This window comes from Capsicum annuum, chromosome 7 (genome assembly GCF_002878395.1).
Source record: "Capsicum annuum cultivar UCD-10X-F1 chromosome 7, UCD10Xv1.1, whole genome shotgun sequence".
Classification (NCBI taxonomy): Eukaryota; Viridiplantae; Streptophyta; class Magnoliopsida; order Solanales; family Solanaceae; genus Capsicum; species Capsicum annuum.
Window position 1 is genome coordinate 71,724,790 of NC_061117.1, and position 72,089 is coordinate 71,796,878.

At 35.5% G+C, this 72,089-nt stretch overlaps 1 pseudogene; it reads left to right on the forward strand.

Moving 5' to 3' along the window:
• The first annotated feature begins 12,848 nt into the window (after positions 1–12,848).
• LOC107876514 lies at positions 12,849–30,544 on the forward strand (annotated as a pseudogene).
• The last annotated feature ends 41,545 nt before the right edge of the window (positions 30,545–72,089 follow it).

Consider the following 72,089-nt stretch of genomic DNA (forward strand, 5'->3'; position numbering starts at 1 on the left):
GTGACCAAGACTTGGGTTGTTGCCATGATTAAGAAATTGTGCATGGTTCAAATACAAAGAGAACATCCCCCTCTGTCCAAAAATTTTCAAAAATCAAGGGCATGGACGTGAGCGACATTGTAACAAATCTTTTTTTCTTTTTGTGACTCCAAACTTTTGAATTGTGAAAATTGGTAAATATTCCATTTTTATCTCTAGCGGAAGGGACAATTGAGCCTTAGCGAGTTTGAATGCCATGTGTGGTGAGCTGATTTGTCTAAATCTCTTATGTACTTGTACTGTCTAGAACATGCTCCATTAGTCTCTCAAGGCTAATTTTGATTGTACTTGGTTGGGAGATGATCTTAGGCCATCTTTGAGACACTGAAGTCCACTTTAGCCTAAAAAGCCTGCTCGTACTTAGATATTACCCCTAGTCACCCACGTTGATCCTTTGGACCTTTCTTTGATAGACACATTGCAAGCAGTGAGCCTTTCAATTCTTATCTATTTTTTGAACCCTACCCTCTTTGGACTTAAAAATGCAAATCGAGGCTAAAAGCCTAAGTTGGGGTAATAAATATTGGAAGAGGCAACTTTGGGCCACGAGAATGTAAGTTAGTGCCTAAGAGCTAAATTTTGAGAACAAATGAATAACAAAAACAAGGGACCCAAAAAAGTAAAGAAAAACATGAAATGTACAAGGAAAAGAGGTGAAAAGAAGTTGCTTTCCAAAAGATGGGTGAATCAAGGTAGTAAATGTTGGCACATGTTTGAAGATTGAGAACAAAAAAAGTGGCCCATGGTCAAAAGTTGGATAAAAAAGTATAATGTAGATGTTCAAGAAGGTTATAGTCACTTTGTTCCCAAATAATATCCTACCTAACCCCGAACCTACATTACAATTTCAAAAAGCCCTTTGAGATCTCTAACCAAGTGCATTCATTCTAGTGGTGATTGAAAATAGGGGCAAGCCTACTGCATGGTACTTGTTAACATCGAGAGTTCTTGAGAGAGTGTTTTTCGTACTTAAATTCCTTATTGCATATTTGATAACTTGGTGTGTGGAATTTTCGTTCTTGTGAGGAGGCATGTAAACAAGTTGAGGTGGGTGATTTTGTCATCTCCCGAAAAATGAGGAAAAAGGAGTATAATATAGGTGAGGTCGAAGAGGAGTCATTTCTTGAGTATTAGTGATTTTTGCATGATTTTTCTTTGAAGTCTTTTGCATCCTTGAAAATTATGTGTTATGTTGAGGGGTGTCATGAAAATAGTTTGCCGATGTTTGAAGAGCTATTTTTGGTAGTAATCAACTTAAAGTCATCATGATCATTTGGGTCATCTAATTTGAGAATAAAAGTGCATTGTCTCATGGTAAAATATAGTGTTACTTGAGGAAAAGCGAAGCATTAAGTTGGGGATGTTGATAAGTGGTGAATTTACCACTGATTTGCACTCAACATTTATGCACACTACTATGATAAGAATGTCTAAATGAGACAAATTCTTTATTAAATGCACTATTTTCCATATTTTGCAAGCGTACAGGTTATGAGAAGGAAAAATCCAAACACAAGCTGAAAGGGTTAAGAATGGAGAGAAGAAGTGCAGCTAGTAAACCTGATATAGAACACGGTCTTAGTTACCACGATCGCGGTCAGAGGGGAACTATTGCTGTCAGTCAAGTCAGGTCAAATGACCGCAATTGCATTGATTTTAACTCATCCGCAATTTCCACAATCGCGCTCAAGCCTTCGCGATCACGTGAGAGCAGAAAATGACCCAGGTGAAAAAACGTCATTTAAATAGCCAACCTTAAAATCCCATTTAATGCTCAGTAACCATTCATTATAGGAAGGATCACCATTCCACAACCCTACTTCCCATCATTAGTTTAAGGTTTTTATAATTTGTTGGAGCTTGGAGCTTAAATTTACAGTAATTTGAGGCAACATTTAATTAGTGTAACTCTAAAGTGTAGTAGATTTGGCTTTGTCTATTGAAGATTCATTTGAGTCTAAATTATGGTTTGTCCTATCTTTATTTTTCTTATGAATTACTTTGATGGACATCTTGGTATAATAGTTTTCATTATTCTTATGATGTGCTAGATCTACCTCCTGGGGTTATGCTTGATTAGGGTGCAATTGTGTGTGGGTTGTGATATATTTGAATAGATTCTAGTTTGTTAATGATGGGTTCTACTATGGATTGATTAAATTATTTGGGATTTATGGGTGAAGACCCAAATACCCAAATGGGTTTGACGGATGAAAATCCCAAGCACTTAAAAGCTCAAATCATCCTTGAAAAATGGGTTTGGGTAAACTTTTGGAACCCATATCATCCTTGAAAGAGGGATGTAGGAATCAAGGCAATAGTACGCAATTATTGAGCTTAGTTTTCTAAGTTTCACCATATTAGAAATAAGAGGGAATATGAGGTTGACTATCCCTTAGGTACCATCCTAGTAATAGGGGTGCCTAATTGAAGTATCGAGTGTCTTTAGTTGACATACGCATTACTCACTCGAAAGAGTCAATAAGAGATATCTTTGTGGTTTTGTTGAAGAACTAGCCTCGAGGACTTTAGACCTATCCTACCTTATCATGAACGATTAGAATTTTCATTGAATTATCATGCTTCCATGCATAACTTACGCCTAGGAAAGTATAGTCCTAAGATCTATTTTGATTGCTTATACTCTAATTATTCTTAATCTCGAATTAGTCCCTCTGAAGCCTGAGAATTGCCTTTACATTCACCAAGATTGAAAATCCCCCAAACCATTTTTTACTATAGGTTTGACCCTAGCAAGCAACTTTTATTTCGAATTTACTCAATTGCCACTCACATTGTTCCTCGTGGAATCAACCCCGACTCTTAGTTGGGTAAATATATTGACAACGACTTGACATGTAAGTTAAGTGTTATCAAAGGCCCACCCTGACCCTTAGCTTATGGTGTCATAATCCTTAGTAGATCCTAATAACCTTGAAATGATCCTCTTTGACTAAACTACAGCAATCTCTCTTATAGTGCCTTAGATCTCTACAAGCAAAATAATCGAAAAATACTAAGACGTGAAAAGATGAAATATAATAACTAAAATACCCAAAATAGTGTAAATAACCTTCAAGAATATAAAACCACTAATGTAAACCCTAAGATGGAAGCCCTAAACCATATGAACCTCATTTTGAATGTCCATCCTTATACGCCTGCATGGCTGCATGAATTAGCCCACTATGTCGTGGATGGAAGTCTCCTCTAAAAGGACCCTTACCTCTAGATAAAGTACCACTAAATCAACCTGAAGTATGGGATCTCTTGTCCCTTAGATCGTTACACTCCTTGTAATGCATAAACTCAAATCCCTTCACTGTCTTTACTACCTTCTAAAATATTATCCTAGACTGGGCTATAAAGAACGTCACCTTCCTGATCCTGAGGTCAAACTCCTTACAAATATAGAGATCCTCTCAATATCATCTTGTATAATAACCATGGCATGATAGTATAGTGAATTAAATTTGTGTCATACTCGATCACTAAAATAATATCCTATAATAATACTCAAACTGGAACCTATATTCCTCTTTCAAGCTACATAGAAAGAATCTGCCAAGTAAAACATGTGCAAGCATAGCCAAAGATATGATAGAAGAACATGTTGTCTTGGAATTACTATATGAGTGTTGCCACTACTTAGTGGGGCCTCATATCTGCAATGATGTGTAGTCAACTATGTGGACTCAACTAACCCCATGCTCAGAAGTCTTTCATGGATGGTAACCAAAAACTCGTACGCATCCTCAATATGTCCATCCTAAAATTGGGTAGGTCCATCTTCATAAACCTCTTAAATCTCTATTGCTCTTTATTTGACGTAATAACCCTAGCCCCACATATAGCTCCTGGTCCTAACAAAGACATACTATCGTATCTAGGCACTAGTTGAACTGTTGGACCTTGGTAAATTGAAAAAAGATATTAATCCAAAATATAGGCCCTTGCTTTAGTCTGAAAACCCTAAGGTGTACCTGTAAATCCACCACCCGAGGCGTAATCCTTTAAAATACCCAACATATGAGCAAATGTGTCCTGCAGTCCTGAGTAGTAATAAATCATGTAGAGCCTGATTGGGAACTACCACCTTAGCAACATTCCAAACATCATTTAACATATATTGAAACTCAAGGGACTCCGCCCAAAAAAAAAATCCAAGCGGCCTCCTAATCTCTACCCATACCACTACCTATGCAAAGATCTATAGTATATATAGTACCCCATTTGTATGACCAAGCATGGACAAGTGGTACAAGGGAGGGAACAGACTCCTAACCCTCATACAAAGATGTATGAGTCATTACCACCTATGAAAATAAAACAAAAATCTCAGTAATCAATCTAAGGAATTGTTCGCATGATAAACAAAAACAAAGAAAGCTTTTTAAATTCCTGTACCCTCTAAAAGATAGATAACAGATATCTCTGCAGTAATCCATGATACTTTACTGGACTCACCTTGTACTTGTGAGAGCAATGAATATGGCTCTGATACCAATTATAATTGGAACGTGATGGAAACTATTACACCATGATATCTAAGCCATAAACACAACTAGATAAATATACTGAATAAAAAGAAAGTGGAAGAAATAATATAATAAACCAAAACCCAAGATAACCTCCAAAACATAGAAATAAGTCCAATATAGAAATCAAAATAAATTCCAAGTCTAGTAGTCACGATGAAAAAACCCTAACAAAGAATAAAACAACAAAAGGTTCATAAAGTATCAATGCATAAGTAACGCATATACAAAGATAGAAGAAGAGTCTAGGTAAATTAGGATCAGTAACCAATACCTCGATAATATCTATAAGTAGTCACCAACATACCACTGCTTAGCGTCAAAACACTACAGGATCAGTTGATTCATGTAAGGTGTGAAATTTAAAAAGGGAGAGTACATTACCACTTATAGTCAGTAGCATCATAAATCGACCAAAATTAAAAATGATGACAAAATCAATAAAATAACCATCCTAGATAGCCAGTTAACCTGCACTCAGAAAAGTCATCCTAGTCAAACAATGCAAAGATACAACGGCATCCAGAACATAATTCATCCCTAACAAATAGCTAGGAATAAAGATTCAAGTCAATAACAATGAAATTTTACATTAAGAGTACAATAACTGGTGCCACAGTTAAATATACACTCACTACACTAAATCAATCAACCAGATGAACATAATGAAGTGATGCATGTCACATAGAATAATGGGAAAATATAATAATGATGTATATGATGCATGTCTAACCTATATGTTGACACTCATCATATCAGTATATCTATTCGGTACCCAAAGAGACTTTCTATGTCTATATGCATCATACAGATTTACCTCTAAGGCAACAAAGTAAATAATTAATTAATCTGAATCTGCCTATAGATCCATAGAGAGAATTTCCAAGTATTGTGATGCCTCAATAATCTCAACCGCCTGATCTTCCCAAAGGTCAAGGAAAAATAACAAGTAGAACCATGATCATATGCATATAAGGGGAAAAAGATGGTCCTATATAACATAACCACAGTATCGGTCAAAACCAGGGATATTAGTAATAATTTCTCAAATCGCAACATATACACGAACAAAATGCAATAAAAAACCTATGCTACCTACATGAAAATAAGTGAAACAAGGTGCAAGTAACATAATTACTAGGCAAATATAGTATAACAATAACATATTCTAGAAACCCAATCGAAACAATCAATTAGCTAATTTTATTCCCTTTATAGATATATTAATATTTGTATATATGTTTGTCGTCTCATTTATATGTGATACCAATATCCCCATTACTCATTGTTACATGTAAAAACCATATAACACATCAAAAAGAGTTTAAAAAAGTGTAAACTTGCCTCAAAGAATCAAACCAAAATTTTACCCTTCTAAATTGCCTCTAAACGAGTCCAATCTATTCAAATATGAGTTCTTCATTTGGATATAAAACTAAATACACTCATATTGATATATTTTAAATTTGATTAAATAATTCAACCCCAAGACCCTATGGACAAAACTAGAATTTTATTGAAAAATCATGCTACCCAAGACTCAAGGAGTTCAAATATGAAGCTTCATAAAAATACAGTCGAAATTGATCATAAAAATACAGTCGAAATTGAGTTGAAATTAAAAATTTATTAAATTCTAACTTTACTCAAGAAAACCCCAAATTTAAAGTTGAAAAATCTAGATTTGAGTATAATATCATGAAATAATCATTAGGGACTGTTCAAAATAGTATAACAATCTTATCAGGTGGTTAAGGAATGTGATAATGAGATATGATTGAAAATGGGATAAGACGATCTTTTATTTTAAACCCTACCTTAGTTTAGCCCAAACGTTGTGGTAAAATGGTGAAATAAACACAAATCTAAGGTTTGAGAATGTACCTATTTACAAGAAAAAGAAGACGTACCAAAACTCACCCAAAATAGAGCTCTAGAGATCTAATAATGGAGAAAAGAAAATGAACAAATCGAGAAGGAAATTTGATTTTAAGTTTCTACCATTGATGTCTCTTCTTCGTGAATGTAAAGTGTACAACACATTTGTAAATATCCCAACTCGGTGACCATTGTGAGCATTGGTGTCCTATTGTGAACATGATAAAGAGATTTTCTCTCGACCAAAACCCAGACAAGTAAATCTTCATGATAAAGAAATGTTCTATTGCATACATTGCCTCGTGTTTACGATGCCCAAGAAGAATTTTTCTTTGAGAATATGGATGGCCTACCACGAACGCGATGAATGCATTGGTCTACACCAGTCGACAACAACATAACTAAAGTAAGGTAAGCTTAAAAAACCCTCGACAGAACCTCAAAATACATTCAAAACCCTGTAAATATAATCCAACTATAATAACAGACCAATACACCAAACTTAGTGATGCACCTAAAATTTCAAACTGAGGTCATTTTCATTAAATATTGATTTAAGTCAACCATAGGCCCTAACTTCCAACATCTTATCTAAACGTTCTAAATCATACTGAAATCACTAAAACCCTAACCAACCATGCTACTAATCCAACGTTGACATAACAAAGCTAATACAGTTGATGAAATTTTAATTTGATGCTCAAATATCCAAATGATTACCAAAGTTAATCATCCCAACTTCAAAGCCTTCTAAAATAAAAAACTCACTTAATTCTCAACCAACCACCTCAAAAAATGCACCACCTATTCCCATAAACATATTTATGCCATGTCACCATCCACGTGTAATTTATTTATTTATTTTTAATCTCATAAGCCTATTTTTATACTCCAAAAATCTCTGTGTATGATTACAGGCGATGTTAGTGAAACTATGATGCTACGGGGCTACTTGCGAATAGTAGCATTCAACAAAAAAACAAGGCTAAGATTTGGAAAAAGATTTATGAACTCACAAGGTGAAGTTGATGAGCAAGGTCAAGATCTAAAAATCATTTTAACAAATGGGTTCAAAATTTTTGGAAAACATAAATTGGGAGAATTTGTACCATCGCTATGTTGGGCATTTAAATATTACAATGAAGCAATTGAGGCACAAGACAGATATTTGGATAAATTTTCAAGAACTATAATGGAAGAGCACATAATTGCTAGGAAAAAAACTGGGGAAACCAAACATCACTTTGTTAATTCTTTGCTTACCCTTCAGAAAGAGTATGATCTTAGTGATGACACTATTATTACTCTTTTTGGGGTAAGTACCTGCACTAATAGAGTTCAATTTTTATAGATCAATAGTGTACAAATTTATTTATGCTAACAGAGGCTGCAAACATAGATTGAAGAATAAAGGAATGCCATATAATTTCTTTAAAAAATAAAAAATTACACGTGGATGGTGACGTGGCATAACCACGTGGTTTTTTTAACCTAGGTCGCATATTTGGTGGAATTCTATTAACGGGAGGGTATTTTTGAGCCAAATATTTAACAGAGTGGTATTTTTTTGCCAAAAAACTAACAAGAGGTATTTTTGATCCAGTTTACATAGTTTAGGGGTAGTTTTGACCCTTTTCCATACTTTAAATGGTGGTTTTGAAATCAATTTGATGTTTAGGTATGGTGAATAAAATGAGGGATTGTGAATCCCCAAAATTTTATGAATATTGATAATTGAATTGGTAATAATCATAACCCAATTTTGTGAAAATGGTTTTGAGTATGAGAAAATTTGTATGGAACAATTTTTAGAACAATCTCAAGTTATAAATAGGTTATTAAAACATGATGGTTAATTTAATAAACAAAGAGAGTCAGCTTCCCCACCTTGTATTAATATACAAAGGGAGTTATTTTCTCATGTTAATGAAATTGTGATGGTATGTTGATATTACCTTGCAAGTATAGTTGGTATGATGATACCAATAGTATTTACCTAAATGTGTATTATGGTTCAATTAATGGTAATGTGTGCTAAATGTTTTAATGGGGCTTAAAAGAGTATTATGTAGCTGGGTCATGAAAGTGACGGTCCCAAAGGACTAATTCTAGAAACCAAATTTACCGGTGTAGGGTTTAAATGGCATGGGGTTTGAGTCCCCTTGCTTATGATCGGTGGTTCAATGCCACCTTATTATATGATTGGTAGGTTTGAGTCTCCCATAATACGTTACATGATCAGATGATTAAGTCACCTTAGTATAATATTGGGAGTTTTGAGTCCCCTTTTCATATATATGAAATTATTCTCTGGTTCGTGCGGCTACATGCACTTGGGCTTGACTAGGGGGTGAGAGTTAAGGCCCATATAGTTTATGGGTATTGATATATGACGGTTAAGCTACAAATCTAGGCTAAAGTTTTAAAGTGTATATTAAGCCTTTTTTCCTATCCCAATATTTTATATAATTATATATATATGCACACATTTGTGTACATTGGGATAAATTAGATTTTTAAATTATCATTACTTTATCCTAATCCCTGAGTTACATGCTAGTGCTCAATCCATTAACCATCTTTGCGGGATGTATCCCCATGTAATATAGGGTCCAATGTCAATCTTACTTTTTTTGTACAGTGTTAGGTAGATCAGCTTGGTTTGTTAGTCATTTCTAATGAAGCGGTGAGATTCTATTTTTTGAATGACTCAATTATTCCATTGGTTTTCTCTTATAAAGTAGAATTAAAGAGTTTACATTAACATTATCATTGTCATTGTTAGGGTTGGGGGAATGTCCCGACTCAGATTATTTTCAAATTTATAGAGGCCTTATGGATGTTACGGTTGATTGGGTATTGATGTTTAAATGCTTATGTCTTTGAGCTTTTTACTCTTATTATCTTATTATATGTTTGAATTTCAACCGCTGCTAGGAGTGTTATATCTTATTTGGTTAGGCAAAAAGGGGGTGGTCTTCGATCCTCGACAGACTTGAGATACCCATCATGGCTAGGCCCTGGTTCGAGTCATCACAAGTAGGTATAAAAGCATAGGTTTGGTATCATTGGGTGTCCATAAGGCCATATTAAGTAGAGTCTCTTTTATGGGTATGTAACGTGCCACACTGATAAAGGAAGGGTTATGAGACATTTAGGATTTTTTTTTTGTAGTTCTATTTTGGGTTGTATAGTCTAAGGTCTTGAATCTTCTCTAATCCCTATTTGTTCACATTTTAGATCATGCCTCCAATAAGATCTGATGTGTGTGGAAACTCTTTTGTCCTGTCTAATGACAATGTCGATGAAGCTCATTCTACTTATGGAGTTCATACTTGGTCAAGGGATCCTTCTCCTAATTTCTCTCATGGAGTTCCACCGGTCCCTACCAGTCCTCCTCGATCCCCTTAGGTTGATGATAATTGATCCCCACTACCCTAAGAAGATATTTCTAATGCTTAGTTCCATTGATCTATTTATTTGTTTACCCAATTAGTGCCATCTCAGTCACGTCAGTTGGGTCCTACTAGTACTGCTGTGAGTTCTCTTAAAGATACTCAAGTTAGGTAGTTTATAAGGCTCAATCCTCTGACCTATACTGGCTCTAAGGTTGAGGAGGGTCCTCAAGGATTTATAGATGAGATGGATAAAATTTTTTAAGTTATGCATGCATTTGACTCTAAGGGTGTGGAATTTTCCTCATACCAGCTAAAGGGTATGACATATCAGTGGTATGAGGACTGTGATTAGCATAGGGGTGATGATGCAGAGTTAGCACTATAGGATAAGTTCTAGGTCACTTTTCTAGATCATTTCTTTCCTCAGGAGTTGAGAGAGGCTAAAGCTGAGGAGTTTATGAATCTAAAATAGGGTAAGATGATTGTGAAAGAGTATTCCCTGAAGTATCACCAGTTATCCCATTATGCTCCTAAGCTAGTATCTTTAATGAGAGCTAGAATGAGGAAATTTGCTTCTAGGTTATCCTGCGATCTGATTTTAGAGAGCAAGGCCACCTTGTTAAATAGGGATATGAATATATCTCGACTTATGGTGTATATGCAATAGGTCGAGGAGGAAAGAAGAAAATGGTAAAAACTGAAGAGAGGTAGAGTAAGAAGTTTTAGTATTCGGATCAGGGTAGAGGTCAGCAACAGAGTGATAGATATGCTGAAAAATGGACTAAGAAGAAGTAGGGCAATTATGGTTCTTATTCTATAGCTAGTGCTCCATATCCTAAGTTTTTTTGTGACTGTCACTTTTATAGCAATAGTGGATTTAAGGCACAGGGTGCCCAGTCTCAGACTAGTGAAGTTCAGTCGACCCTATCTTATCCCTCTTGTCAATTTTATAGGCTGGTGCATCGTGGATTTTATGAGAAGGGTAGGAATTGATTCTTTAAGTATGGCTAGTTGGGCCACCTGTAGTGGGATTTTCCATCATTTAAGTTTGTTACTAGGGTAAATAAGGTTTCAATTTCCATGTCTTAGCTCCTGCACCAAAAGGTGTTACTTCTGGCTCCGACACTGGTTTGAATCTCCTTTATGCTTTTGCCACTCTCTAGGAATATGAGGTATCTCTAGATATTGTCACTAGTATATTATAACTCTTTCTTCGAGATGTGTATTATTTTTTTGATCCGGGTCTACCCTTCTTTATGTGACCCCTTATGTGCCTATTTATTTTGGTTTTGGTCCCAAATATATTTCAGATCTATTTCTTATGTTTAATCTACTGGGTGACTATTGTGTTTAGAAGAGTCTATAGGGATTGTGTGGTATCTATCTATTGTAGGATGATATTGGTGGATCTGATAGACTTGGACATGTTAAACTTTGATATAATTTTAGAGATGGATTTTTTGTATTCGTGCTACGCGCCTCTTGAAAGTAGGAACCAAAAGGTCAGTTTCCAAGTCCTAAATTAATGAGTGATTGAGTGAGAAGGTAATTCCTTAGTGCCTAAAGGAAGGTTCATTTCTTATCTTAGAGCTCGGAAGTTGATTTCTAAGTGGTTCTATACCATTTACTCCATGTTAGAGATTCTAGTTCTAAGGGTCCTTCATTGCAATCTGTCCCGATTGTTTGTGAATTTCCTGAAGTGTTCCTCGATGATTTTTCTGGTGTTCTTCCTGGTAGGGAGATTGATTTTAGGATTAATTTTCTTCTGGACACTTATCCTATCGCCATCCCTTCCTATAGAATGGCTCCAGCTAAATTGAAAAAACATAAGGAACAATTGAAAGACCTTTCTGATAAGGGTTCTATTCATCTTAGTATTTCCTCATGGGGTGCCCCTGTGCTCTTCATGTGTAAGAAGGATAGTTACCTTCGAATGTGTATAGATTACTTCCAATTAAATAAGGTGATAATGAAGAATAAGTATTCTCTTCCTAGGATTGATGACTTGTTTGACCAGCTTCAGGGTCCTAAGTATTTCTCTGAGATCGATCTTTCATTGGGTTATCATCAGCTTAAAATTAGGAAGCTGGATATCCCTAAGACTAATTTTCATACCCAATATGGCTATTATAAGTTCTTGGTCATGTCTTTTGGTTTGACTAATACCCTGGCAATATTTATGGATCTTATAAATCGAGTCTTCCATCAGTTTCTAAATCTATTCATCATTGTGTTTATTGATGACATCCTGGTTTATTCTAAGAGCGAGGTGAATTATGTCGGTCACCTTTGTATAGTGTTGCAGACCCTTAAGGATCAATTCTTGTATGCTAAATTCTTGAAGTGTGCGCTCTAGTTGAATATTATGACCTATCTGGGTCATGTTTTGGTGGATACACAAAAAGTTGAGGCGATTAAGAAGTGGCCTAGACCCCTAACTCCGATTGACATTCAGAGCTTCTTAGGTTTAGCTGATTATTATAGGAGGTTTGTGGAAAATTTATCTTTTGTTGCTGCTCCAGTGACTAAGTTGATTTAGAAAAAGGTAAAATTTTTGTGGTCTAATACTTTTAATGGTTGTTTCGAGAAGTTGAAGAATAAGTTGACTTTGGCTTCGATTTTGACTCTACCCAAGGGTACTGATGGCTTTGTGGTTTATTAGGATGTATCCCGTGTAGGACTGGGTTGTGTATTGATGCATCATGGTAGGGTTGTGGCCTATGCTTCTAGGCGGTTGAAAGTTCATGAGAAGAATTACCTGACACAAGACTTAGAATTATTGGTTTTGGTCTTCACTTTGAAGATTTGGCACCATTAGTATGGGGTTTATGTTGAAAGCTATTCAGATCATAAGAGCTTGGAATATTTGTTTACCTAGAAGGAGTTGAACCTTAGGCAAAGGATATGGCTTGAGTTACTTAAGGACTATGATATGAGTCTTTACTATAATCCAGGTAAAGCTAATGTGGTTGCTGATGCTCTTAGTAGGTTATATATGGAAAGCTTATTTTATATTGATGAGGAGAAGCGAGAGTTGGTGAAGGATATTCATTGGTTGGCTAACCATGGGGTTTGTTTCTTGTACTCTAAGGATGGTGGTGTGATACTACAAAAAGTGATGGAGTCATCCCTTAGTGCTGCGGTGGAAGAGAAGCAAGTTTTGGACCCTAACTTGATGTGGATTAAAGGTGACGTAGGCCAGCAGAAAGTGATGGTTTTTGAGATTGATGGTGATAGTATCTTGAGATACAAAGGCAGGTTGTGTGTCCTTAATGTTGATAGGCTGCGAGAGAGGATCTTGGCTAAGGCTCATGAATCAAGGAACATTGTTCATCCTGGTTTGCTGAAGATGTACCATGATTTGAAAGAGATCTATTGGTGAAATAACATGAAGTAGGATATGGAAAATTTTGTGTCCAAGTGAATGGTTTATCAACAAGTGAAGGTATAGCACGTGAGACCTGGTGGGTTGTCTCAAGATATTGAGTTACGCAAATGGAAGTGGGAAGTGATCAATATGGATTTTATTACTAGTCTTTTCTGATCCCGCAATTAGTTTGATTCGAGTTGGTTAATCATGTATAGGATGACTAAATCTACTTATTTCTTACCTGTGAGGACTAATTACTCTATTGAGGATTATTCAAGGTTGTTCATTCAAGAAATTACCAAGTTGCATTGTGTGCCTATTTTTATTATATCCGATCGTGGTACTCAGTTCTTCTCGCACTTTTGACATTCTTTCTAGAGAGTTTTGGGGACTAAGGTCAACCTTAGCACGACTTTCCACCCTTAGATGGATGGGCAAGTGGAGAAAACTATTCTGACTTTTGAGGATATGTTAAGGTCTTGTGTGCTTGACTTTGGTGGTAGGTCGGTTGATCATTTTCCCCTCATAGATTTTGTGTATAATAATACCTATCACATAATAATTTGGATGGCTTCGTTTAAGTCTTTGTATAGTAGGAGATGTCGTTCTTCCATTAGGTGGTTAGAGGTTTGTGAGGCTGGGTTGTTCAGACCTGATTTGGTTCATAAGGCTATGAAGAAGGTGAAGGTGATTCAGGATAGGCTTAAGACTGCCTAAAGTCACCTAATGTCCTATACAGACGTGAAACAAAGGGAGTTAGAATTTGAAGTTGGCAATTGAGTGTTCTTGAAGGTATCTTCGATAAAGAGAGTGATGCGGTTTGGAAAGAAGGGGAGTCTTAGTCCCCATTATGAGTTAGAGAGTGTGTAATATGGCTTATGAGTTAGAGTTGCCTCCCTGTTTAGGTTCAGTTCTCTCAGTTTTTTATGTTCTGATGTTGAGGAAATCCATGGGTGATTGTTTCCTGTTGGTTTTATTAGAAAGTATTGGTGTTTTGGCTCCTTGTAGTATGAGGAAGTCCCGGTTGAGATCTTGGATCAGCAAGTCCATCGGTTGCAGACCAAGGATGTGGGTTCGGTGAAGGTTCTATGGAGGAACAAAAAATTTAAAGAAGCTACTTGGGAAGTTGAATAGGACATGAAGTCCAAATACCCATTCTTATTTCCCATTTTGGATACTCGTGCATAAGGTGTGTATTAATCTTACCATCTTTGTTTTCTAACTTTGTTGAAGAAATTTCTGAACATCTTTGTTTTCTGCCTTTGTTAAAGGTAAGTGTGGGTGTGTTTCTGTGTCAAAATCATGCTAATATATTCCTTGACCCATCATTTGAGGATGAATGATCCTAAGGGGGAAAATGTGACGCCCCAGGTGTTGGCCACTGCAAATTCTATGTTTTTGAGCTCACTTTCTTGACTACGACTCAAACCCTAAGAGTCGTAACATGTCATTGTGGTTCATAGGACCTCAATCGTAAGGTATCCAGTAAGGGTAACCAAAGTTACTATCTTGACTACGAGTGGCTTTTAATGAGTTGTAAAGACTCTAAACGAGTTGTATGGCCCTATTCATATCCAAACCAATGTGTGCCCCAAGTGGTTCGGTCTTGAATACGACTTGGACCCTACGAGCCGTAGCGTCCCGTGAAAAGTCATGTGTTGTGAGTCATAGGGTCACTAGAGAAGGGTCCTTCAGCTACTATCTTTACTGCGACTCATGGTGATGAGTCATAACATGTACATACGAGTCATATAGTGACTTATAGTCACTGGTGACAATTTTTCGTCTTTTAATTAAGAGAACTTTGGAGATTTCTCCTTTTCCCCAAATCATGACCCACAACTTAAAACCCCTTTGGGATGTTATTAGCACTCCAAAAAAAAATTGAGAGAACTACTGACTTTCTCTCAGATTCTCTCAAGAAAGATACTTAGGGTTTCCAAGAAGTTAATCAATTAGAGATCCCAAGGGCAAATTCTCTCCATAACTCTTAATATTCAGGCATGTTACTCTTCCCCAACTATTTCTTTGTGAAAGCATGTGTTACAATTAGTTCTTAATGTGGTTTTGGATGTTGGTTTTGGAACATATGTTGAGGGTTTTAAATGATTGTTACTTATGTTATGTTTCATGTTTACATATGCATTGTTTATGTATTTAATTGAAGTTTTAAAATCAATTTGATGCTTAGGTATGATGAATAAAATAGGGGATTGTGATTTCCCCAAATTTTGTGAATATTGACAATTAAATTGGTAATAACCCCAACCCAATTTTGTGGAAGTGGTTTTGAGTACGAGAAAAATTGCATGGAACTATTTTCAAAACAATCGCTCATTATTAAGAGGTTATTGAAATATGATGTTTTGATTTAATGGACAGAGGAAGTCGGTTTCTTGCACCTTGTATTAATGAACAAAGGGAATTGTTTTTCCAAGTTAATGGAATTGTGATGGCTTGTTGATGTTACCTTGCAAGTGTAGTTGGTATGACGATACCAATAGTGTATGCCTAAATGTGTATTATGGGTCAACGAATGGAAATGTGTAATAAGTGTTTTAATGGGGCTTAAAAGAAGATTATGTAGTTGGGCCATGAAAGTGGCGGTCCCGAGGACTAATACTGGAAATCGTGTTTGCCAGTGCGGGGGTCTAAACTTCCTAGAGTTCACTTGATTACGACCGGGTGGTTCGATTCCACCTTATTATATGATTAGGAAGTTCTAGTCCCCCATAATATATTACATGATCGGGTGCTTAAGTCACCTTAGTATATGCTTGGGAGATTCGAGTCCCCCGTGTATATATATGAGATTATTCTTCGATTCGTGCGGCTACATGCACTAGGGCCTGACCAGGGGGTTAGAGATGGGTCCTATTTAGCCATGGGTACTGATATATGATGGTTAAGCTACACAATTATAGCTAAAGTTTTAAAGTGCATGTTAAGCCTTGTTTCTTATCCCGGTATTTTATATAAGTATATACCTATGCACACATGTATGTGAACATATACATTGAGTTGAATTGGATTTTTTAATTATTATTACTTTATCCTTATCTCTGAGTTACATGCTAGTGCTCAACCCACTAACCGTCTTCAGAGGCTATATCTCCAATTGATACGGGGTCTGAAGGAAATCCTACTTTTCCTGCGCAGTGTTAGGTGGATCGGCTTGGTCGTCGATCGTTTGCGGTGAAGTGGTGAGCTTTTATTTTTCAGAAGAATTGATCATTCCATCAGTTTTCTTTCATAAAATATAATTAATTAGTTCATATTAACATCATCATTGTTATAGTCTTTGTTATTATCAGGATCGGGGGCATGTCCTGACTCAGATTATTTTCAAATTTGTAGAGGTTTTACGAATGTTATTGTTGATTGGGTATTAACGTTGACATGCTTAGATGTCTTTGAGCTTGTTACTCTTAGCATCTTGTTATATGTTTGTATTTCAGCTGCTGCTAGGAGTGTTATACCTGGTTTGGTTAGACAAAAAGGGGATGGTCTCTACTCTCTAGTCCTCGGTGGACTTGAGATACCCGTCACGGCCAGGCCTTGGTTTGGGTCATGACAACAAGTGTAATTTACATCAAATAAGGTCAAAACAATACTAAAGAGAGAACAAATATGAGGTGGATGATAGTATAAATACATGAATTTTAGCCCGGTATCATACACTCTGATTCATTCTCCTACATTAATATTAGGTTTAAAACTAGAATGCAATAGCACATATAGTCATCAAATTCTTGTTATGTTTGTACATTGTTCAACCATTTTTCACAACAAATGTCAATCTAATTCTTTTACTCAAAAGTCCTTGAATCATAATTTTTGCATATCACTATACTTATTTGATGAATAATTAATCAACCTAACCTAACCTTCGGTCATAGAAGTATTAGACAAAATCCCTTTGCTTTATATTATTATAGCAATAAATATCACCATTGTCAAATAAAAGAAGTGATTACGTAAAATAAAAATAAAAATAAGGAAAAAGGGTCAAGTTTACTCCTTTACTTCCAAAAGTTGACTAACTGTACCCTTCATCATACTCTTGGGTCATATTTTCCCCCGCCATTAGGAAATTTTCATATGTACCCCTCATTTAACGAAATGCCCCAAATTCACTTAAATAACTCAATTTTAAAAATAAAACCTATTGTCCTATTCTAACCCAACCCGACCCAAATATTATAGGGGAAATGTAAGTATTGTTGTGGAGATAGAATATTGGTAGTTGCAATCACGATCTAACACATTGGAGTTCCTTATTAGCTTCATAAACATGTCCTCAAAATCTTGGAGCTCCACCTCTTGTTTCTTTAAGCAACCTTTAAATAGAGTACTAATGTTGCATGACATACATGATTGATAATAAAGTGAAATCATACAAGAAAATGAATTTTCATTCGGACAAGAACATTTGAAAAATCTTCCTCCCAAATTAGATGGAATGCTCAAAGTGAGACTTTTGAAAACCAATTCACAACACTTCCTTCGTTAAGAATAATTGTTTTGTGTCATTTAATAGTATAATCTACTAGTAGATTAGTGAAAATATATGTCTTTGTATCTAAACTTCAGGAGAAATTTTGGCAAGAGTAGTGAGGGAGAAAGAAGTGAAACCTAGCCCTGGATGATTTGAAAACCTAGATGAGAAGCCTCTCAGATCTAAATATGTATATGAAAAAAAGAGCTCTTTTTCTCTCAGACTTAGTACAAACTACTTTAGCGTAGGGGTTAGGTTAGCAAGTTAGAATAGGGCAATGGGTTTTATTTTTAAAAATGGGTTATTTTAGTGAATTTGGGGCCCTCAATTAAATAAGGGGTACATTCAAAAACTTTCTTAATAGTATGACGAAGGATAACGTTAGAAAATTTTTAAAGTAGAAGGGTATATTTGGCTATTTTCATTAAAATAATAAACAATTAGCCAATAAAGATAGCAACATAAGACAATTTCAACAAACATACAAAGCTTCAATTTGCAAGAATAAAATAAATATAGTTTACGTCTAACAAAAATAATTCTGGTAAAAAAAAAATATTAGGCGATTTTTTCATCCGTCCTAACCTTGATGAATAGAGTTAGACTTCATTTGTTTGCACTTAATGGAGGTCTAAATCTGAATGGTTCAAACTTCAGACCATTAAGTGCATTTGTTTTTTATTAGAATTTTATCTCTTAATTGGTCTGAATAGGTCTTAATTATTCAGGAACCATGTCTTAATATCATTAAGAGGTATTCTTGTGTTGAATAATATTCACCACTACTCTATCCACAATCACCAGTCACCACCAGTGCCACCTTTGTCACCACTACCATTGTCAACCACCACCCACCATCACCAACCACCACCATCAACTGCCACCACCAATCATTTTTAGTATCACAATCACCATTGACAATCAATATTGCTCCCAACCACTATTGTCAGCCACTATAAATCTACCACCCCCATTATTCTAACTATATCCACCGCTATCGCTATCGCTACTCCAACACTAATGCCAATTCTAACTCTAACACCATCATCAACCACTACCAACCAATTCCTGCTACCAAACAACTCATCTATCACAACTAGTACCACTGCTAACTATCACTAATATATCATTAACCTCCACACATTCTTTGACACCACCATCATTACCACCTCTATGGCCACCTCTACGACCACTTCAACTACTACCATTAGTACAATTTATCTCTATAAAACTATCCACACTATTATAGCTAATAAAGTCTCCAACTACCACAAACATATCTTCAAACATCATACATTCATTTTTCAGTCATTACAATCAATACCTCCAAAAACTACTATCAACCAATTTCACATCACAATCACCACCACTGCTATCAGTCGCTACCATCATAACAGTCACTACAATACTAACCATCTCTACCATCACAATTATCACCACTAACATTACTAGTCACTAACATCAATCGTTAGCACTACCACCACTAGTACAAACCATCTCACTATGACTAGCAAACATAAATATTTTTTCAATCAAATAATAATTTTATTGTATTAATTTAAATGTTTTCTTAATATATAATTAATTTTTATATAAATTATATGTTTTTATTATATATACAAATGAATAATTTTTTCACATTCAGATGTTGAAAAACAGCTAGTCTTAAATATTCAGATTTCAGATCTAGAGACAACATCTTAATCATTCAGATCTGCATTTAGATTTAGATGTCTAAGTCATAATAAAAAGAATTACAACCTTACTTATTTCTGGTAGGTGACATGTATCTCGTAGAATTAATGGAGATGCACAAACTAGTTCGGACAGCAGATCCCCCCCCCCCCAAAACTACATAAATGATCCTTATAATAAGTGACTTTATTTTTTGTCTCTCATAAGACTGGTCTTATAAAACTAGTGTCATTTTGTATATAGCACAATTACCTATTTGCCCCTCAATATCTCAAATATTTCTAATCAACCCTATATTGATTTATCTTTCTACTTATTTTTCTCTTTTATATTTTACTTTAATTTTTATCTTTTTTTTTCCTCTCTCTCTTTTAGCGTTTTTGTTCAATCCTTATTTTTTTTCTCTTTTCTCCACTCAACTTCTATTTTTTTTAAAATATCTTTTTTTATATTACTTTGATTTTATTTTTTTCTTCTCACTTTTTTGTTTTTTTCAACCCTTACTTTTTTTCTCCTCTCAACTCTTATTTTTAGAAAAAAAATTCCTTTTTATTTTTTTCTTTCTTTTCTTTTTTTAATTTTGTTCAATCTTTATTTTGGTTTTGTCTTTTTTTTAAGTTTTTTCTCAACCTTTATTTTTTTCGTTTCTTCCCTCAGCTTCTATATATTTTTCTTTTTCTTTTTTATTTTCTTTGATTTTATTTTTTCTTTTTTAATATTTTCTTTTTTTTTCACAATTTATATTGTTTTTTTCTTTGATTTGATTTCTTCCAATCAAGTTACGCACCATGAGCAAGAGTTGACACTATTGCATTGTAGAGACAGGACTTATGACTTTCAAATAAGATGTTACCTTTCATGGGAAAGAGTTTGACACTATCACATTGTGTTTTGATTTATGAGATATTCTATAACTATTACCTTAGAGGCAAGACTTAACTCAAGGACTCTCAAACAACAAATTATGCTTCACAGGTAATAGTTAATGCTACCACATTATGTTTTCATTTATGAGATATTCTGCAACTCTGTACTTAGAGGCAAAGCGTGGCTCAAGGACTTTCAAAGAACAAATTATGCCCCACGAGCAAAAGTTGACAATACCACATCATGTCTTCATTTATGAGATGTTCTACAACTCTGGCCTTAGAGGCAAGACTTAGCTCAAGAACTTTCAAACAACAAATTATTCCCCACGGGAAAGAATTGTCACTAGCACGTCATGTCTTCATTTATGCGATGCTCTACAACTCTTGCCTTAGGGGCATAAATTATCCCATGAATTTTCAAACAAGTTATGTACATTGGGCAAGATTCAACACTAACATATTGTATTTTTTTACATATGAAATGATCTATAAATCTTATCTTAGAGGTACAACTAAACTCAAGGACCAGCAAACAACAAATTTTTTTCATGGGTAAGAGTTGACATTACCATATTGTGTATTAACTTATGCGATGCTTTATAATTCTTCCTTTACAGTCATGACTTAGACCAAGGGCTTTCAAGCAACAAGTTCTGCCCTATGGGTAAGAGTTGAAATTAACCACATTGTGTTTTGATTTATGAGATATTATATACCTCTTGCCTTACAGGCAAAAATTAACTAAAGGACTTTCAAACAACAAGTTACGCCTCATGAGTAAGAGTTGACACTAGCACGTTATGTTTTGATTTATAAGATGTTCTATAACTCCTGCCTTAGAGAAAAGACTTAACCCAAGAACTTTTACACAATAAGTTATGCTTCATAGGCAAGATTTGACACTATCACATTGTGTCTTAATTTTGAGATGTTTTATAAATGAAGACTTTCAAACAACAAGTTATGTCATATCACTATGAGTTGACACTATCATGTCATGTCGATTTATGAGATGTTCTCTAACTCTTGTCTTAATGACATGAATTATTCCAAGTACTTTCATGTGTGGTCCATCCTTGGGTGCATCAATATTTCATCGTGTTGCACCCTTGCATTTATTAGTGGGAAAAGTTAATGAAAAATGAAGGGAACATTTCACAGAGTTATATATAATTTGAATCTATTCCTCCCTCTATCAACTTTCTATTGAAACACCCAATTTACTCTATAATCTCTTTTTTGGTGAGTTCGAAGAAAGAATACCCTAAAAAGGGGAAAATATTTGGAAGTAGTCAATTGGACTCATTTTCTGGTGGAGTTTTTATATCTTCTCAAGGCGCTGATCCTTCATGCACTTCTGCTAAGGTCAAAACCCTATCATATTTTTCTTTTCTCTATTTTTCTGGAACATCATAATTTTAAGTTTTAATTTTTATTTGTTGATTTTGCAGAGTCGGGATAGCCCACCTCTACTTCTACTAATAGTTAAACAGATAAGCCAAGCAGTTCAATCAAGTGATGAGAAATCTAACTTTGTTATTGATGGTGTCGATGTCAACAATGTAAAAATCTTTTATAATTATTATTATTTTTCTCTATCAAGTCAAATGAATTTGTCAGTATTTTTGTTTGGTTATGAGTACCTTTGACAAAATTTGGTATTTAATGAACTGTAGATCTAATGGTTAAGTGTTTCAATAATGATGTGTAAATATGTAAATTTATTACTTCTACTAGAAAAAAGATATTTTTGGGTTTATGTCTGAATTTGCAGGAAAACATAACCCAATTCTTGGTTTAGGTGGCATATAAAAAATCTGAGAGAGTCACAGATGTGGCATTTACAATTGATGATGGAACTGGTCGCACTGAATGTATTAGATGGTAAAGTTTTTTGACATTACTTTTCTCAATATATATTTATATTCAAGTTGATTATTATATTCATTACCTTTATATAAAGATGGATAAAAATACATATTGGGTTTTGCATGGTGTTATGGGGTACACATTGCTCACATTAAGGGAATCTATTGCTGCAAGAGCACATGGACTTCTTGTAGTTCCCAAAGAACTAAAACATTTTCAATTCTGATACAGGGATGTACTGTATAACTAATAATTTTTTTCCTATCAATTAGTTTAAATGGTTTTACCCTATATTACCCAAACTCTACAGAAGTGTTGGTTTGCCTATGTTGGATCCTCCATTAATACACTACTTTTTGTGGATCCAACATGCACATATCGAAATTATTGAAGAGTCCAAGCAACACAGATTTTACCCGAATTACCTCTTTCATCACATACAAATAAAGGGAGCTCAATTACATACAATGAGATTAAGATAAATTTATATAATATTATTTTGTAAATTAAATACAACAAGATTCACCAAATTGACCAAAAGTAGGGAGCTCAATGCACTACTTCAAGTTTGGCATCATCTACCTTGATTGATTTAGGTGTAATTTCCTACTGTTTTAAGTTGGTTTATGGATCTAGGCACCACTTCTAGTAGTTAAAATTTACTGAAGACATGAACCTAGATAGGAAGGTATGGAGGGACCGGATTAGGGTAGATTGCTAGTGCGTGGGGGTGAGTTATAGCCAGTAGATAGGAGTAGGTGTAGTCTTGCTAGTAGTTGTAGGGTTTGGCACATAGGTTGGACTTTCTAGTTAGGAAGGTTTGGGTGAGGTGTGTGGGTTTTGTTTGATAGTGTATAGTACTATTTTGTGGGTGTCTTATTTTTGTTATTTCATCTCGTTTCATGTTTTATTATGACTTTGTTTACTATCTTTTTGTCTTGAGCTGGAAGTCTATCGAAAATAACCTCTCTACTTCTTTGGAGGTAGTGGTGTGAACTGCGTAAATTTCACCCTTCCTAGACCCCACTATATGGGAATACACTGGGTATGTTGTTGTTGTTGTTATTTTCCTCAGCCTAAACTACTATTTTTGAAGAAGCATAGATGTTCCTTTGTATAGTGATCCTGTCCCACTAATTTGCACCTCTCATTCACTATACATTAAAGTTGTGTTGTTTTATTCCTTTTGCAGGGTGAATGATGCCGTGGATTCCAAGGAAGTGAAGTATAGTAAGTCCCATCTTTTCCAACCATTGGGAGCTAATGATGTGTTTTCTCTTTAGCTTTGTAAATCCATATTTTAAAAGCAGGGATGGAATGAATGTTCGAGTTCATGGACACTTGAAAGGTTTTCAGGGTAAAATACAACTTGTGGTCTTTGCTATTAGGTTTGTAAAATGTAAACTTTTATTTTTGTTCTATTTTAATAAATGTTCTATATTATATGATTTTAAATAGTATATGACCAAATTTGTCTTATTTGTCGTTTCCATTATGTAGCAGCTCTTCTTTTAAAGTATAATATCTTTTTCTTGTCAATAGTTAGTCAAAATTTTGAACTCATAATGTCTTCAATGCTTTTTTGCTGGAATATTAACACCTTTGATTTTTCTTCAATGAGTCAGGGAAAAGCTAGTTCATAATCTTGTGCTAGTCATCTTCCACTTGTTAGTTTTGATGGCAATGATGATCTCTTTGTTCAGTTATTTGTGTTCTCTTTAGAGGGAAACAACCTTTCCCTTTTTCATTTAGAGATGTTAGTACTACTTGATTTCAACATAAATAGCCAAAGGCAAAGTCCTTCAAGTACAAGGTATTCACTGAGAATCATAAAGGTTTACACTGTTTTTTAGTCAGTTAAACTTTATGATGTTTATCAAACTTTGGTATGATTAGTCATTTCAAGTGTATTATCTATTTTTTAGACTTTTTTCTTGAACTTTTTATGACCCATAATTTATAATTAGACCACTTTTTTTTGTAAGCTGTGTTGAAGTTTGTGTTCCTGACCTTTTCTTTTTCTATAGATGGTAGAATGTTAGAAGCCAAAAAAATTTGTTACTACATGCTGGGACATGATTTACAATTTAATCAGGACAGCTTAGTGCTTATTTAAGTAAACAATTCTTTTTAGACCTGTGTACTCGTTCTTAACAATGTCCACGGAGTGTCTATCCAGATGATGTGAGTTTTTCGGACACTGATTTCCAAATTCATCAATCTATCTCTTTTAGGATGTCTTAAGTGATATTGGGTGCTGAATGTGTCATCAGGTGGTTTCTGGTTGAACTATGCTACATGTTTTATAAGTCCACAGATTAACCATAATCTTTTTTTTTGTTTGGTTGATTACTTGTAATTTGGGAGTTTTATGTTATCTATCCATTATGAGCCTTAATATTTATTAGATTGAACACTAGAGTCACTTTTTGATAGAGGTCTCCCCCTCTCTCCTCTATGATGGTTCCCCAGTTTTCACATGGCCTCCCTCAGTTTTTAAAATAGGCATAGCACCTCCTGACCTTTCTAACAAGATTTTGTTTTTGCTGCATTTGGAAATGTGAAAAAGAGTTGGTTTCTTTCGTTTAATATTTCTCCAACATATGATTATAAGTGTGAACAAAATTTGTATCGTTTTTCTAGTCCTTAGCAAAAGGTTTCTCACAACACCATAGCCAAAAAGAACTTAATGTCATTTTAAATAGTGATTCTTATATAAGACTATCAGTATACACTGTTCTTTGGTCTTTCATTATGTTTCATACCTATAAATGATTATAATGAGGTTGCTACCCACTTTCTTGAATGTATCTATGTCCATTATTGCTATAGGAAGCCACAGGTATACACTTCTATCTTCTAATAACAATGAGAGTTTGATATACATCATCCTTTTATTGTTCTCTATAACCCCACTTGTAGAATAATTTCTACACTTTTCTCCATATGAGATTTAGAGTGGTCACTCGGTTTCTACTCCCAGCCAAACTGATGTACCAGCAGTATTTAGTGCCTCTTCAAGTGGACACAATTCCAATCAATTAAGTATTAACCATACAGTAAATGATTATTTTAGATTGCTATTCTACTATTCATTAATCTGCGTCATCCATTATATCTTTAAGTTCTCTGGAAATTTAAGCATTGATGGACTCAAGGTCATAGAAAAGAATGTGATAGATTATTTATAACAACCTTCATCACTGTAAGTTGTTTAATATGCTATTATTCATAACACCTAATTCATGTTGTTTATAGCTTCTCATTGATTGATAAACTATTCCAGAATAGAAAATGTTATCGATCGCAAGAGGTATGCTTTCCTAATGATAGTCTAGTTTTCTAGAGTTCAAACTAACTTTATTTAACTTGGAATTTATATTTGGTTTTCTCTCCATCTCAACTTGATTGGTGCCCTATTCATTTTAAATTAAGATTCTTTTAAAATGAAGATTTTCTCAACATTTAAAATCTATGATTTGTGATTTTAGTTGTATGTACTTTGTTGTTTTGCTCATTTGGTTCTTCAAAAGCATACAAGAGAAATATCAAAAAGTAAGTTTAATCAAGTTTGGCTTTTCAAAAAAGAGAAGGAACTTCAAGTTGAAGAGAATTATCAAAAAGTAGGTTTAAACCAGAAGGAACTTATAATTGAAGAGAAGGGAGTAACCTAATTGGGTCACACTTATTTTTTAGGGTGAAACAGTAACTAATTGACTTTTCAGACATTCCAAGTAAATTATATAGCTGTAAGAATATAGGGTTTACCTTAGTTTGAGTAACTTCTCAATGATGATAAGTCCACAAATCCTCTCTATCAGACAGTGTTGAGTACTATGTAGTTTTGATGATTGACAAACTAAAACATGAATGAAACATGTTACTTGAGTTAGTCCATGCATAGGAAAGCAGATTTTTAGTTTCACTGATAGATGCAGACAAGATTGCTTAAAGACAAGAAAGAATAAGCAAGCCTAATTCTGATATACTCAAGCTATTGATCATGTGGGGAATATAACAAGTTGAATTTGATTCAAACACTTAATGATAAGGGAAAGCAATTTGAGTTGAAAAAGGCATCCTATGTGAAGAAGGAGTTTCACTTCTGAGTATATCTTAAAGAGTCCTATGTGTGGGAGGAGAAAGATTTTGATAAATAAACATGTGCTGGTTCAAAAGAGTTGGAGTTTTACTACAACACTAAGGAAACAAGAGTTGGAATTAAAGAAAGAGTCTCACATGAAGTACAACTCTATACAATGAGAGTTCTAATTAAAGGAGGAGTTTCAAATAAGGAATTACTCTTTGAAGAGCTCTGCTTAAATAGAAGATACATCAGTTAGAATAATTTACGCACTTACAAAGCAGAAAAGCATAATCGACAGATTGACTTCACGAAGTGCTACTCAATTACTGAAGAAATACATTGAAGACCTAGTCCTAAGTATAGAATCCAGCTAAGAGTTTTAGCTTTGATTTTTAGAGTTGTCATTGTGTTTGAGCTATTGATGTAATATTAGTTTCAGTGTATTATAAACTGAATAAGGAGATAGTCTTTGAGTTGTGGAAAAATTAGAGAATTTAGGAACACACACCTTGGGAGGTGTGTGTGTAGTTAGGAATTAGAGTTTAAAATTCCTAGTTGTTGAGTCAAAGGAATTAGAGTTTATAATTCCTATTTGTTGGTTATAAGAGTTTTGTAATCAGTCGTTGTTGAGGCTCAGAGATATTTAGAGAAGTTAGGGTTAAATCCTGTAGAGGTTCAGGTCATGGTTTTTTACACCTTTTGAGTCGAGTGTTTTCCATGTAAAAATCATTGTGTTCTTTACTTTCTGTTTTACTGATTCCTTAGAACACATCAGTGGAACACGTCAGGCAACCTGTTCCATCAATAAGCAATAATTAGGCAAAAATAAGATAATCAGTAGGGCACAAATTCTTAACAAGTTGTATTAGAGAGAGGTTGTCTTAAAATGGGCTAGCACCTAAGACAAAGATCAATATGATGAAGTTCGCACCACCTCTGGTCACAGTGAAGGCCAATCCACTATTAGACCTCCACTCTTTGATTGTTACACTTCATTTGGCGGAAAGCTAGGATGGAAACATTCATTCAAGGGGAAAACTATGAGTTTTGGGATAGGATCACCGATGATCCTACTATTCCAATGAAGTTAGAAGATGGGAAACATGTCAAGAAAGTAAGAAGTGAATTTCACTCCTGATGACTTATTGGCATTAAAGAAAAATGCTAAGGCCAAAAACATTTTGGTCTGTGGATTAGGACCTGCTGAATATAACAGGGTATCAACATGCACCACTGCAAAGCAAATTTGGGATGATCTAGTAAATGATTATGAAGGCACATCTCAAGTAAGAAAATTTAGAATTTCTCTTCTTTTCACTAAGTATGAGGCATTTAAGATGAAGGAGAATGAAACCTTGTATGAGATGATGAAAAGGCTTACTGCCTTAACAAATGAGTTGTCCTCCTTAGGAAAGGCTATATCTAAAGAAGATCAAGTTTATAAGGTACTGAGGGTATTACCAAAATCAAAGTGGAGTGTTAAGGTGTCTGCAATTAGGGAAGCAAATAAGGATCTTGTAGGCATAACCCTGGATGAATTAGTAGGGAATTTAAGAACTTATGAAATGGAAATTGATGGAACTAAAGTGCTAGAATCCCCAAAGGATACCTTAGCTCTAAAGGCATCTTACAGTGATGAAGAAATTGAACTTGATAAAGAACAAGTTGCCTTTATAGCTAAGAACTTCAGCAATTTTTTCAGAAAGAAGAAGGGAACAGGTAGCAAGAAATGGTCAAATGACAATCTAAATGGATGCTATAAGTGTGGTAAGAATGATAATCATAGGATTATCCTATCTGGAAAATAGAATTGAGAAAGGAAAGGGATAAAAAGGAATTGCAAATAGAAGAGGGAAGAATATGCACTGGCAGCATCTTGGGGATTTGACTCAGATAATGAAGAAGTTGATGAAGCAACACTCATGGCTCTTGGAGGAAGAAGATAATGCTTCTGAGGTAAGTATCCTTGAACTTAAAGAATACTTGCATTTGTTTTCTAAAACAAAACTTATTTCCTTGATGAGTGCACTAATTGATGAATTTCAAGAATCAACTTCTGATAGGGATGATTTGTTCAACAGTCTTGCAAGAATCAAATTTGATTTTATTGATTTAGAAGCTTGCAAGAACAATGTTGAACAGGAAAACTGCTCTCTCAAGAAATAGGTTGAGTAACTTGATTTTTCAAATAATGATCTTAAGTCTGAAGTTCTAAAATTGACACACTCTAAAAAAGGAAAAAACACCAAGAGTAAAGAACAAGAAAAAGTTGAACTTGAATTAGTTAAGTACAAAGAAGAGTGCAATAATGCAACAAAAATGGTGAATAAACTGAGTCAAGAAGTCTCTAAACTAAAACTTGACCTTGAAAGAGCAAACAGGTGGAAAATTCCTTAAGAATTGTTCATAAGTTGAGTGACAAATATCATAGTGAAAAAGCTGGTTTGGGTTTTCATAAAAGTTTTGATGTTTATCAAGACTTAAGCTATATCTGCGAAAATATTGCACATTCAACCCATGAATGTCCAGTTGCTGCCAAAAGCAGATCCAACAGTCTAAATCTAGCAAATAAACTATCTCAGACCAAGAAAAGGATCACTAAACCTGGTTAGAGAAACTGGTCATGTAACCTGTTGCCTGCATAGGCTAGAAGAAATCTGATTCATCCATATACTTATAAAAAGGGACCCAAGCTTGTCTGGGTGCCAAAAGTTAACCCCTAATTTGTTTTGCAGGTGAGAGTGAAAGGAGGAAAGAAAATATTGTGCATAAATAAACCTTGCTCAATGCCTAAGACTAGAAGAAAATAAAGTTTATTTCACTCACCATATTTAAAGAGGGAATGGATCATTTGAAAGATGACCAAATTTGTAGTACTCGTATAAGGAGGAAGAAAGGGAAATTTTTAAAATAAATGAAAAAAAAGGATGACATTGAAATTGATGAGCATACACAAGAATATGTTGTACTACCTGGGCCAACTGTTGTACAAACTTAGGGCATATTGACAGGGGGAACAACAAATAAAGAAATGAATGCATCAATAAAATCGACACAAGTTGCTGGTAATTTTGTTGGTAGTTTATAAGAATTGGTGTTGTCAAATGGATCTGGAGATATCCCATGGAAATCAATGGCTTGAGACTATGGTATCCAAAGGAAAGCAATTTCACTCTTGAGGGCTATAAAAATGCTGACTATGTAAGCACCAAAGGCACTAAGTAGAGAGCATTTTTAAAGGAATAGGTTAGACTTGGGGATGATTAAAATTGCATGAAGTCCCCTCAATGATTGACTAGAATAATGAGTTTTTTCTTAATCTTATTAGCTAAAAAGTTATTCTATTCAGTCTTGCACATTTAGTTGTGTGTCCCAATTCGAGATTTTTAACTTTTCTAACCTAATTTTATATTAAATTGTGCAGAAAAATAGGTACAAGCAAGCAATTGTGACCACAAAGTTCTTCTTAGCAGGTATGTTCTTCACTGACATAAGTATAGGCTGTGTAAGTTGAAACAGTTGAGCACACCTATTTAATTTCTCACACTTCATTTTCTCCTTGTCTTATAAAGCTGATGAATTATTGACCAAACTTTCTTTGATTCTCTCCAAATGGTTGTGCACAAATTTGTTAATCCTACACTAGAAATTCCTTCTTCTCTCTCAACAAAAATACCAGTTGTGTACCATGGATTAGCCAAGCCTTATTATCAATCACATGTAGCATAAGTTTTCTAAGAAATAAAAAGGGATATAATCTCCCTTTTAGTTCCGAATTGGTTTTTTTTTTTTTTGGATTTCTCAGTCCTAGTTCTGGTTGTCTTAGAAAACAACAATAAATGTTTTTGCACAGATGAATCATGTTGCTCTACAAGTTTCAATAAGGAGGGCTAACACAAAAAAATTGAAAAAAATGATTTGGCTGAAAAAAAAATACCTAACCTTGAAGCTGCACAAGACAGTCATGAAGTAGAATAAGTGGTCCACCGTTGATATCACCTGTTCCTCCTTTCTCTACATTATTTATATCCTTAGCCATGTCCCACTTTTATACCATATTTTTTTATTAATGTTCTATGGTTTTTCTTTGTTCAGTACTAGCTTAGGTTAATGTGGAACAGGCTCTATTAGTTAAATGGAATGGTTATGTTTGCTAAATTCACTCATTTTTGTTCTTATTAGTACATTACTATGTTGGCTAGAGTCTTTGTCTAATTGTTTTGGTAATAGCCCCAGTGTCCATGGATAGCAAACAAATCACTTTGGCTAGTATATTATTGCATTGAAATGGTTTTTGGATGATTCCAAAAGGGGGAAGATAATAGGGTTGTGCAATGTTTATAACCCATTGACTAACTTGTTTTATTCTAGTGTTTTATACTTTAGTGCCTACAGGTAAAGATGGTTGAATGCATAAGACAAGAGGTTTGTCATCATAAAAATGGGGGAATTTGTTGGGTACTATATAGTTTTGATGATTGACAAACTGACAAATGAATGAAACATGTTACTTGAGTTGGTCCACACATAGGAAAGCATATTTCCAGTTTCACTAATAGATGCAGACAAGATTGCTTAAAGACAAGAACGAATAAGCAAGCCTAATTATAATATACTCAAGCTACTGATCAAGTGGGGAATATAACAAGTTGAATTTGATTCAAACACTTAACGATAAGGGAAAACAATTTGAGTTGAAAAAGGCATCCTATATGAAGAAGGAGTTTCACTTCTGAGTATATCTTGAAGATTCCTATGTGTGGGAGGAGAAAGATTCTGATAAATAAACATGTGCTGATTTAAAAAAGTTGGAGTTTTACTACAACACTAAGGAAACAAGAGTTGGAATTAAAGAAAGAGTCTCACATGAAGTACAACTCTATACAATGAGAGTTCTAATTAAAGGAGGAGTTTAAAATAAGGAATTACTCTTTGAAGAGCTCTGCTTAAATAGAAGATACATCAGTTAGAATAATTTACGCACTTACAAAGCAGAAAAGCATAATCGACAGATTGACTTCACGAAGTGCTACTCAATTACTGAAGAAATACATTGAAGACCTAGTCCTAAGTATAGAATCCAGCTAAGAGTTTTAGCTTTGATTTTTAGAGTTGTCATTGTGTTTGAGCTATTGATGTAATATTAGTTTCAGTGTGTTATAAACTGAATTAGGAGATAGTCTTCGAGTTGGGGAAAATTCAGAGACTTAGGGCACACATACCTTTGGAGGTGTGTGTAGTTAGGAATTAGAGTTTATAATTACTAGTTGTTGAGTCAAAGGAATTACAGTTTATAATTCCTACTTGTTGAGTTATAGAGATTAGAGTTTATAATTCCTATTTGTTGGTTACGAGAGTTTTGTAATCATTCATTGTTGAGGCTCAGAGTTATTCAGTGAAGTTGGGGTTAAATCCTATAAAGGTGCAGGTCGTGGTTTTTTAGACCTTTTGAGTTGGGTGTTTTTCATGTAAAAATAATTGTGTTCTTTAGTTTTTGTTTTACTGCTTCCTTGGAACACGTCAGTGGAGCACGACAGGCAACCCGTTCCATCGATAAGCAATAGTTAGGCAAAAAAAATATAATCAGTAGGGTACGAATTCTTAATAGACAGTGAAAACAACATGATTCATCTATGTTTATTTTTTAATGAAGACGGAATGCTCTGACAGTATTCTGATAAACTTCCTGTGATAATTATATTTTTGTTGAAGCAATTAAGTCTGGAAGAACGGAAAATGAAAAATGAGGTCAGCAGCTTTCATACTACCCCTATGGTGTGACCTATGTGTTTGAACTTCTGGAAGTTACCGACTTAACATGCTGAATGCATTTGATTTGATATTACTAGCCGCTTCTTTATACCAAATAATTTCTAAAAAAGAGAAGTACATTTGGTTACACCTAATGTTTCCCCCAAACTATCATTTGGAAAATGTTTTATGACGAAAACCATTATTGGAATAATTTTACTGCTTAATTGGTCATGCATATAAGTAGCATTTAGTATTTAAGGTTGAAAGAAATTGTGTTTCGATATGGATATAAAAATAAAAGCAATGTTATCTATTTGTAGGAGTAGATAGTACTGATTAATGGAGGTTATCACAATAGTTAAGCCCTTGAGAGAGAAACACATTGAAATATGGCTAATGTTACATCAAACTAGCAAAAGGAGCAGGATTTCCATGCTTTACTTGGAAATCTAGATTGATAACATTTCCTAGAGTTATAACATAACTGTCTTGTACCAGTTTTTCCTTTGGTAGAATGCATAGTTGGCTTCCGAGCAATGGTGCAGTCAGCTGCTTCTTCATACCATGCTATAAAATTATAAAGGAACCTTTTGAAGATGCTGCATTAATTTATGTTTGAGTTGATCATGTTCCCCAACTCTAGATTGCAAAAACTAACAATCTTTCCATGTTCAGTGCGCAGGAGAAAGGATACACCGAAATAAAATTGCTCAACAACTAAAGGTTTTTCTTTAGAAAATCATGTATATCTCTTTATCTATCACACAAAAAGATAGAGGACAACAAATTTGTTCCTTATTTTCATTGCATGCATCATTGTAACAGTTATGTACTTCATAAGCTTAATCATTTTTTAATCTTGATAGGGATACAGTAGCATTTCTTAAATGGGAAGGGCTGGTTTACTCTACCATCGATGAATGTCACTATAAGTCAACAAGTGCTTAAAGGTTTGCTTACATACTCATGGAATCAGAGGAAAAATCATAGTTAGCTTGGCCTCGTCAAATATATCAAGTTTTAGAACTGATTTCTGTCATGACAGTCTAGCTTTAAATTGGAATATTTATGGATAAACCTCCTGTCAGAAGTATTTATTTTTAATGTGTCAAGAGTTGTGGATCTGTCACTTATCCATGCATAGAGATAACTAGGTCTTTTGTCTTGCAAATTTCTCTACAACGGAGTGGTGCTTTTGGCAGACCGAAGTAGTGGAGTAACCCAATTGGTCGAACAAACATAGTGTCTATTTTATCAAAAGCATTGGTCAACTATCCTACATCCACAGAAACCTTCTTTCCTAAAGACAAAAGGCTACCAAATATACAGTGGCAGGAAAACAGAAAATGGGGAGCAGATTACAAGAACGGGAAAGTTCATATAACAAATTAATTTAGCTACTAAAATTTGCCTCACATTCTTAAAGTTGACTTCAACTTTTGTTTTAATAATTTATTAGTACTTATTAAATGGACCAATCTTAGCTACATTTGGATACGTGGAAAAGAGCCTAATATACAAATGGTTTTTAACATACCCTTCACTTGTTGGCTTCCATCCACCTGTATTTTTTAGTTTCCCAATGTATCCCGACAGCCGGCAGCCGTGAGACTAATCCTCCTCTCCTACTGTTAGCACACTAAGCAGTAAAGAACTGGTCACAGAGTTTTTTCTATTCACCAGAGGTAGGGATCAAACCCCCAACCTCTTGCTTAAGGGTTGAGGTGCTGAACCACCACACCAAGCCTTGAGGTTTCCATCCACCTATTTGACTCTATTTTACCATTTCCCTTAACATTGTTTTTTTAAATTAGCATTTTCATTTAGTGTGCTAATTTCTTATTGGTTGAGATTTAGTTAATTAAAAATTTAATAATCTTTAAATCAAATTTGGATCCCACTTTAACTTGACTCAACGACCCATCCTAAGCCAGCTGTCCTTCTATGGTTGAAGCACTGGTACTAGAGCCACCGGATGCAACCTGAGGTCCTCTTTCGACTACTCTACTTCCAGTAGTTTTTGCTGCTTTTTCTACCTAGGAAAGAGGAGTTCATTTTCTGGACAAGCAGCATCATTAACTTCCTTCACCTTTACAAATTTTGATGTCAATTACAAATATTTTTATGAGGATTTCCCCATTTCCATTTAAGCTTTCATTAACTATATTCTTTTATTTTTTGTTACTTCGTATGTTCTGTTCTTATTTTTTTGAAAAAAAATCAACTTTTTGTATTTTGTGCTTTTGGGTATTGTTAGAAATGGTGAGATGATTTTCATTTTGGATTATTTTCAGAATATGTTCACATAATCAATCTTTACCTCACTTTTATTGTATTTGTCATTGGAAATCTTGAATCTGACGAGATTTTAATTTAATCCCCCTTAGATTTCACTACTGAAATACAAACTTCAACCTTTCAAGGCTCGAATAAACTACTGATGCTATAACAAATAAGACATTGCTTATTCGACAAAGATGGGTAGAAAAAGCAACAGAAACTACTAGAAGTGGCGTTGTCGGAAGAAGACGTCCGATTGTGTCCATCGGCTCTAGTACTGGTGACTTCTACCATAAAAGAGCAATTGGGTTGGATCAGATCGTTGGGTCAAGTTATTTGAAGTGGGATTCGAGTTGGGTTAAGACATTATTAAGTTTTTAATTAATTAAATTCTAACCAATAAGAAACTGACACATATTTAATGAAAATACTAATTATTTTTAAAAAGTTTCTATTCAGGGGAAGGGTAAAATAGAGCCAAATATATGATGGATTGGTATTTTAGAACCAATAAGTGGAAGGAGGGAATTTTAGAATCATTTTCAATACTTGAATGGCATATTATACCTTATTTCACAACCCAAAAACTTAGGTCATGATTTCACCTATCGCGGCTAAGCCTTGATAAGTAAGCCGATTACCCAAACTGAAATGTAAAAGAAAATCATAACACAAATTCAAAGGTGATACTTCTAGAGAAAAGTCCAACCAGTCACACATAGTAAAACGGAAGTCTGAATAACAATGCAAATTTAAAACCATCCCAAAACCTAGTGTCACAGTGTAAGAACATTCTAAATACATCTTAATATCTGAAAATACAACTGAGAGTCCGAACAATTATAAGTCTGTCTCAGAATATAAAATAAGACACCAACTAGATAGGATGAGGTCTAAAGTGAACTCTGGAAGCATAGAGTGGCCATTACCTCGATGTATCACGAATCTTCGCACGAACTCAGCTACCGCGCGATGCACTCATACCTAGATCTGCACTGTAAGGGCAAAAAAAAAATTAGTATGGTTCACTTGTACTCAGTAGGTACTATAGGCCGAGTGAGCAAAGTAAAAATAAGGTGTATAAATACACACTATAAGAACGTCACACATAAGTAAAAAAATACCTCAAATGGTAGCTCATACTGTCTTGACTAATAGTTCTATAAATGACATATAAAGAGAAAACAAATACGTCCCAGAAATAGAAATAGGCAATGCAACAGATGAAATACCTAATCACAACACTAGGGGTCCTTAAATGGATGAAATGCAATGAAGATGATAATGATGATAATGTGATATGATCGAGGTTATCGCATAGCCTCTATATATAACTATCAAGCATATTCTTTCATGTAGAACCCATGGGGGGTTCACAACCCATATACAATCTCAATACTCAATCTAAGTCTCAATATCCATATCTCCTCTCCGACTCATGGGCTACGACAGAGAGTTTTGTAAAAGTATCACATTTCTATCATAAATCTGCCTTTCTACAGTGGTACCAATATCTCATGAATGTATCTATGGTATGAGGATTTAATGCTCACAACCAAACCAGAATGAGGATCTCAAATACAACCAATATAAACACACGTGAGCACCAAATCCACTCAAAATGTCAACCATCCATGATTCAAGATAAGTTATGTACTATTCAATTAATAGATACAAGTAAGACATCAATAATACCAAAAAACACCAACTTAGGCATTTCTAATAGAAGAAAGACAATCCAACATATACACAAGGCCAACAATATCAGATAAGACCCCCACATGGGCCACACATAGCAATTATCATCTCAAATCATCAATAATATCAACATAAGCCCCTACAAAGGTACAAAATAGTAATAACATTATTTTCATAAGTATTGCCCGTAACATTATTTTATACAAATATTAACTACCTATTCAAATCTGAAGAAAGTTAGCCCATAACCAACCTCGTGATGCTGAAATCCAAGACAAAAAGCCCTTTACGCGGAGCTTTTCCTCCCTTGAACGTTTACAGAGTCAACTAAAACATACAAATATAGAATCTATACATTAAAAGAAGCTAACGACACCCATATTACCAACTTTAAAATTAAGGTCAAAATGGACCCCCGAAATGGGTTTTCAAAAAGAAGAGATAAAACCAAAATTTTAGTTCGCAAAAACATTACCCATGATTTAAGGAAGCCATATAAGGAACCCAAGTGAAATGGGTTAAAAATAATATTTAAATCGAAGAAAAACCATTTTTAGACTTCCAGGCAAAATCCCCATATTCCATTTTGAAGACATAATTTAGTGGGTTTTAGATTATGAGAATTGAAGTAAAATAATTGAAATAGTGGTTTGGAGCTTACCCAAGATTGAAGATGAAAGAAATCTCCCAAAATCCTCTCAACCCGAAGCTCAAAGTTTAAACAATGGAAGAAAAATCGAGTAGGAAATTTTTATGCTACCTAGGTATGACCGCTTAAGCCATCACTGCTAAAGTGGCGTGGTACCAATGACTGCTGAGTAGTATGCTTAAGTGGCCCCAATTGGCTGACTTCTTAAGAAAACTCCGTTAAAGCAACCCAGGGGTTGCTTTAGCTGTTGCACCAGATGGGACTTGAAAAGTTTTCAAGTCCCCACCAACCCTCGAGATTCATTTGGAATCTTGAGAATACAAATGAACTATGCTAACCTATTAAATTTGATGTTTCAAACTCAACGACGACACTAGATTTTTTAAAAGAGGTTGTTTTCACAAAATTGACCCTTGAGACCCAATTTAACAATCTTCTAAATCAAGGGCCGAAATGAGATAAAAAAAGATATAATATCAAACCAACTATGCTACTAATCCAAAATTGATGATCCCGATCTGCTGGCGCATCCTATTTTTCCATTGACACATAGAACAACAAATGCTGACCAAAGTTAACTATAAAGCCTTTTTAACCACCAAACACCACAAATTTATACAAATCACACTGCAATGCATTTAAAACAATGCCGACCATCCCCACACCCTAGAAATATCACGTAGCAACCACTGGGAGGGGTAAATGGTAAGACACATAAAAATAAAAATTCACAAAATCAAGCCCTTATAATATACACCTCTAAAAATCTAGTTCGTCTGCGAACTAAAGGCCAGAGAAATACCTGAATCAGGAAAAAGCTGGGGATAGATACTACACATGTCAGACTTAACCTCATAAGTGGCCTCATCTACTTGATGGTGTCTTAATTGAATTTTAACCACCGAAATATCTCTGGAATGTAACCGTCTAACATCCTTAGCTAAAATAGAGACTAGATCCTCAGCGAAGGTCAACCTCTCATCTAACTGTACTGCATCCCAACGAATGATAGAAGACTTATCTAGAATGTAATGTCGTATCATAAAAACATAAAAAACTAGATGAACAGCTGATAAAGCTATGATAATTCTAACTTATAATCTACACCCTAATAATCTGGAGAATCTCAAATGACCCAGTATATCTGGGACTAAGCTTTCCCCTCTTCTCAAACCTCATCATGCCCTTCATGGGCGAAACATGAAGAAAGACTTGATCATCTACGCTAAATCTCAAGGCATAAAGTCTATGATCCAATTAACATTTTTGCCTACTTTGATCCACTCGAAGTCTATTCTAAATGATCCAAACCCTATCCAAAGACTCCTAAAGCAAGTTCGTACCCCGGGGCCTAATCTCAAAAACATCAAACCAACCAACTAGAAAGAGATAAAGCCTACCATATAAGGCCTCGAAGAGTGTCATCTCAATACTGGAATGATAGCTATTATTATACCTAAACTCTACCAAGACTAAATGCAGCTCACTGACCTACAAAGTCTATGATATAAATATGGAGCATACCTTCTAAAAGCTGAATAGTTTGCTTTGACTAGCCATCAATTTAGTGGTGAAAAGTTGTCCTAAGATTAACTCGTGTACCCAACTCCTCTTAAAATGCCTTCCAAAAGTGAAAAGTGAATATTAGACCTCTATTTGAGATAATAGACATTGGTACCCATGATGATGAACTATCTCATGAACATAGATACAAGCCAACCACTCCATACTGTAAGAAACTTGAACAGGGATAAAATAAGTAGATTTGGTTAATCGATCTCCGATGACCCAAACACTATCAGAATAACGGGAAGTATGAGGTAACTCAGTCAAAAAGTCTATAGTAATTTATTTCTATTTCTACTTGTGAATGGGTAATCTTTGAAGCAAACAACCAGGCCTCAAGTACTCGGCTTCACCTACTGGTAATATACGTAATGAGATACAAAGTCTTCTATATCCCTCCTCATACACCCCACCAGTAGTTCTAAGTCAAATCATAATACATCTTAGTCACTCCAGGATAATTGGAATATTTAGAACAATGAGCCTACTCTAAAATCAATCTCACCTAATTACCTACTCTCGATACACAAATAAAATCTCAAAACAACATTGAAGTCAAGTAAGTCTTTCTTAGCCTCCCCACTTAACACCTTATCCAAAATCAATCTCAATCTAACATCATCAAACTAATGAGCCCGAATATGATCCATCAAAAAGGAGCTAGCCTCCAAAAATACAAAAACATACCCAGGTATCAAATGTCAAACCTAACAATCTAGTTAGCAAAAGACTGAACATCTAAGGCTAACGGCCTCTCCTGCATCAAAAGATGTGCCAAGCTACCCATACTAGTCTACATCCAGCTCAAGGCATCTGCAACCATATTGGCCTTTCCAGGATGATAGAGAATAGTAAGTTCATAATCTTTAAACAATCCAAGAAATGATACTGCCTCATATTAAGATCTCACTTGGTGAAGAAATACTGAAGATTACCATGATTCGAGAGGATCTTGTAAAGGACTTTACACCAATAGTGCCTCCATAACATCAAGGCAAATATAACTGCACATGACTCTAAATCATGGGTAGAATAATTCTTCTCTTTGGGATTCAATTGGTGTGAAACATACATGAAACACCCCGCGTTTGTACCCCGAATGCTACATAGTGCTTACGACCCCTAAGGACCACAAGCTAATCCATAACTGGTACCTGGTGTGAGCACTGGATAATAACACTGAAAGTAATATGGAAAATAGGCTAAAATGCAATAAGATTCAAAATTTGAAATACTGATAAATAATAATATCTGATAGAACATTTAAAATCTGAATACTATTAAAACTAGTCTAGTCTGAAAAGCCTCTTACTGAACTATCTGAATTTGGAGTTGATGGGACAAGCCCCCAACTAACTCCAACTACTGAAATACTTAAGCTAATGAAAATACTAAAATAAAAGCAAATCCTAGATAGATGAGGACTCACTACTGAATCTACTGCTCCTAACTGAATCTGTCTATGCGTGGTTAGGAACCTAAGCTTTTGAACCTATGATATGGGACATCATAGTGCAAAAAAATAGTATGCATCAGTACGTGGAATGTACTGGTATGCTAAAAGTGGTAAAGCTGAATGCAAGTGTTCATATACATAAACAATAACTGACTGAATGATATAGAGTAACTAAATATAACAGTACATGGATAACTGAAACTGCAGTAAATACTGAGTATATAATACTGTACATATACGTGTATACTATAATTTAGCCTTTATTGAAGTTGAGTTTTGAGTTTTGATAACTGAGTAACTGATATTTGAGATTACTGATAACTAAGTTACTAAAATAAATTGACTATATCTGACAGTCCTAATTCTATAGAACTGAACTGAGTTCTATACTGAAACTAAAACTAATATCGTGGGAAGTAATCATCTAACTAATATGCCTAAATTAATACAACTGGGGTCCAACCTGTAACCCAGTTAGAAGGGTATCAGTACCGTTCCACGGGTAAAGATAAGCTGAAGAGTTACCCTCATCTGGTAGATACTCTAATGAGAATGGTGGTACCCTCAACTGGAAGGTTAAAACACCTCATCAACCCTCAACTAGCAGGTTGATGTCTCAACCTATGCTGGCTACGTAGTTCTAGAATGCAAGGACTACTTCTAAGGATCACACCCTCTACTGGCAGGTAAGCCCCTATCCTTGTGTTTACTCGATGCTGAATTGTACTCCCAACTGAATAGACACTGAATTGATTATACTAAGATGAACTAGACTGATACTGAGTTCTGCAACTAACTGAGTTTACTGAGTTATGTAACTGACTGAGTTCACTGAGTTTTGTTAACTGGCTGAGTACTACTATTTTGTGTCATGACTGAGACTATTCTATAACTACTGTAGCTCTAGGTAAATAGCTAGATTTTCAGGTATGGAATACCCCTAAGACTCGATAGCATGAAAAGTAAAGCATAACATGATCTTGAAAATAAAACAATGTCTACTAGTTCATAATTAATTCATAGAGACATTTTATCAAACACTTGTAGGGCATAAACTAGTACATGATTGGGACCACATCATGACATGTCATGATTCCACTATTTACTTCACATAGGCATTTTAGCAAAAAAATGGGGAACATGGATTATTTCACATGGTAATGGCTAAGACATGAACATCATGAATACAATACTCAATTGTAAATTCAAGGGTTTAGCATGCAATACCTATAATTCATTACATAACTATTTTCATTTCATGGAAACTTATAATTAATCGTGAATGGAAACCGAACTACTGTCTTGGACATGAACACAATCAATTTCAAGAATGAGGTTTATAAATCTGAGATCTTGTATGTTTAAAAATGTTTCTTGGACTACATGAGTGAAAGGAACCCATGAATGAAAACTTAACATACCTGGTTATTTTAATTCTTGAAGTTCTCTATAATTTTATTGAGGATTGATATTGCTTGCTTGATGATTTGGGTTTCCTAATTGAGCGAGAGCTTTTTCATTTTGGGGAAAAGTGGATAAAGAATGGGTTTAAAATGGTTTCAAGGATTAAAACCCATATCTGGGCATATTAAAATCATAGGAAAAGAATAGTTTAACCCTGGACGAAACTTTTAATTTTCATCAAAATTTTCTAACTTGAGCCCTTGGTGCGATAGGCCGCTATCGCTTCGTGTCTCTGGAAATTGACAACTAGGAAATTAGCTAGTGGAGCGACACGGTGGAATCACATTGCCAAACTGGATATGAATTTGGGACTCATCGCGATACGGTGAAATCGCGTATCTTCCCTGGAAAAGGGACAATTGTGAACTGCTTCTATGGCATGACGCGCTATTATTGTAGAGAAATACTAGAATTGACAATTGCCATTTGACTGGCCTCCGCAATGTGCTAATGTGCCATTTGTCATGCCGTCTTACAAAAATAGCTCTAACTCTTCACCCGGGTATCGGATTTGGGCGAATTTTATATCATTGGATAGCTGACTAAATTTCCTACGCAATGGTAGGCTCTAAACTGGAAAATACCGAGTATTTTAAAAATTTATATGGAATAACTCATCTACTGAGAGTTAAATTAAGCTAGGGAAATATGAGGTATTATAGTATCTTTCCCTTGGGAACATTCGTCCTCGAATGAGACTGATAAGCTGAGAAATACTAATAGACCGAGCTTACACACTGAACATGCATCTCTGATGCATAGAATACATGACTGAACCTACTGATAAATTGTGTTTTTATACTGAACATGTATATCTGATACATTAGTACATGACTGAACTAATTTATGACTAAATATGCAACGGTAAAGAAAACTAAGTTTATAACTGTAACTGAACATGGAACTAAGAAAATCTTAGAAAGACTATTACCTTAAGCTGAATTTGAAATTGTTGAGAAGAGGTAAGGATAATTGGTCCGCATATCTTCTTCTACTTCCCAAGTAGCTCCCTCAACGCACTGATTTTGCAAAAAGATTTTGACCAATGAAACTTCTTTGTTCCTCAATCGGCAAATCTGATGATCGAGGATCTGGACTGAAACCTCTTCAAAAGGGAGATCATTCTGAATATCTACACCTTCTAAGGGAACTAGGTCTGCTGGGTCACCAATGCATTTCTTTAGCAAGGAGACGTGGAATACTGGGTGTACTGAAGCTAAATGGGAAGGCAACTTAAGCTCGTAAGCTACCATTCCAAAATGGCTAAGAATTTTTTAAGGATCGACATATCGGGGCTGAAGCTTTCTCTTCTTCCTGAACCTCTTCACCCCTTTCATGGGAGAGATTTTCAAGAACACAAAATCACCGATCTCAAACTTGAGATCCTTTCTCCTCACATCTGTATACAATTTTTGTCAGCTCTAGGTAGCCTTAAGCCTTTCTTTGATCAACTAAACCTTCTCTAAGGAATCAAACACAAAATTAGGCCCTACTACTGCAGCCTCACCTACCTCAAACTAACAAGTTAGAGATCTACATCTCCTACCATAAAGAACTTTAAACGGAACCATTTGAATACTGGAATGGTAATTTTTATTATATGCAAATTTGATCAAAGGCAAGTGGTCATCCCAAGTACCTTTAAAATAAAAATACAGGCTCTTAGTATATCTTCTGAAGTCTGAATGGTCCTTTTTGCTTGACCATCTATTTGAGGGTGGAAGACTGTACTGAGGTGAACTTGGGTACTAAGACCCTTTTTGAATACTTTCCAGAAATAGAAGGTAAACTGGGTACCTCTATCTGAGACGATAGATACTGGGACTCCACGTAACTGGACCAACTCTTTGGTATAGACTTTGGCATAGTCCTCGACTAAATAGGAAGTATGAACTAGCAAGAAGTGAGCTGATTTAGTCATCCTGTCTATAATGACCCAAATAAAATCATGATGACGACGAGTAAGAGGCAATCCTATTACAAAGTTCATGTTGACTTCTTCCTATTTCCATGTGGGAGTACTGAACTCCTACATGGACCCACTATGTTTCTACTGCTTAATCTTAACATGCTGACATGTTGAGCACTTGGCTACAAACTCTATACTATCTCTCTTTATCCCACTCCACCAATAAACCTCTCACAAATTGTGGTACACCTTAGTGGCCCTTAGATGAATAGAGTAATGCGCATCGTGCACTTCTATGAGAATTCATTTCCTTAAGTCATCTACACCTGCATGCATAGCCGACCTGGGCAATGCAGCACACTATCTCTGTTTAGGGAGAAAACCTCTACTTTCTGGCCTCTGACAAACTTTTTCATCTTAACAAGGATGGGATCTCTATCCTGTTTCTCCTTTACTTTGGAAACTAAAGTTGATTTTGAACTATTCTATACCCACACACTACTGTATGCTAAATCGACTAAGCGGATACCTAGTCGGGAAAGCTGATAAACTTCCTGAGCAAACATTTTCTTACCATTCTCAACATGAGCCACACTACCCATAGACAACTTACTGAGAGCATCCTCCACTACATTGGTATTGCTCGAATGATATAGAATACTCATTTTATAATCTTTCAGAAATTCTAATCACCTCCTCTGATGCCGATTCAAGTATTTATAAGAAAATACATACTGCAGGATTTTGTGACCTGTGAACACATCCACATGCACCCTATATAAATAGTGCCTACAAATCTTTATGGCAAAAACTACAGCTGCTAACTCAAGATCAAGAGTCGGGTAATTCTTCTCATGGAGCTTAAGCTATCTAAAGGCATAGGTTATGACCTTACCTCTCTACAGGAGGACACAACTCAAGCCTACTCTAGATGCATCACAGTACACAACAAACCCATCTGAATCATTTGTTAAAGTCAAAAATAGGGATGAGGTGAGTCAAGTCTTCAACTCCTGAAACTCTTCTCATATAAATATGACCACTGAAGCATGATTTTCTTCTGAGTCAATCTCGACATGGGGGATGTAATAGATGAAAACCCTTCAACAAACTGATGGTAATATCCAGTTAAACCCAAGAAACTCCTAATATCTAATGGAGAAATGGGTCTAGGCCAGTTTCTCACTGCTTTGGTCTTTTGAGGATCAACTCTAATGCCATCATCAAAAATAATATGACCAAGGAATGCTACTGACCTTAGCCAAAATTCGCACTTACTGAATTTGGGGAACAACTGATGAGCTCTGAGATCCTAAAGTATGATTCTGAGGTGATCTGCGTGATCATTCTCATTATGGAAATAGACAAGAATGTCATCGATGAATACTATAATAAACATGTCTAAGTACTTCTTGAACACGTGATTTATTAAGTTTAGGAAAGCTACTGGGGCATAAGTAAGACCAAAGGACATGACTAGAAATTCAAAGTGACCATACCAGGTTTGGAAAGATATTTTTGGAATATCACATTCTCTGACTCTGCGCTGATGATAACTCAATTTGAGGTCTATCTTGGAAAAGTAACTGGCACCCTGAAGTTGGCCAAACAAGTCATCGATTCTTAGAAATAGGTATTTATTTTTTACTATGACTTTGTTCAACTGATATTAATCTATACACATTCTAAGAGAACTATCTTTTTTACTCACGAATAAGACTGGTGTGCCCCACGAGAAAATACTGGGTCTGATGAACCCCTTATCTAAAAAGTCCTTTAACTACTCTTTTAACTCTCTGAGTTCAGCTGGTCCCATTCTATATGACGAAAAAGATATAGGTTGAGTGTCTGGAAGAAGGTCTATAACTCCAAGAAGATCTTCCAGAAATACATCTGAGAATTCATTCCCTACTGGAACTGACTCAAGACTAGGAATCTCTGAACTAGAGTCTTTGACTCGCACAAGATGATAGACACATACCTTGCATATTATTTTCCTCACTCTAAGGTATGAAATCAACTAAATCTAAAGTGTTGTAATACTACCTCTTAATTCAAGGACTGGTTTATTTGGAAACTGAAATGAACAATTTTGTTTCTATGATCAACTAAGGCATAGCATGAATGGATCCAATCTATGCGGAGAATGACATCAAACTCTGCCATCTTTAGCTCTACAAGGTTTACTGAAGTAACTCTTTGAGATATCATAACCGGATAGTTCCTGTATACCCATCGGTCTCTGATAGATTTACCCACTGGGGTAGAAACTAAGAAAGGCTCTGCTCTGCTAGGATTTCTGGACAGACTCCGAAGTTAATGACTAGATAAGGAGTTACAAAAGATAAAAAAGCTCCTGAATCTACCAAGGCATAAATATTTAAATGGAAGATCTGTAACATACCAGTGACCATATCAGGAGAATTTTTCTGATCTTGTCTGGACTGAAGTACATAAATCCTATTTGGGTGTTGCCCACTTGTGGCACTGGAAGTAGCTCCCCATTAATTTGGGCGACCGAACTGAGCTGGGGGATAATTATACTGACCTTGAGAACCTAACTGAGGACAATCTCTTATTCTATGGCATGGCTTTCCACATCCGAAACAAACATCACTGCCAGCCCTGCAGACACCCTGAAGGTTTCTGCCACATTTTTGATAAATAGATTTGTTCGAGCACTGCTGACACTACCTTGAGATTTAGGGCATAGTGCCCTATCCTTGTTTCTACTTTTGAACTTGGGTACTGGAGCATTGGATGAAGATTGAGCTGGAACTAAATATTTCATACTAAACTAGGAAAGGTTACCACTCTTTGACTTAGGCTGAGTGAAATTGAAGCTACTTGTTTTAGCTCTCTTGTTCTCTCTCTCCTTTTCTGTATTATTAGCTTCTTCTATCTACTGAACATGGACCATGAGCCTAGATATGTTCATCTCCTTAATTAACATCATTGTTCTGCACTCCTTAACTGCTCTTTCTGATACCTCAGACACAAACTTGCTTATTTTGGGCCTACTATCTACTACTACATGGGGAGCATATCTGGCTAACTGAGTAAACTTGAGGGAATACTCTTTCAAACTAATATTTCCTTTTCTAAGATTTATGAAGTCTAAAACCTTGGCTTCTCTCGGCTCTAAGGGAAAGAATCTATCTAGAAAAGCAGTAGCAAACTCTTCCCACTCTATGGGCTCTGCATCTGTGCCCCTGTCTACCTTCTATTTCTTAATCCATATATGATCACACCTTATAGCTGATAGGTGGATAACTCAGTACTCTCACTGGAATTTACTCCCATGATATCTGTGACTTTATGAACTTGATCAAGGAACTCCTGTGGATCCACTTCTGACTTAGATCCTGAGAATAGGGGATGATTCATTAGGGTGAAATCCCAAATTCTGGCTGTAGCAGTGTTGGCCACTAGGTTGGCCTGAAAAGCAGTTGTCTGTTCATTCTGAGCTGCTATCAAATTGGTTAAAGTGGTGAAAGCAACTCTAAATTCTGGATGGGATACATACTCATCCAGGTGATCTGCCTGAACGGGATAAGTTGCTGACTTATTTTTATTCCTTCTTTCATTATCTTTTCTGTGAGGTATTTTTTGTAAATAAAAGGGAGAAAGGATTAGACCGTGAGTTTAAATTGAGCTCATGCTAACTCACAAAACATGAATACTGAAAGAAAGGAAACTTTTCCTAAAAACGTCTCATAGCCTCTTGTTCATAAGTGTGGCGTGCTACGCACATATGCACAAGAATCTACTAGACATGGCTTTTTGACTCCCTAGGACTCTGTTGAACCTTAGGCTTTGATACTAAGTTTGTAAAGCCCCAGGTCTGTACCCTGGATGCTACACGGTTCTTACGACCCCTAAGGACCATAAGCTAACCCATGACTGGTACCTGCTGTGAGCACTAGATAATAGCGATGAAAGTATTACGTAAAATAGCCTGAAATTCCATAAGGTTCAAAATTTTAAATACTTATAAATAATAAAATCTGATAAAACATCTAAAATCTAAAAACTGTCGAAACTACTCTAGTCTGAAAGCGTCTAACTGAATTGTCTGAATGTGGAGTTGATGGGACAAGCCCTCAACTAACTCCAACTACTAAAATACTGAAGCTATTGAAAGTACTAAAATAAAAACACATCCTTGATAGATGAGGACTCACTACTGAATCTGCTACTACTAACTGAATTTGTCTATGCGCGGTCAGAAACCCGAGCATCCAATCCTATGATAGGAGACATCATAGCATAAAGAATGAGTATGCGCCAGTACGTGGAATATAATGGTATGCTAGCTGAGGTAAGGATGAATGCAAGGGTTCATATGCATGAACAATAACTGACTAAATGATATAGAGTAACTAAATATGAGAGTATATAGATAACTGAAATTACTGTAAATACTGAGTATCCAATACTATTCATATACGTGTATACTTTAACTGAGCTTTTACTGAAGCTAAGTTCTTAGTTTTGATAACTAAGTAACTGATATCTGAGATTACTAATAACTGAGTTATTAAAATTGATTGATTGTATCTGACAGTCTTGAATCTATAGAACTGAACTGAGTTATATACTGAGAGTGAAACTGATACTGTGGGAAGTAATCATCTAATCGACATGCCCCAAATAAGATAACTGGGGTCCAACCTATAATCCCAGTATGAAGGATGTCAATACCGTGCCATGGGTAAAGACAAGATGAAGAGTTACCCTCATCTGGTAGGTATTCTAATAAGAATGGTGGTACCCTAAACTGGCAGGTTAAAACACCTCATCAACCTTCAGATGGCAAGTTGATGTCTCAACCTATGCTGGATATGTAGTTCTAGAACGCAAGGACTGCTTCTAAAGATCACACCTTCTACTGGCAGGTGAGCCCCCATCTTTTGGTTCACTAGGTGTTAAATCCTATTCCCAACTGAATAGGTACTGAACTGATTATACTGAGCTAAACTAGACTGATACTGAGTTTTATAACTAACTGAGTTTACTGAGTTCTGTAGCTGATTGAGTTCACTGAGTTCTGTTAACTGGAGAGTACTACTGTTTCATGTCATGACTGATACTATTCTATAACAACTATAGCTCTAGGTAAACAACTAGATTTTCAGGTATTGAATACCCCTAGGACTAGATAGCATGAAAAGTAAAGCATAGCATGATCTTAAAAATAAAACAATGTCTACTTGATCATAATTCATTCATAGAGAAATTTTATCAAACACTTGTAGGGCATAAGCTTGTACATGATTGAGACCACATCATGACATGTCATGATTCCACTATTTACTTCACATAGGCATTTTCGATAACACTTGGGGAACATTGATTATTTCACATGGTAATGGCCAACACATGAACATCATGAATGCAATACTCAATTGCAAATTCAAGGGTTTAGCATGCAATTCATATAATTCATCACATAATATTTTAATTTCTTGAAAACTTATAATTAATCATGAATGGAAACCCACTACTATCATGGACATGAACACATTCAATTTAAAGCATGAGGTTCATAAATCTTAGATTTTGTAAGTTTAAAAAGGGTTCTTGGACTTCATGAGTGAAAGAAACCCATGAATGAACACCTAACATACCTGGATGTTTTAATTCTTTAACATCTTGATGATTCCTCTTACTTACTTGAAGATTAGGGTTTTCTAATTGAGAGAGAGCTTGTTGATTTTGGGGGAAGAGTTAATAAAGAATGGGTTTAAAACATTTTTAGGGATTAAATCCCAAATCTGGGCGTATTAAAATCTTAAGTAAAGACTAGTTTAACCCTTGATGAAACTTTTAATTTTCATCAAAATTTTTCGACCTGGTCCCTTGGCGCTACGCGGTGCTATCACGTCGTGTCTCTGGAAATTGACAACTGCAAAATTGGCTAGTGGCGCGACACGATGGAATCACATTGCCACACTAGATACGAATTTGGGACTTATAGCGATGCGGTGAAATCGCGTAGCTTTACTGGAAAAAGGACAATTGTGAACTGTGTCTATGGCACGACGCTCCATTATCGTGGAGCAATACTGGAATTTGACAATTACCAGTTGGCTGGCCTCTATGACTCGCTGACGTGCTATTTGGCACACTATCCTACAAAAATGGCTCTAACTCTTCACCCGGGTATCGAATTTGGGCGAATTTTATATCGTTGAAAAGCTGACTGAATTTCCTACACAATGGTAGGCTCTAAACTAAAAAATACCGAGTATTTTAAAAATTAAAATGAAATAACTTATGTACTGAGAATTAAATTAATCTAGGGAAATATGAGGTATTACAATACACAATCACCTTACCCACTTACATCAACACAAAACCTAACTGATGTCGCCCAATAGTACACCTCCAAGAAGTATAATACGATCAAAGTCAAATATTGTAACCTATTAGAGGTTGGGGTTTAACCCATAGAGAATAGGCCCAATATCTCTCACATATATGTCGAAGTAGCTAGAAATATAGGAAAAGTAACAGGGAGGTTTTGCTGTGAAAATAGTAAAGTAACAAAAAATCTCGATCACGTTAGTTGAAATCAATATAAGATGAATACTAAGACTGTGTTCCTCCCGGCTTCCTAACTCTGTAAACTTATCATGCTAAATCTGACTATCTCAATACACTACATAAAAAATTTGGTAGGATAGGTATCACTTCACCATCCTGTGAACGCCTTGACAAATTTCACTCTTCACCTTTTGAGTCTCAGAGTGTCACCTTACTAGCCCTTGTCTTTGATCCCAATTCAATCAAATCCTTTGGGGTGTCAAGTTGATTAGACGAGGGTTGGTAGCCTCGAATTACTGTCATAAATTTTTTTTTCCATAATCTTGACCTCTCCTATGAAGATGATCTAGAATAAAGGCAAGTCCTTAACTTTTGTAGTAGTTAAGAAAGCATACAAAACATAGAAAATTACAATACATGCATGAACACTGATTTAGAAGTACCTCATACTTCCTCTATTTTGTTATTCTGCTAGGATTCCCACAAACCTAGTAGGTGGTTTAGCCATGGATATGACACAACCCAAACTAGAGCCTAGTCGTGATGGGTATCTCCATCCAACAAGGACTGCAGAACACTCCCAACACCCAAACTGTTGAACACTTGACACCCATGTCGGATGAATTCCATACATAAAACAAGATAAGAGAACTTGAAATTAAAGATGTGATATGTGTATAACCAAATAAATTAACAACCAAACCATCCCAACTCAACCGTAGTTTAACAAAGCCTCTACCAAACCGAATACTAATAAAGTGTCGGAACATGCCCCCGACTATAGCCAAAAATAGTATCCAGTAGTCCATAACTCAATGAAAAACATAATACTAAAATGGAGCTTTTCGAAGCATGGAATCTTACCACCTCAAGTCGATTCTCGATCAATCCATAATCACAGAGTAGGAGAAGTAGAAGTATGCCCAAATCTTGCATCGCCTGGGGATACAACATACATAGACGATTAATGATTGGAGAGCTAGGATGTAACTCATGGATAAGGGGATAACATAATGTCATCATCAACAGGTTAACATCATTCAAAGCAATGCACAAAATCAAATGCATTTATATATAATATATATATATATGTATATATGACACATTCTGGGATAGAGAACAAGGTTTAGCATGCACTTTAAATCCTTAACCTGGATTGTGTAGTTCAACTGTCATATAATAGTACCCATGGGCTATATGGGACCCAACTCTCACCCCCTGGTTGGGCCCCAATGCGTGTAGCTACATGAACTAGAGAATAATCTCATATATATGCACACGGGGGACTCGAACCTCCTAATATATGTTAAGGTGACTTAAGCACCCGACCATGTAATGATTTATGGAAGACTTGAACCTCCCTAATCATGAAATAATAATAAAAGAAACTCAAACCTCCCTGGTCATCTTAAACCCAACGTCAGCAAATACGGTTTCTAGTGTTGGTCATTCGGACCTCCACTTTCATGACTCAGCTACACAACCCTTATTAGAGACTAATAAAAATATTTATCACACAATCCCGTTCATTAAGGCATACACTGTTAGTATCGTCATGCCAACTATACTTGCAAGGTAACAACATCATGCAAAGGTAATTTTCCATTAACTTGGGGAAAATAACTCACTTTGTTCATTAATACAAGGTGGGGACACAGAATCCCTTTGTTCATTAAATTAAACCATTGTGTTTTCAAATACCTCTTTATATTATGTAATTGTTCAAGACTATCTCAATTTTAAAAATTTCCATCTTTCTCATAACTAAAAACCAATTTCACACCACGGTTTGGGGTCATAACCACTTCAAAAGTCACAAATTTAGGAAAATCACAATTCCTTAGTTCATTCACCATACCTATGCACCCACAAGTTCAAAACTAAATTTAAAGCATGAATAATCATAATTAAACCATGGGAAAATATTGTTCAACAATAAGCATTCAAAAACCACAACCCTTGTTTTCAAAGCCCAAATAATTCCATGTGAATAACATTTTAATACATATGCTTTTTAACAAATTAACAATAAGGGAAGAGTCACATTCCTGAAATAGTAAGATATATAGAGTGAAATAACCCTTAAAAACCCTAAGTGATCAACCTCTTGAAAACCCTAAGTGTTCTTGACTTTGAGGATTTGGGATTATTTGAGAAGTTACTTTGATGTGTTTCTGAGTGCTAATGACACCTTAAAGGTGTTATAATTTCAAGTTGGGTAAGAGAGGAAATGTCTAGAATTCCCTTAACTTATAATCTAAAAAAGTGCCACCTTTGACTATAGGTCAATTCTTGACTAGTAGCCACTCCTTACGACTGGTCACCATGAATTGTAACCAAGGCATTACAACCAAGGCACCTACAATGTTATCTTTATGACTCAACCATAGGAATCGTAATGGTCGTATGGTCCATTCGCAGTCAACACAAAACCTAAATTTGGGTCTTACATTAGACACCCTACGATTACACCTAACAAATCACAACATATCCTTACCGATCTTAGTGAGCCTTTCATACTCAGAGCAGAATCAAGGTACAAACTTACTAATTTTAGTTATGACTCATCCCAATGACTCGTTAGGACACACTATGACTTATAGGGTGAGTCATTACCAAGGCAGTGAGCTCTAGAAATTTTCAAGGGCCAAAAATCTAGGGTGTTTCAATTCTCTCTCATTTGGATCATTCATCCTCGAATGATGGGACAAAGCATTTATTAGCATAATTTGAGTCCAGATAGCTCTACTCTTACCTTAACAAAGACCAAAAAACAAAGGTTCTAGGAAATCACCTTTTCTATTAACAAAGTCAGAAAACAAATATATTAAGAAATGCACGTACCTTAGGCAGAATTATCAAGAACAGTAAACAAGAAGGGATACTTGGAATTCGTATCCTTTTCAGCTTCCCAAGTAGCCTCTTCAATTTTGTGATTCCTCTATAGAACCTTTATCGAAGCTACATCCTTCATTCACAACTGATGAACTTACGAATCTAAAATTTCAATCGAAACTTCCTCATAAGATAAAGAATAAAAAATACAAACCTCCTCCAAAGAAACAACCGTCGAAAGATCACCACACACTTTGTCAACATCAAAACATGAAACACCAAATGAATAAACGACAAACTAGGAGGCAACTCCAACTCATATGCAACACCACCAACCCTCTTCAAGACCAAGTACATACCGACATAGTGGGGATTGAGTTTTCCCTTCTTACCAAACTGCATGACTCACTTCATTGGAGATACCTTTAAGAACACCTAATCACCAACACTAAACTCCAACTCTCATTGCCTTACATCCACGTAGGACTTTTGTCAACTTTTAGCAGCTTTAAGTCTATCCTGAATCACTTTTACCTTTTCCATGGCTTAGTTAACAAAATTAGGGCCAAATATCTCCACCTCATCAACCTCGAACCATCAAATAGGAGATCTATATCTACTAAAGTACAACGTCTTAAATTAAGCCATCCCAATAAAAGAGTGGTAGCTATTACTATACAAATACTCTATAAGAATCAAATGATCAACCTAACTATCATTATAGTCAATCACATAAGCTTGATGCATATCTTTCAATGTCCGAATAGTTCTTTTTGCTTGCCCATTCGACTACAGATGGAAAAAATTACTAAGTCTCACCTTAGTTCCCAAACCTCTCTGAAACGTTTGCTAAAACTATGATGAGAACTCAGTACCACATTCTGACATACTAAAAATACGCACCCCATGCAACTTCACAATCTTTTGGAGGAACAAGTTTGCATAATCCTCTACGAAATAATTAGTCCTCACTAGCAAGAAGTAAGCAGATGTAGTCATCCTAATGAAATCAAATTGATTTTGAGAACGAGGAAGACCACTAATGAAATCCATAGTAATCACTTTCTACTTTCACAAAGGTAATTTAATTTTTAGATACAACCCTCCGGGTCGCAAGTGTTCAACCTTCAGTTGTTGACATACCACGCATTTAGCCACAATACTAGCCATGTATCACTTCTTATTATTCCACCAATAAATCTCCTTAAGATCATTATAAATCTTCATCGAACCAGGATGAATAGCATAATGCAACGCATTGGACTATGCCATGATCCTTTCCCACAACCCATCTATATCGAGAACACATAATATGCCTTGGTACCTCAAGATTCCATCGCTACCAATATCAAAAGCTATAACCTTTTGCTGACCCATATCTCCCTTATGTTTCATTAAGACAAGATCCAATACCTGCTTTTCTTTTATTTCAGTACCAAGAAAGGACTGCACCACCTTTTACACAAACACTCCCCCATCCTCAGAGTCGAAGAAATGAACTCTAAGATTATCCAAATGGTTAATATCTTTCACCAATTCCCTCTGATCCTCACTCATATAAGCTAGACTCCACATGGACAACCTATTAAGAGCATCAACAACCACATTATCTATACTTAGGTGGTAATGGAGACTTATGTCATAGTCCTTGAGCAACTGAAGCCAGCTCCTCTGCCTGAGATGTAGCTCTTTCTGAGTGAACACGTACTGTAAGCTCTTACGATAACAAAAGATATCTATATGGACTCTATACAAATAGTGCCGCCAGATCTTCAATGCAAACACCATAACCAAAAACTCCAACTCATGAGTCGGAGAATTCCTCTCTTGAACTTTTAACTACCTAGAAGCATAGGACATCACTCTACCATGCCGAATCAGCATGCAACCATGTACCATATGGGATGCATCGTAATAAACCATAAATCCATCATTACCCTAGACCAGGGTCAAAATTGGGGCTGAAGTCGACTTATCTTTTAGCTTCCCAAAACTACCCTCACAAGCATCAGGCCACAAGAACTTCACCTTCTTCTAGGTCAACTTTGTCAGTGAGACAGCTATAGTCGAGAAACTCTCCATAAATCTCCTATAGTTACTGGCTAAACCCAAGAAGTACTGAATATCGATTGGAGTCGTAGGTCTAGGCCACTTCTTAATCACTACAACTTTTTACGGATCCACCATGACCCCTTCACTAGAAATGACATGACCCATAAAATTAACAACTTTCAACTAGAACTCACACTTTGAAAACATAACACTCAAATGCTAATCTTTCAAGGTTTGCAGCATAATACGGAGGTGATCAGCATAATCTGCCTCACTCCTAAAGTATATCAAAATATGATTAATAAACACTATGATCAACTAATCCAAAAATTGATGAAACACTTGATTCATGAGGTCCATAACTGTCACCGGGGCATTAGTCAGACCAAAATACATGAATAGGAACTCATAGTCACCATAACAAGTTTGAAAAGTAGTCTAAGGGATATCCACCTTTCTAATCTTTAGCTTATTATAACCCGATCAAAGATTAATCTTAGAGAAATAGCTAGCACCCTAAAGTTGGTCAAACAAATTATCAATCTAAGGAAAAGAATACTTATTCTTCACCGTAACCTTATTCAACTGGCGGTAATTAATGCACATCCGAAGAGAACCGTCCTTCTTACGACTAACAAAAAAGGAGCACCCCATAGAGTAATACTAGGACGGATAAAACCCTTGTCAAGGAGGTTTTTCAACTGCTCCTTAAGCTCTTTCAAGTCAGTCAGAGCCATTCTATATGGAAGGATAAAGATAGGATGAATGTCCGAAAAAGGGTTAATCCTAAAATCAATTTTGGGAGGGATACCAGGAAGATCATCAGGAAAAGATTCAGGGAGCTCATTAACTATGGGAATGGATTATAAGGAAGGACCCTCTGAGTTAGAATCTTTAACCTAGACTAAATGATAAGGACATCCCTTAAAAATCATCTTACGCATTGATCAGCTCATTAGGAAATTTAAACATGACCTTACGGGTTTGACAATCTGAGGAGGCATAGCACGAGTGCAAGCAGTCCATGTCTAATATAAAATCAAAATTAACCACGCATAACTCTATCAGATCTACTAGAGTTTCATTGCCACCTATAGGTACCAGAAAACCCCTATAGTTTATTCTAGCAACCACAGAGTCACCCACTAGGATGGAGACAGAAAAGGGATTAGGGATACACTCGGGTTAAAAACCAAAATATACAGACACAAATAGGTTCACATAAGAAAGATTAGACCCTAGATCAAGAAAGCAATACACATCACTAGAAAAGAGTCATAACGTACTAGTAATGACATCGAGAGATGCCTTAGAGTCCTGGCAGGCAGAAAGAGCATACAAGCGATTTTGGACTGTGCTAATACAGAAGCAAAAGCATCACCCTTTGGTGCAGGAGCTAATAAAGTAGCAACAAGAATATTATTTCCCCCACAAGAAACTTAAGAAGGACAATCCCTATGCAAGTGACCAACCTAACCACATTTAAGACACTTGTTCCTCTCTTTTTTATAAAAACCACGGTGCACCTGCCCGCAGAATCTAGAAAGAGTATATGATGGAGCTAACTGAGACTCACAACCTGAGATTGGGCACTCTGTGCCGTAAACCTACTATTATTCTATGAACGATGATTACCCAATGACTTCGGATAAGGAGCACTAGCCGTATAGTAGGAACCAGAAGTCCCCTACTTTTTTATAAACCACTTTCCACCACATCTACCATTCTACTGCTGGCCTCAACCTTGATCATAAGATCTAAACTTCTTACTCTGCCTTTCCTCTATGTTCGTCTGCTTCTTTTTATCATGCTTAACCTGCTGTATATACAAAACTAATCTAGAGATATTTGTATCCTTGTTCAACAAGGCAGCCTTACTCTCTAAAATCAAATCACATGACAACCCAGTAGCAAATTTCCTTATTCTAGCTCTTATGTTAGACACTAACTCAGGATCATATCGGGAAAACTGATGAAATTTTAGGGGATACTCCCTGACCGTCATCCTGCCTTGCTTTAAATTAACAAACTTTTCCATTTTTTCCTTCCTCAACTCTTGAGAAAAAAGTGGTCCAGAAAAGAACTAGAGAAATCTTCCTATAGTGTAGATTTAGCATTATCTCCCCTGGACTATTCCTATTCATCATACTGGTACATCCTTCAGTTGATAGGCAGTGAATTCCACACCTTCCACATTAGTAGCATCCATAACCCAAAAGATATTATTCATCTCATCTATAAAACCTTGAGGATCCTCCTCAACTTTAACACTACTACAAGTTGGAGGACTCAACATTATAAACTGGCCAACCCTTGTGGCCTTAAATTATAGAGTAACAGAAGCTACACTCTCAGACTGAGAAGCTACCAATCTAGAAAACATGTGAATAGACTAATGAAAATTTTCATTTGACTCATCAGCCTGAGGATCTTAAGGAGGACTAGAGGGGACCGGTGGAACTCCAGAAAGGCAATTAGGGTCTGTACCCCTAGACATGATCTGTACATCATAAATAGTGCGTGTCTCATTAGCATTGTCCTCAAGTGGGACAAATGAATTTCCATGAGCTTCAGATCATCTAGGAGGCATGATCTGAAAAGCAAACACATGGGAATTAAAGGAGTTTTAAAGACCTTAGACTATACAACCCAAAATAAGAGAAAAAAACAAAAAATTCCTAAATTCCTCATAGCCTCATATTTATGATTATGGCATATTACACACACATAAAAGAGAATCTACTCGACACGACTTAGTGGACACCCAATTGACCATTAACATAAGCTCTGATACCAATCTGACTTGACCCTAACTAGGTCCTGGTCGCAATTGGTATCTCAAGTCCAACAAACACTGGAGACCACCCCAATACCCAAATCATAGACCACCTGACACCCATGTCGAATGAAATCCAAATATATTACAAGATAAGAGAACTTACAATTAAAGATGTTATGATATGCGTATAACCAAACCAACTAATAACCAAACCATACCAAGTTGATAGTAGTTCAATAAAGCCTCTACCAAATCTAATATCAATAAAGTGTCGGAACATGCCCCCGACTATAGCCAAAAATAATATCCAATAGTCTACAACTCAAAAGAGAAACATAATCCTGAAATGGAGCCTTCCATAGAATGGAAGCTCACCACTTCAAGTTGACTCTTGATCGATCCATAATCACTTAGCAAGAGAAGTAGAAGTCAGGCCAACTACTGCATCCCGTAGGGATACAGCATATGTAGATGATTAGCTATTGGAGTGCTAGAATGTAACTCAGCTATTGGGGATAACATGATGACATAATCAAAAGTGTAACATCATTCAAATCAATGTACATAGTCAAATGCATATATATGTATATATATCACATGCCAGGATAATGAACAAGGCTTAATATACACTTTAAAACCTTAGCCTAGATTGTATAGCTCAACCGTCATATAATAGTATGCATGGGCTATATGGGCCTCATCTCTTACCCCTTGGTTGGGTCCCAGTGTATGTAGCCTCATGAATCAGAGAATAATCTCATATGTAAGCACAGGGGGATCTCAAACCTCCCAACATATACTAAGGTAACTTAAGAACCCAATATGTAATAATTTATGAGAGACTCAAACCTTCCTAATCATGAAATAATAATTAGGGGACTTGAACCTCCCTGGTCGCCTTGACCCCCGCACTGGAAAATACTATTTTCAATGTCGATCATCCGAACCTCCAGTTTCATGACTCAACTACACAACCCTTATTAGATCCTAATTAAAATATTTATCACACAATTCTATCCATGAACCATATTTCACATCATGGCATAAACTGTTGGTATCATCACACCAACTACGCTTGTAAGGTAATAACAACATGCCAAGACAGTTTTCCATTAACTTGGGGAAAACAACTCCCTTTGTTGATGTAATGCCTCAAAAAATAGGTCCCAGAGCATCACACGGTGCTTGAGTCTATGAGTAGCTCCAAGATAACCCTTTTAGCCATTTTCATTTAGTTCAACATAAATCAATGGGGTTTCCATAAATAACCCTCAAATATCACAATAATCATCATCCAAGAATAAATGAATTTTAGAAAGATAATAAAATACGACTTATTAGTCAACTCCCAACATCTATACTAGTCTGACAAGCCTCTAAGAAAATCAATAAAACCAGCGAGCCATTGAGACATGCCCTAACCGACTCATACTCAGTTATCAAATGTAAACAATTTCGTGAAACCAACTCAGACATCACGTCCTCGGAACTTGAGGACTCACCACAATAGAGGATGTAGAATAGCATGCCCAAAGAATCACTGTCGAACCTGGAACTGAGCACCTAAACCTATATTCCAAAAAAATACAGCCCACATTCGAAGATGTGGCTCAGTACCATGGAAAGGAACCGAGTATATGGGGGTTTATGCAGCTGTATAAATATAATCATCATAAATATTTATAAGAAATATGCAGGATGTATGAAACACTCACATAGCTAGAAGAAAAATCATCATAATCATGAGAGGATGCAATAAGTACAATAACACAAGTGAGTCATCATATAATTTGTCAATCACTTTCAGTTCATCAAGAATATCAATTCTCATAATGTAAATACCATTTAAATCTTTCAAAAGAATAACTTTCACAATTCCACTTTCAAATCACTTCACCATTCAGCATAGACACAAGGAAACACATACACACTGGGAGATCCTATAACCGACATAAACCATGTGAGCTACATGGAGTCCAATGTACAACCCACGTTGGGGAGAGCCTTCCTATCGTAGGACTATTGATATCAAATCCACACAAACTAGTGATCACTATATAAATCAGCCTCAGGCTCACTCCTACAGGGGCACGTAGTTCTAGGAAAGTGAGGTCACTTTATACCTCCCACTCGGTACTAAAGATTTCTCCTGGACTTATCTCAGATCATTTCAAAGACAATCCACAATAAAATAATTTCACCAATATATAAATATACATCGGGAGCCATCATGCTTCCCATCTATCAAAATCAACCATGTTGTGGATTTCTTTCACACTCGAGTTCAAAACAACTCCATTAAGACCAAAAGGTCAAATCATTCAAAATATCTCAAATATTTAACATCAACATGCTTATAACACACACTTTCTCAAAAAAACACAATTTCCAATGGGGATTCACAACCCAAATATAAAAATCATGATAAATATCGTTAAAGATTCATGCTTTATATCTCCACACATGTAAATTTATCTTTCAAAATCATAAACATCAAGATTTTATAATAATCATCATAAGATATGGGTTCATGCTTCAAATTCATAAAAATCAAATAAAAATCATGCCTTTGTAAAGAAAATTACTTTTGGGCACAAGAACGTAAGAGAGTTCTTGTTGAAAAACTCCACATACCTTGAATGATGAACTTTAGATCGATACTCATTTTTAAGATGCTAATTGTGCCTTTGAATGATGGTTCTTGGAGTTCTTGAACTAGGAACTTGGAATCTTGAATAAATTTGCAGAATTAATAGTGAACTTTGGAGGTTCTTGAAGTTAGATGTAGGAGCTTAGGGTTTTCTTTTTGAGGGAATTTGATGAAATCTAACATATAATGCTTCTAATAGGCTTTAATATAGGGTTTGGTGAGGGGGAATGAACAAAACACCCCTAAAAATAAAAAAATTCTCGAATTTGTCCTTTGGTGGACTGTTTTGATAGTCTGAAGTAGATCAACCTTAACGTTTTACTCCGACATCTAAATTGGATGAAAATAATTTCATTAGAAAGAGGACTCTCATATCTTTCCATTGATATATAGTATCTCACGTAAATCATTGTGTACAAGGAGTTATGATCATTTGAATTTGACCCAAAAATTTGCTTTTGTTAGGCTGCAGTAGATCGACCATAACTTTTTGCTCCGATAGATAAATTAGATGAAACCAATTTCATTGGAAAGAGGACTCACAGAGCTTTCCGTTTATATATAGTAGATCACTCATATCATTATGTACAAGGAGTTATGATCGTTTAAAGTTGGATTAAAAATACATCAGGCCTCAGTACTTTTTCTTGCATATTTTACTGTTCACTACTATTCACGGTTCGATAGGAATGTTCATAACTCGTCGCTCGGGTGTCCGTTTTGGATGATCCACATATAGTTGGAAATCTTATTTGATACTATACGCAATGGTGGGTTATAACCTAAGATATTCCATACGGAAAATTTATAATTCATTCTAGAAGATAGAACCCAACACGTTTACGCATAAAATTTCAACAAAAAATTTCCTGGGGTATTACTATTAATTAATACAAGGTGGAGGACACAAACTTTCTTTTTTCATTAAATAAGACTATTATGTTTCCAAATACCTCTTCATATCATGCAATAGTTTAAGACTAGTTCAATTTTAAAAATTTCCACCTTTCTTATGACAGAACTAATTTTGCACTATAGATTGGGGTCATAACCACTTCAAAATACACAAGCTCGGGAAAATAACAATTCCCTAGTTCATTCACCATACCCATGCACCCACAAGTTCAAAAATATATTTGAAGCATGAATAATAATAATTAAACCATTTGAAAAAGTTGTTAAAACAGTAAGCATTCAAAACCCACAACCCTTATTTTCAAAACCAAAATAATTGCGTGTGAATAATATTTAATACATATGATTTTTAACAAACTAACAATGAAGGAAGAGTCACATGCTTGAATTTTTAAGATGTACGTAGAGAAATCACCCTTGAAAGCTCTAAATGATCAACCTCTTGAAAATCCTAAGTGTTCTTGACCTTGAAGATTTGGGAGTGTTTGAGAAGTTACTTTGGTGTGTTTCAAAGTGATAATGACACCCTAAAGGGGTTCTAAGACCTGGGCTTCAAGTTGGGTAAGAGTGGAAATGTCTAGAATTCCCTTAACTTAAAAGCTAAAAAAGTGCCGCCTTTGACTATGGGTCAACTCTTAACTCATAACCATTCCTTACGACTCGTCACCATGAGTCATAACCAAGGTTGTACCCCTAAGGCACCCTGCACTGTTATCCTTAAAACTCAGCCATAGGAATCATAATGGGATACTAGGACTCATAGGGTCTAGTCGTAGTCAATATAGAACCCACATTTGAGACTTACACTGGATACTTAACAACTCATAACATATCCTTACATATCTTAGTGAGCCACTCGTACTTAAAGAAGAATTAATCCACAAGCTTACTGATTTGGCTATGAATCATCCCAACGACTCATCAGGACACACTACAACTCATAGGGTGAGTTGTTAACAAGGTAGTGATCTCAAAGCTCAAGATAATTTTAAGGGCCAATAATCCGGGGTGTTTCAACATAGTTACAAGAAGATCCATTGATTTATAAAAGAAAGCATAGAAACAATCTCACAATAATTGAAGAACAAAACCGAAAGTCTAAAATTAATAATCAATCAACTAATCAAGAACAAGGGATTCCAAGATCAAAAGGAAAATCTTGAAATCAATATATGTTTGTGAATGTAAAGAGTGTGTAAACTAATACAAAAACATCAAAAGGGTATTTATAGATTATATCAAAACCCTAAAAATCCTAACCAAAAGGAATAGGGAAAACTGAGTCGGTGGCCACTTACGGGCCATAAGTGGTACTTACGTCCCATAAGGGGGTGCCATAAGTGAAAAATTCTTCAAAGTTCAAGCACCTCAGTACTTGTACCCACGGTGGTACTTACGTCGACATAAATGGTTCTTAGACCCTATAAGTAACCTTCTCATACTTGTCAAACAAATATTCAAACTTCAAAATCTCAGTACCTTCAATGGTACTTATGGAGGCATAAATGGTACTTATGCCCCATAAGTAGTCCTCCATCAATATCAGATATAAAATGAACTTTTAGGGTCTCTGAACTTGCCACTTCTAAGACCCATAAGGCCACTTATGGTGGTCGTAGGTAGTACCTATGTCACATGGTTGGGTTTTTCTGCAACCTTCAACCTTTTTTCTTCATTTAAGCTCCAAAACCTAGTTTCCTGCAACATGGACACAAAAACACACATCATATCTAACAAAATGGGCCTAAGTACTTATATATTTTCCTATTTTAAGAATCGAAAGTACCATGAAACTTGGAACATTAACATACTTAACTTAGAATGATTGCATGTCCTTAGGAAACAAAAAAACACGATGATTTTTAACCAAAAGAAAGATAAGGTACCTAGACAGTCAATTTAATTTCAGCTTAAAAATATTACCCTCTCCTTCTTTTAAGTTTTCAAAACCAACTGTGTGGATTCTATGTAGCCTAATAATGCAACACAAAGGAATCAAGCTATGGCATTCCATTGGCAACAAAAAATCAAACATACGTATAAATTACATAGATCGAACAGATAAGCAACTACCTATACAACCCTGTACCTTCACACCAAAGAAGTCCACTCTCACAATATGATTATGCATGTCTATTTAGGGACGATAAAGATACTCACACTAATACTCATCTAGAAGTTTCAATCAATGTGCATAGAATACCATACTCTTTCCCTTATTTTTTGTATCTTAGTTTTTGGACATTTAGACTAGGATCATTATAGGACTTTATTTGGCTTGTAACCTAGGTTTAGGGTTGGTATGGTACATTCAGGACTTTAGTGACTAACCCTCCTTGACACTACACATTTTGGGGTCCACTTCTCAACCCACTTTTCCTTTATTCCTTCCTTTATTTCTCCCTTTTTTTTTTATTGCTCATATAGGTTAGGTGCAGTTTCTTTTGTTCTTTATTTTTCTATTTCTATATTTTTCATTTTACCACACCCAACACTATTTTCTTTTATGTTATTCATACCCTTCTTCATATCTAATTCTAATTGTGCATCCCTATGATAGCCACCCTTAACTTAGGCAATTCGCCTGGGTTGAGGTGCATAATGTTTAAGGAGGGACCAGGGCCAAAAAAGGTTCATTATAACTAAACTAGGATGGAGAAATATGAAAACAAGAAAATAGTCTATCTAGGCTCAAAACAGGGATCAAGGAATACTTATTGTCATTTAGAAGGTCATTTAGGCTAAGAGTGGAATGAATCAAGTGCGGCCTATGATCCTTTCCTAATCAACTACCCTACAACCTAGGAAAGAGTAACCAAGCAAGTTCTGGATAAATGCAAAAAGGCAACTAGGTAAGCAATCTCACATACACATGGTACAGGGTTATGCTACCAACTACTACCTATCCAGTTCATGCAAATGCTAAGCTATAATTATTATGTTCCTAATCCTAATGCTATAAAAAGATTCACAATGGTCATAAATATAAACACATTACACAGTTCAAAACAAACTTTTTGGGGGATATTACTTTTCTAAAACATTTAAACGAAAACAAAATACATCAACTGCCCTCAGGTTACTTATTTTTCTCCTAGTTAAACATAAATAACAGATAACACATGTACAACACAAATACAAAACAACCTAATTATGTCAGTTCTACTATGATAGCGCAGCAGGCAAAAAAAACATGGTAAGAGAAACCCTCAATCACTGTACGCCCCCACCCGCTGCTAAAAGACTACGCACTATCCCATGTGCATAACTGCAGTATAAAGCAAGGGAATGAAGATATACTTGGGACGCTCTAGGTGTTTATCTCAGACTTGCCCCCTCTAGTGCAGGTGGTGGTGCAACAATAGGAGGTATCTCAACTAACAGAGGTTTAGTAGAGGTAGGGAACAACTAGAAGATGCACTTGTTGCTATCTCATGATGTATCCACTCATTAACTACTACGGGCACCGTAGAATCATGGGGGCCCTTTTCAGGGCCTCATCATATGGTATATTAGGGTCATGTCGCTCCTCATCTCTACCTCTCTTGGTACTAACCACAAGGACTGGATCCTCATTAACAAATAGGTCAAACCATATGGGTCGACGTAAAGGGAATGACTATGTAAATAAGGGGATGACTAGGGGAATAATTGTAACCTAGCTCTCAATAATAGAATACACCTCAGTTCGTAAGGAGCCATCTCTTCCCAAATCCCATATAGATCTAGAGCCTGTACCTCAGTAAACTGTGTCTATACCTAAACCTCCAAAGCATCAATACGGGTGTGCAACTCCCTAGTAAACTCCATCATCTCGACCCTTATCTATGACCTTATTTAAGTCTCAACATTCTTTAGAGTTGTCCTAACCCAAGAATGGATCTATACATACGATGTAGCAAGCCGAGTCTCGATATTAGTAAGGAGGGTTGTCAACTCATCTTGCTGCTCCACCAAACTTTGTAACAACTCTTATAATACAGTAATAATACCAGGAGTAGTAGGGTGAGGGGGCACAATAGATGTCTTTGCCAACTCAGAAATAGAAGATGGGGCTAAAGTAGAAGTAACTGGGGATCCTTCACCCTCAATAGGAATCTCGAGCTCAACCATCTACTTGCCCATCTCAACATCACCAATGTACGACCTATCAACAACGTCTACCGAAGCTGATGGTCCCTCAAAGTAGATTGAAATCACAGTTGGAGGTGGTTGACTTTTTTAGAGTTTCAGCACTTTAGTACTTTTACCCACGATGGCACTTATAGGCAGTTTAAGTGGTGTTTATGCCCCGTAAGTTATATTTTCATACTTTTCAAATAAATCTTCAAACTTTAAAATATTAGTACCTTTAACCTCTGACACTTATAATGGTACTTACAGAGGCGTAAGTAATACATATGCCCCATAAATAGTCCTCCATCAATAAAATATATAAAATCAACTTTCAAGGTCTATGAACTTGCCACCTTGAGACCCATGAGGCCACTTTTAGTGGTTGTATATAGTACCAACCCCACGTATGTGGGGTTTTTTACAACCTGCAGCTCCTTTTCTTCTTTTAAGCTCTAAAGCCTAGTTTTCTGCAACACAGACACAAAAACTCATCATATCTAATAATAAAGACCTAAGTACTTACATATTTTACTATTTTAAGCATCAAAAGCGCCATAAAACTATGGAACGTAACTAACCCAACACCAAAAGCATCATAGAAGATGGTAAAGTGCACACCCTCCATGGGCAAAGTCAAGATAGGAGTTGATTTAAATATATCCTTGAGCTTTTGAAAGCTCGCCTTACAAGCATCGAACCACTGAAAGGAAATCTTCTTCTTAGTCAACTTGGTCACTGGATCTGTAATAGATAAAATACCCTCAACAAAAAATCGGAGGTAGCCTGCTAATCCTCTAAATCTTGGTAGGAGAAGTAGGCCTAGCCCGATTATGAATTGTTGTAATCTTGGCTAGATCGACCATAATACCATCATTGGTCACAAAATGACCCGATAAAGAGATGGAATCCTACCAGAACTCACAATATGAGAACTTAGCATGCAACTTATCATCTCTTAATTTTTGAAGCATAATTCACAAATGCTCCCCTTGGTCAGCCTTACTCTTATAGTAAACCAAGATATCATCTATAAACAAAGATATCATCTATAAATGCAATGATAAAGGAGTTGAGATATGATTGGAACACCCAATTCATAAACTTCATGAATGAGGATAGGGAATTGATCAACCCAAAGGACATGACCAAGAACTCATAATGACTATACCGAGTTTACAAAGCTATCTTTGAAATATATAAATCTCTAATCCTTAATTGGTGATACCCGAACCTTAAATCAATCGTTGAAAATATTGAAGCACCCTGAAGATGATCAAATAAATTATCAATATAAGGAAAAGGATACTTTTTCTTAACTGTCACCTTGTTCAACAGCTGATTATTAATAAATAGAAGCATGGGCCCATCTTTTTTCTTTACAAATAGGATAGGTGTACCCCAAAGTGATACACTAGGATGGATAAATACCTTATCTAATAACTCTTGTAACTGATCCTTTAACTCCTTCAACTTAATTGGGGACATCCTATAAGGAGGAATATAAATGGGCTTAGAGCTAGGCTCAACATCAATAGCAAAGTTAATGTTGTAATCCGAAGGTATACCGGCATAATACATAGGAAAAACATCTATAAAATCATAGACAGTATAAACAAACTTCAATAGAGGTAGTGAATCAATATTACTTTCACAAATATGGGCCAAATAAGACAAAGATCCACTCTTTACTAAAAGATGAGCCTAAAGAAAGAATATAACTCTCTTGGGATCAAAATAAAGAGTACCCTTCCAAGATATCCTTGGCATACCTGACGAAGATAATGTCACAATTTTAGTATAATAATATAGAGAAACATAATAGGCAGCTAACCAGTCCATACCCAAGATGACATCAAAATCTATCATATCTAGGATAATCAGATCTCCTTAAGTCTACGGCCCGAGAAAGTCACAACATAGGATTGCTTCTTTCGATCCATCACTAAAGAGTCTCCAACGAGAGTAGATACATAAATAATCAAGGCAAGAGGCTCATTAGTAAAATCAAAACCTAGAGAAAAATATACAAACACATAGGAGTAAGTCAACCCTGGATAAAATAAAATAGATGTAGATATGGAACAAACATGAATGATACCTATGATAGCAATATCATAATCCTCTACCTCAGTCCTGGAGGGTATGACATAGCATTTTACATGTCTACTACCAAACTAAGTAGCCCCCAAAAAAACATAATAAGCACCACCATCTCTATCTCATGCACCTCTACTAATATTTCTACCACCTTGAGGATCACATATTACTATTAATATAAGGTTTCGTCTAAAGACACAAAAGGGGCAATCGATGGCCATATGGCCAAACTCATCGTACACATAGCAACCTCTGCGGTTTAACTTAATGTGAAGAGGAATAATTGAGCTAGAACGACCACCCTGGGATGATGCTTGGCTCCCAAAAGAATTAAACCAGAAGACCTACTACTTGAACCCTACAGTACTGCCTGCACTAGTCTACCATGCTACCCATGTAAACCTATGAAATCTCCACCTTGAGGAGTATGACCACTAAACTTGCCTTGACAACACACACTTTTGACACCTTCTTGAGATATTCAAATGATAGATACAGACATCTTTGCATGATCCAATATACTCTAAAATGACACCCCTGACACTACCATCTGTACAGTAGCTAATTAAAGTGAAAGATCCTATATCTTCATAAAGTTTCAAGGCCTCTTAAACTCGATAGAAATTCTAGTAATAAAATATTTGGACAAGGAATAAAATCATGCCTCATACTTGAAAATAGTCATAGAGCCATACTTCAAGTGATCAAACTCGTCTCTCATCTAATCCCTTACACTAAATTGCATAAACTAGTCCAAAAAGGCTTCGTCAAATTGATTCTATGTAATCTCTGGTCAACCAAAAGGTCTTCAACTAACAAGAAACCTTCTCTAATCTCTAGCTATATCCCCCAAATGGTAGGTAATGTCTTCTACTAATAAGAGACCTCTACAAATCTCTGTCTATATCCCTCAGTTAGTAGGTAATGTAAACAATTCTGTGTGACTCAAGCGATCCAAAGTTATACAACTTCTCCTGGTAATAAATTCAGAAATCATATGCATTATTACCTACAAAACCATTAAACTTGGGCAAACCCAAGCGAATAAATCTCTTAAACCTTTTTGATATGCTCAGAAGTCATAACTAGGCTCGAAATAATAGAATGTATAGTAAATCTGGCAGGATATGATCCTACTTGAGAAGGAAATATATATAAAGGCTAAACCCCAAAACTCAAAATACCATACTTGGATGCATGAATAAAAGGAGGAACACTACTTAGATCCTGTGGAACACCATGATTTGACATTGGTATAGATAAAGGAATCATACTTGGAACTGGAGGAACACCATAAGCAGACTTTGACACAGATAAAGGTATAACACTGAGAGCTAGATGAATATTAGGTGCACTTAATGGGACACTCTCCAAATATGTCAGCAAATGAATTAATAAACCCTATAATATCGGGGTAGAAGAACTCCGTAAAACCTAAGTAGGGCCCATATCTGTAGCATGCTCAACCTTAGGCTCAAGAGAGATCCCTCTAGTACTACCTTTAGAAGGGGCAAATCCTCGTGCCTATCAACTACCTCAAACCTATCCATAACCCTTGCCTCTTTCCCTAGGCTGGGATCTCTCCTTAGGTGTCTGCTCTACATCTCTGGTCTTTCTGGGTCTAGTCCTTACCACCTATAGAAAAAGATAAACTCGCCTTAGAACATAGGTTATGGAAGAACTTCCTTGAAAAGGAAAAAATAGGTGAAATTTTCTATAAATAAATTATAGCCTTTTAAAGTATAAACGTCTATATAATAACTAAAGTTGTGGTAATTTGTGTGAAAAATTTATTACTATGTGATTTAACCAAATTTCCCTTCCTCGTGGTTGCATTGTGGTATTTTTAAGGTGTAGGGATAATTGACACAGTTCCCAATAAAGTTAAAGTTGATTTGTGTGAGATTAGGGTTATTGATGGTCTTAAAAGCTTATTAGTTGACTTTGATCAAAATCTTTTGATCTATCCATCGAATGGCAAAACGGACACACTAGTAGATTTAACATGTCAATTTTAAGCTTGTAATATAGTTTGTGTGTTCTTACAACTTTTATATTTTATTTTGATCCTCCATTTAGAAAGTTGTGAAATTGGGTTTCGGGAGTCAATATTGTGAAAATAATAACTTTTTGAAATTTTGATATCACCTTTGAGACTGGAGCATCAAATTTCATAGGGTAGTATAGTTTGTTTTCATTCTCAGGATTCCAAATAAGTCTCGAGGGGTCGAGGAAGACTTAGAATTTTCCATGTCTGCACTACTGGTGCACTCTTCAGTTGGTACAGCCACTAAAGTGCTACTTTAGCCACTTTTGTGGTAGGCTATAAAGCACTACTTGGTTGGCTCCATCTAGACAAGAGCACTTTAGTGGTGCCCTGTCCGCTTTAGTGGTAGGTGCTAAAGTAGCATTTGTCTACTTTAGTGGACTAGCGTATATTGGCGGGTATTACTAAAGCGGTACTTGACTGCTTTTGAGATGACCGTTGAAGCAACCATTTTACCCTTTTAGCCATACCTGGTACCCATATATATAAATTCTTTTCTCATTTTCTTCACTATTTTTTAGACTTGGAGCTATGAGTTTTAGGGATTTTAGGTAATTTCCTCCATTTTCAAGCTTGGGTAAGCTCCAAACTCCTATTTCAACTATTTTTTTATCGATTCTTATCATTTAAATCTTGTCTAAATTTAATTTTAGTGGAGGATTTTTGGGACTCAAAAGGATCAAATTATTTTTTATTGATTCAAACCCCAATTTTAATCCATTTTTACTTGAGTTTTCTTCTATGAATTCCTTTAATCCTGGAAAAATATTTTTTCGGACTAAAATTCTAGTTTTATCCTTCATTTTTAGAAACTCATTTCGGGGGTCCATTTTAACCATGATTTAGAAGTGGGAAATATAGGTATCATTGTCTTTTTTTTTACATTTAGATTTTATGGTTGTGTATTTTAGCATATTTTGGGTCAATGGATGAGGTGAAAGCTCGGTGATAAAGGCTTATTTATTTTAGTTTCAACATTTGAGGTAGGTTATAGTTTAAGTTTCCTCAAATTGGGTTAGGTAGCTAATAATAATGTAAAAACATACTATGGGTATGGGGTTGTATCATGGAAAATATGTTTAGGTGATTTATATTCCCTTGTAGGGGCCTATATGGATAATAATTGGTAGTTTTGAGACATCACTTGCTATGTGTGATCGTGTGTGGTCTTGCATGATGTTGTTGGCCTAGTATTGATATATGTATGCTTAATTGCATTCTTTTTTTATGGGAAAAGCCTAGATTTTTTATGTATGTCATATTAATGACATTTTCTTTCATATTTCACTTGATGGATTATGGATTATATTGGATCATGGATGGTTGGTCTATTTGAGTGGATTTTTGGATCACTTGGTTGGTACATTGGTTGGATATTAAATATTCTCATTTTGGTTGGTTTTTAGCATTACATTCTCATATCACATTGGTGCCACCATGGAAATACTGGAAATACTAGCTTTTCTAATAAAAAATGTGACATTAGGGGTGGGCATGGTATGGTATACACTAAATACCATACCAAAACCAAAAAATTTCACAATGCTATATGGACATTATGGTATTTGGTAGGAGTTTTAAATTATTTTGGTATTTGGTACGGTATTTGGTTTTTATGCAATACATACAAAAATACCGTATACCGCTCTAAAGTTTTTTAATATTATATAAATCCCATATATATATGGATTTAATATTATTAAATATATTTATATATCATTCATTAGCCAATTGAATATAAAAATTAACTTTTATTCAAAAATAATTTTTTTGGAAAGCTTATTATTTAGGAGTATTATGCTTAAGTTTAGGTAATCTTGTTCTTAGTTTGCATCTTGGACTACTCAATCATGATTAAAATGTTCTTTTTGTGTAATTGATTAATAATGATATTTATTAGTTTGATATGATTGAGACATTTTTAAAGTTTAAAGCTATAGTATATAAATATATGTAAAGTTGAAATCAAATAAAGTATGGTTACCGAATTACCATACCGTAAAATACCAAAACCAAATTTAAGAATACTGAACCATAACAAACTAATTTGGTATGGTAATGGTATTGTTCTTTTAGATGCTAAAAACCAAACTTACAGTACCCAAGTTTAAAATACTGTACCATTCCGTACCATACCCACCCCTATGTGACATCCCTAAAAACCTTCCATAGATATATGTGATAGAGAGGAGTTATAGATATTGGAATTGGATATTGGTTGTGTATGGGTTGACAAACCCCCATGGGTCCTACCTCAATAACATAGCTCGATAGGTGTATATGGAGGTTGTGAGATGACCTCATGCATCATCATCATCATTATCGTCATCGTCATTATCATCTTCATTGCATTCCATAAATATTATGCTTATTTTATGTGTCTCTGATCTTGAGGTGATATCTATCTTTTTATGTTTTTTCCCTTATTTGTACCTGGTATATGTAAATATAAATATGTTTTTTTCTTGTATTGCTATTTTTTATATATGTATTTAGTATAACTGTTAGTGGAGATGGCATGGGGTACCATTTGGGACATTTCCTGATTACAGGTGACGTGCCCATAATTAGTGTTTATATGCTTTATTTTCTACTTTACACAACCAGCCAATGATACCTATCGAGTATAAGTGGACTATAAGTGGATCATACTCATCCCTACAGTGCCCTTTTGATGCATATCTAGGTACAAGTGGGCCACATAAATAGCTGACTCAGGCAAAATTTGGAGAGTATTCGAGGTAGTGGATGTGTTATGCTTCAAGAGTTGGCCTACTACCTTTACTTATCTATTTTCTTATCTTATTTAGTATTCTGAGATATATCTTGATCCTTTTTGGACTATTATTATATCTTTGACATTCAGGATGTATTAGGTAATTCTTACTCTGTGACACTAAGTTTTGGTATTTGGTTTGTTATCTTGATTGTATTTTTGCTAGTATCATATTTGTGTGGTTGGCTTTGCTCTAGAAGCGTTAGGTTTTTGGTATTAGTTTCCCTTTTTATGTCAGTTTGGGTGATAATTTACA